General features: G+C 37.7%; 1 protein-coding gene across 3 annotated transcripts; it reads right to left on the bottom strand.

The window, feature by feature from the left end:
• Positions 1-11,784: 11,784 nt before the first annotated feature.
• Positions 11,785-45,521, bottom strand: LOC129253358 (homeobox protein prospero). Of its 3 annotated transcripts, none has more exons than XM_054891705.1 (5): positions 42,270-45,201; positions 40,679-41,681; positions 39,622-39,807; positions 13,101-13,245; positions 11,785-12,954 (listed from the first exon to the last, which is right to left on the bottom strand). In XM_054891705.1, the coding sequence occupies exons 1-5, from the start codon at positions 45,148-45,150 to the stop codon at positions 12,775-12,777; spliced, it is 4,395 nt and encodes a 1,464-aa protein (XP_054747680.1). In that variant the 5' UTR covers positions 45,151-45,201; the 3' UTR covers positions 11,785-12,774. The 3 variants fall into 3 exon arrangements, with proteins under 3 accessions (XP_054747680.1, XP_054747681.1, XP_054747679.1); XM_054891706.1 differs by having other exon boundaries at positions 39,622-39,798; XM_054891704.1 differs by having other exon boundaries at positions 40,679-45,521.
• Between the last annotated feature and the right edge of the window lie 12,501 nt (positions 45,522-58,022).

The raw sequence follows: 58,022 nt of genomic DNA, 5'->3' as shown, positions 1-58,022 counted from the left end.
GCTATGAGTTCCGGCGCAGATCGTAAGGACAGCAAAAGATTTACGTGGAAAAAATTTATCATTGCCAATTTTATTTGGTTTATGTAGTTTGTACCTGTTGTAGTGCATGTAGACTAGCGACGTTTGCGGCGCGCACACGGCGTATGAGCAACCTCGTTTGTCGCTGTCTCTTGTGCACTTTCTCGTAAAAATTATATATAAGTCACTGGGCTATTGCATTGTATAATTTACATTTCATCATTCTTATCAGTTTATTGCTATTTCATTTATATGTTTGTGTAAACCAAAAAATTGCTGCAACTTTGCTGTTTACGATTGCTTCGGAGTGGTTCATAAGCCTAGAGAGAGAGAGAGCACGAGCGTTGGTAGTTGTCTTGCCCCCCGCGTACACCACTGCATTGAACTAAAATACTTATATTTGTATGTACATTACAAGTGTTTGTACATTAACTTAAGCGGGAAATCAGATATTTGTTCAAAATGTTTGTGGTGTTGCCGTTGTATTAAAATTTGTTGGCAACTTGGTTAACTGGAAATTATATGCTTTTTGTCGCCACAATTGCCACAAGACACGAACGTTGAGTAAAACCGAAAAATTGCCAATTTTTGCGCGCAACTATACGATGTACTATTTATCAATTTTGAATCGATTGTGAAACATGAGAAAATAAAACTGACTCCTTTAAAATCTATACAATTAACAGCGTTTTTATCACTTATTTTTTGCTGGTATTGAAGTTGGTTTTCTTGCTGCCGCTTGTGACTTGGAAATTGATTGCAAGCTAGGCATGGATTTTATTTGCTTGCGAATTTTTTGAATCAATCTTTTAAAGTCTACCTTTCATACGGATTTCTCGCAAATCTGTTTTATTGTAATCTAAAATTCTCTACTAAATTTCACTTTCGCTTCCATTTGCAATCCAAGTTCTGCTTCAGCAGTGCGGCATTTTCAAGCACGTTTTTCATGCCTTTTTGAAGGCGAAATCAAAATAGGAAAAAGTTGTTGTTGTTGTGATAAAAAAACTCAAAACTAATTATAAATGAAATATATATTTTTTAACTTGATTTCGTATACATATATTATATATATATATATATATTTGATTATTGTTCTTCATTTAAGTTATCAATGGCTTGCTCCCCCATCACATCTTAACCTCGTTTAACCCCATCGTAGGCATTCGTAAATTATTTCTATTTCGTTTTTCTTTGCTGAGCACGAAAGCTCTTTGTTCGTTTAGTATAAAAATATAAATTGTTTTATAAAACTTTATGTTGATATTTTTTTAAAATTGTACTATAAATTATTCCGGTTTTGAAATGCCGCCAGCAGCGTTCAAGGAAAAGCCCCCAACTGTCCACTGTACGACATTCTTCACTATTGCAACTAAAATGGCACAGTATTCCCATGGACCCAGATCCAAGACCCAAGTCCATAGTTCGTTTGTTTAAGTCTATTAATATTTTATTTTCTTTTTTAAATATTTTTTACTTAATTTTTTTCTGTATTTTGTTTTTTTTGTTTTTTCTTTTGTTTCTTTCTTTGCTTTGCAGTTATGTTGTATATGAAATGTTTGCTGCTGTGGTAAAGTGGAAACGATATTTCATTTATATATTTACTGGTCTAGTTAAATATCACTTTACCACGCTATGATAAAACTACAAATTAGGATGGAGTAACGGTGAAATAAAAAATATCAATTGAGTGAACTTGGCCTCTATGTGGCAGCAACTGGACATCACTGGCGCGAGTGCTGCCAACAATTGTGGAAGTTCCAATTGCGGTTGCTGTGTATTGTCATCAACTTTGTTGTTATTGGTTTAGCTAAACAATTTTATATGGTGATTTGTTTCTAAGTTGCATAAATGTTGTTGTTACTTGCTTTGTAAATATATTAATTATTTTGCTGAGAAAAAGAAAAATATCACATTCGAGTTGTGAATGTTCCCCTGGGCTATTGTTGTCTTAAAATAAATTCAGAAAATTGGCATTATTGGTTTATTTGGATGTTTTGCTGTTTTTGTTGTTATGTTGCTGTTCCAATTACGAGTATTATAATTATTCGATTTCTGTTTAACTTCAACTTCAACTTCAACGATTTAAGTGTAGTGGTTCCTCTTCATTTTTCTGTTGTTGTCGTTTATTATTATGGCGTGGTTTTTGTGTTTTGTTTCTTTTTTTTGTGTTTTTTTTTTTTGGTGCTTTGTGCAACTTTTTGATTTTCTTATTTTGAGTTTTATGAATATATATCAATTGAATTTCGAATTTGTTTTGCAGCCGAAATACCATTTTTCCACAATTTATGTAGGTTATGCTAGCGCGGATGAGCGGGGCGTTGAAAGAAAACTAGATTTTTATACGTAAATAATTCGGAAAATAAATGCAAAAATTATTTGAAACTAAGAAATTCATAGTTAAAAATAATTCATTAATAATAATAAATTTTTAAAAATAATAAAAATTCAAAATATATATAAAAGTTTTTAAATAATGTATTATAGAAAATAAATGCAAACATTTTTAGAATCCAAGGAATTGATAGTTAATAATAATTCACTAATTATAATAAATTTTCAAAAATAATAAAAATTCAAAATATATATAAAAGTTTTTAAATAATGTAGAAAATAAATGCAAACATTTTTAGAATACAAGGAATTGATAGTTAATAATAATTCACTAATAATAATAAATTTTCAAAAATAATAAAAATTCAAAAAATATATAAAACTTTTTAAATAATTCGTAAAATAAATGCAAACATTTTTCGAATCCAAGGAATTGATAGTTAATAATAATTCACTAGTAATAATAAATTTTCAAAAATTATAAAAATTTAAAAAATACATAAAAGGTTTTAAATAATTTGTAAAATAAATGCAAAAATTATTTATATCTTAGGAAGTGATAGATAAATTAACTCAATAATAATACAATAATAATAATTAAAATTCAAAAAATATAGAAACATTTTTAAGTTTAGAATTTCCAATTTCTAAGTTTTCAAAGAAACATAAGCCAAGCAAGCCAAGTTTAAATCAACACGTGAAATATGCAAAAGAGTTCATCAAATTACCGTAATCACGAAATACTCGTAGCAACGCAAAAGTTAGTTAAGTTAATATGCCAGTTAAGCCCCAACAGCATCCGTCACTAAGCGCTTTTGAATTTTGATATTTTTATAATTTTATCTTTTTTATTATTAAGTTGTTTTTGTTAAATGAAAATTTTTCTGTTTGTACATAATTTCAAAAAAGGATGCGTAATGCTCGATCAGTGCAACGCACAGCCGATAAGAACTAAAAAGTTAAAAAAAAAATTGACTTTTTTCACAAAACTGATTCCGGTTTGAGCGCGCAGCGCAGTTGCTGAATGCACTGCGTCTCACTATTGCTGTTTGAACTGAGAATGGACTGGTTCGTAGTCCCATAACTTTTCTTTTCATAGATATTTGCTTTCTAGTCTTCCCTTTTGATTTATTAGTGGATTTTGTTTTACTTTTGCCAAATAAGTGATAAAAATTCCACACATTTTATCATTTCAATTTCAATTTCATTGTCCGATTGTCCGGAATTGTGTGTGGGTGCGCCAAAGAAGTTCAATTTTGAAACGAATCGCGTTTGCTACTAAAAAAACGCAATTTTTCACTTTTTATTTTATACTTTTTACTAACGAGACTTTGGTTTATCTATTTATGTGTCAGTTTTTGATTTATAGTTTTTGGTTTGATTTTTTTTTTATTTATTTCTTTTTTTGTTTTCGCTTATCTTTCATGTGATCAGACTTTATGTAACTCAAGATGTTTAACAATAATTGAAATAATTGCAGAATACTTAAGAATTTCATTAAAATTTGCGCATATTTACATTTGTGTGTACAAAATATGTTTCGCATTTTTGTATCGAAATAGTTTCCATTGCCAAAATTTGAGAACTGCAAATAATTGGATTATTTGGTTTGACCCTATTGACAATTCTCAGTTTATATGATATATACGCACTCTGACTACTTTTCCGAAAATGTATGAAATAACTTTGAAACTGTTTGTGTTGCACAATTATCACAGATCGGCGAAGTTTCCCAGTGTTGCTTTTGGTTTTTGGTTTTATCTTATTTATGTGTTTATAATTTGCTTATCAATCATCGTTTTTTTCACTAGTTGCTAACTTTACGGTATTAAATGGTTATTTGTAAGTATGTTGAATGGATATTGAGTGGGATTTCAGGGGTATTGGTGGATGTGGGATGATTTCAGTTTATATAAAAATGTAGCTAATACAATAATGTATCGTTTGTTTTCATACTCTTTAGTCTCCCAATTCTCCTGGTAAAAAAATTTCCATTCTAGGCCATTTATAATGTTATTATATTCCGATTTTTGTATGTTGTTATTTGTTTAATTGTTTATTTGTTGATTTCTTCATTTTTTATACTTTCTTATTTTATGTCTTCTATTTTTCTTTGTATGTACAAGGTGGCCAATTAGGTAATGAATATATGTAGTTAGTAATCAGTTGTGAGTGTATGTACGAGTAAGTATGTATATTGAATGCTATGTTTGCAGCTATTTTCTTGATATTAAATTGTTCATGTTACTTGTCATATTCGTTAACAGTGGGGCTGCGCAGCCCCTCTGTAGCAGCACTGCACTCACTGCTGTCTGCTTATGCGGTAATACGCGGTAGTCGGTAGTCATTGCATGGTTTTGCTATTTGTCTATTTGTAATCAATATAAAAGTACTTTTCTGGTTTAAAGCAACCTGTGTTTGAATTATGTATGGTATGTTGTTATGTATGTAGATCCTATGCGCGGCACTTACGAAAACCTGCTCTCTGCCCACGTGCTTGTGTCTGCTGCCGCTGATTTGATTTGATTTCTACTTACGCATATGCCGCTGTTCGCTAGGTTTGCCAATATTTGTGGTTAATGAACTTTCAAAACAATTGCCAACAGAATATTTTTTTGTGGTCCAAAGATTTCAAATTTGAATTAAGTTTTTTGCTGGCCTAAAAAGTTTAAGTGTTTTCATAAAAAATAAAATGTGGCTATGCCCTGCGATTGGTAATGTTGGGTTATACAAAATTTAGTGCCTTGGAGTAGAAATTTGGTATACGCTGCTATTTACGTCTTTCACAAATTTCTTTCTAGTGTAAACTGCACTGCTATAAGAGTGCAGAGTAAAAATTTAGTATACTCTTCAATTCGTGTCCTTCACACATTTCCGCTTAGCATAAACTGCACTGCTATGAATGTGGAGCTTCTTAGAAGATAAATTGGTTTCAAAAACGTCTACTCAATGCAACCAAGTATCAAATTCTTCTTCTTCTCAATTCCTGTCGTCCACAGTGAGACATTCTGCCTCAAGTACCAAATGAGTACCAAAACATTTCTCAAGAAAAGTACCAAGTATTTCTTCTGACTGCAATTTAAAGAACCTATGATCGAGAAGCAGTATAACTACGAAATAGTATAAAAAAACATCAAACATCAACTGAGCCCCTTTCGCTACAGTTACGCGTAAAAGTACTCCACACATTTCGAGTTGCTCCTAAATGATACACTAAAGCTATGGGCTATTGCATTTAAAATTTCACAAACGATTGTTGTTTTTTTTTTACTTTCTTTTCTGTACTTAACGATTTCGAGTTTGTGATTTATTTGTTTTTAAGAGCTCCAAAATTTTACATGAAAAACTAAAGCAATTTGTGTGCCTAAAAATGTGCAAAATTCTTAAGTGTTTGTACCGTAAAAAGGTTGGTAGCAACTGTAATGTGCATACGCATCTGATGTGGAAATGTCTAGCCAGGTGCTATGCATGGTGAAAAAATTTTTAGAGCTGTACTCTTTAACAGATCATTAAGCGGCGCTTTGTGAATTTTATGGGCTGACGCCACTTGGAATGTGTTTAAAACAAAAACGGAGAATGCGATGGAGTTATATCATGATAAGCATCACATTTTTCACTCATGTCGCTTCGTTGCCGTGTGAACAACGAGTGCTTAAATGCGTGTGTGAGTGTGCGTGAAATGATCGTGCAGTATTCGGCTGCTGATACTCCAAAGTCATGTGGCAGCCGAAGTTCCCCTCACAATTTTCTTTTTCGCTATAGTTAAAGAGCACACCTGGTAAATCTAACATCCTTGGGAGCTATTCGCTAGAGATAGAGACTCATATATGTACATGCATATGTATGATTGTTGGCATGTATGTATGTTGGTATATGTAGGTGTGTAGGTATGTGCATACATCGGCAATACGAGTACCTTAATTCGTTTTGTAGCGGCGAGTTGTTGATTTTTCTGTGTAGTCTGCATGATGCCAATGTTAATCGAACTCCGCTGCCAATATATGATATCAGGCGAAGTGTTCCGAATACTAGAAAATTCACCACAGCTTCTTGCTCTGTGGTGGGGGTGGTGGTGTAAGCAATGCATTGAGAAAAGTGTGTACTCACGTAAAGAATTGCAAAACAAAATAGTGAAACCAAAATAAATAGAAAATAGCCAAATTTTTTGTTGTTGTATTTATTGTATTTGTTTTCTTGTATTGTTTTATATATTTTGTTTGTTTTTGTTGTATATTTAGTTTTGTTTTTCGTAATTAACTTATAAAGTAAGCATAATTTAGTTAAGTAACTTAATGTTTTAGGTTTTATGTAAGTATTCATGTATGTATGTATGTACGCATATAGAGTGTTACTGTATATAGTGGTATAGTTAGTATGCAAGTAATTAATATATTTTAATAAAAATGGGTATGTACGCATGAAATGTTGCGGGCGTATAATTCGGTTGAACTGCGAAGAGCCTCCTAAGCCGCAATTCGCTCAACTTCTGTATATATGTACATAAATGTGTGTATATATCTGTGTATGTGTGTGTACCCATTTTTGTACTGGTTTAGGTTAGGTTTAATGCGTTTGACAACTTTCAAGCTGAACTTCTATTTCGCAACGAAAATGAATTCTGTAATTTATGTATTTTTGTTTTTAAAATTTTCGTTCATATTTTGAAAATTTCAATTTGCGACTTTTTTTTCAAAACATTAAACTTCGTAAAACGTATTTTAAAGTAAACTAATTCAACAACTTAAAGTAGTACCGTGAATTAAAGTAAATGAAAATTCACCAAGAAATTTGTGTACATATTTTTACGGTAATGATTTCTTGCTATAATTGCAGTAATTTTGAATTTAGGAATTTTCGATAATTTTTCATGTTTTCAAATTATATCTTACATAAATTTTGCCTAAAGTTTTATCCAAACATTCTATGAACTATATATTGTTTTATTTTTTTTTTGTCTCCCTAACGTTTATTGTTAAAATGCCTTAAAATTTCCTAAACGCTTTCGTTATTAATAGTTTTTTTTTAACATAGTGTTTTCCAAATTTTAATTAACTATTTTCTTACAAAGGAATTTTGTATAAGCGCCCAGGAGCTGCAATCCGGAATAACTCCGCAAGACGCTTACATTGGTTTGTTCCGAAACAATAATGGATGCTCCTCGAATTTATCACAAAATCAGTTACATTTGTAGTAAATTTTTTTTTTAATAAATTTTTTAAGCCAAATATTTTTTTTAATTTTTTTCGTTTTTAATTTATCAATTTAGTAAAGGCATTAACAACTAACGAATGAGATTCGATTTTTGTCACTGCAACGGAATACAAAAAAAAAAAACAGAAAAAAAACTCACATCTATAAATTTCGGAATGAAACTTAACATAGAAATGAAATCACAAAAAATCATAAACATTCTTGTTGTTTCTCATGGTTCAAGCAGTTGGTTGTATGCGTAACTAATCTTCAAATTTCCGCATACTTTTTAAATTAGCGTTTGACTCGTTCATATTTGGGGGTTTCCAAATGCTTTTGCAAAGTTTTGCAAAAATCTAAAATTCTAATAACTAAAGACAAATTAAGTAATCTGACGCACCGGTGCAAAAGTGTGTGTGCTTTGCAAAATGTACTACCAAATACGTATGTGTGTATGTATGTGTAATTCAAAAAATTCCGCGCCTTCACTTGCAGGCTAAGTCGCTGCGTGTGTCTGTAGTCAGTTTTTGCCATCGAGCTTTCTGTGTTGTGTTTGTGAGAATTCGGCGATTTTACAATATTTGCGTGCATTGATTTGGTGAAAAGAAAGAAATGAAAGCAAAGAATTAAAGATCCTGCGGCTGTGTTGGCTGGGTCATGACGTCCGAATGGCTACAAACGTGCCGGCTCTGAAGGTATTCGATGCAGTACCAGCAGGTGGTAGCAGAGGAAGAGGAAGGCCTCCTCTGTGTTGGAAAGATCAGCTGGGAAAGTACTTGGCTTTACTTAGTGTCTCCAACTGGCGTCGGTTAGCACGAGAAAGAAATTACCTTTCCCACGACAGTCGGTTCTGCGTAACCGGAACAACCCGGATTTTATCCGGCCAAGGACTGTCGCTCCAGCATCATTCCTCGTATATGCACAAGGAATGTTTATGCTGCTACAAGAACAACAAAAACAAGAAAGAAATGACTGGCGCGCTTTGTTGAACTCGGCCTAAATCGCGTAAGCGGTTATCACGCCAATCAAAAGGAAGAATTTAAGAAAAGAAGTAAAAATTAGTTCCATAAAGCCATGCGCTCAGTATTTTCAAAGCGAAGTTGGTTAATTTTCAATTTCAAATTATAATTTTTGAAAAAGTATCAGTACTGCACTTTAGTTTTTTCCACAGTGTTTGCAGTTAGTCAAAAGTAGCTAAAATAAAAACTGCTTATTTGGCAATTCGCTTGAATGTATTGGTTGGAAATTTTCATTAAGTGTAAGTCCCGATTTACACACAGAGACATTTGGAAGGGAGCCACTGGAAATTCTCTTTTGATTTTTCATTCGCGGTCACACGGAAAAAATTGTTTTCGGCAACATCCGTTGTTTTTGCTGTTTACTTCTTTAAGTTTGACAATACGAATAAGAAGCACAAAGCGTGTCGCCAGTACGGAAAACAAAAGCATGTCTTGAACAAAATGTTTCCCTTTTAAAGGTTTCCCTGTGTGAATAGGGACTAATAGAAAAAAATTTCATTACTGCAAGCAAATAACTAACACATTTAAATCACTTCACACACAAATTGTCAAATAAGCATTGTTCTCAATGGCTGGCTCTCTGTGCACACTGTGGTTTTTTTCTTTTCTTTTCTCTTTTTCTCTCTTTCTTTTTTCTCTTTTACTCTTTTTGCAGCCTTCTACTTCTAGAACTCACTTTATTAAGTTTTTGGAAATTGCGCTTTAAAAAATGCACCCAAAAAAGGCCTTTTAGAAAGTTTGCTTGCATGTCATGAGTTTGCATTTTTTTTTAAATGGTCCTGTCACACCTAAATTTATGCATTGCTTGAAATGGAAAATAAAGTTTCTGAAAATTGTGTTCGGCATGTATTCATTTGCCTCTGAACCCACCTTTTTTCCCAAGCGTTAGTGCCATTTATAAGACGCTGAGAATTTGTGTTGTTTGGTTGTTTTGTGTTTGTTGTAAGTGTTTGAAATAAATAAAAAACCATGTAAATTGAATTTATATTATATATTTGGCTTAATTGAATAAATAATACTTTATACAATGTGTTGATTGTTAAATTAAAGGCAAGTGTTCGAAAACTTAATTTTATAAGAAAATATTTTTTTAAATAATTATTTACATCTTAAACAATTAAAAATATTACGAATAAATGAAGACGTGTATTAAATTTAAAACTAACTACATACATATAAGAAAAAAAGACTAGTGTAACGTGTAATTTGGGTTGTCATACTACCTAGAAGTACTTAGAGCGTGGTGATGGTGACGGTTAGCTTAGGTTTCGGTGCGTGTGGGAGTTTGCAAACAAAGTCATTTTAAAGCATCAACTGCACTTTTATGTAATACAAGAGAAAAAAATGAGCACAAAAATGGCAACACACGAAATCTTGCATGCATTTTTTTAGCTTTTCCAAAAAAATAATATGCAAATTATAGATCAAAAAGAACGCTTAAAAAGCACTTCAAGAAAATTTCCTTTTGTGTTTTTTTTTAATTTTTTGAATATCGTAAAAGCGCCGAAGTTTAGGTTTTTCAAGCGTCTCAAGGAAGCGTGTTTTTGTTTTTTGTTAACAAGCTTGTATGTGTGTGTTATTCTAACCTGATATGTGTAGCCTAACTTAGAATTTGAAGAAATGAGAATATTCCATATTCATGAGAATAACCACAATTTTTCAAAGAAGGTGTTAGAAACGAATGACCAAGAGTAGCCCTTTTTCTGGGAGCTCGAAATGAAATCTATTTTAGGCACATTGCTAAAAACCTAAATATTTTTTGACATAGCTTTTTAGCATGAATGTACAAGGTGGCGCAAAATTAATCATCCTGTCGGAAGATTTATCATTTTTGCAAATAGCGTCGTACGTTAATCATATTTGACACTTGTGAACTAGACAGCTATTTGGTGTATAAAAACAATCAAGCGGACAAGCTATGGATCGCGTAAAGGTCAAAGTAAAGATTTACGTCACTTTTTTATATTTATTAAAAAGTTGTTGTATTAAAAACAATTCATTGAATGATTAATTTTGCGCCAGCTCGTACATACTTCAGTTCCAAGCTGAAATGCGCATATTGAAAATTTACCACTTCCAAAATCTTGTTTTTTGATTAAGTAAAAAAGTTATTCAAAAACAAAAAAGTGGATGATTCATTTTGCGCCAGCTCGTACATACTTCCGTTCCAAGCTGAAATGCGCATATAGAAAATTTACCACTTCCAAAATCTTGTTTTTTGATTTAGTAAAAAAGTTATTAAAAAACAAAAAAGTGGATGATTAATTTTGCGCCACCTCGTGCATACTTCCGTTCCAAGCTGAAATGCGCATATTGAAAATTTACCACTTTCAAACCCTTGTTTTTTGATTTGGTAAAAAAGTTATTCAAAAACAAAAAAATTAATGATTAATTTTGCGCCAGCTCGTACATATTTCAGTTTCACGCTGAAATGCGCCTAATCAAAATTCATTGCTCTTTTAAAGTATTTCATATGTAAGCACATTTCAATTTTGGCTCTCTTGACACTCATTTTCTACGCAGTCGTAACGGGCTACTTTACTTTGTTCCAAGCAAGAAAAAAAAAACAAAAAAACAAAAGAGATCTGCACAAATAGGAGTCATTCTCAAAAAGCGACCCTGCAATTTCCAACCATGCATGTCAGTTTCATGTTTATGTGTTTACGGGCGTGTGTGTGTGTATGGGTTTGTATTTGTAAACTGAGTTCTATTAAATAGTTTTGTCAAATTATTGTTAATGCAGTTGTAGAGTTCTTAAATGTTTTTTAAATATTTTTAAATTCATAGTCTTATTGTATGTTTGTATTAAACTTCATATATACTATATACATATGCATGTAGAGCATGTTCAACGTACAGTTATCTCTACGCATGGTTGTGCTTTTAGAACTGTTCTCTGACCTCTCTTTCCTAGCAGTTGCAGTTTACACTCTCGGGTATGAGTGCGAATTTATTTCTGGGTTTGCTTTTGATTTTCATTTACACTTCTATTTATTTGTGAATCCAAGGGCCCACAATTTCCGATTTTCATCACATAAGGCAGTTGTTGCTATGTATAAAACGTGTATGTGCATATGGTTAGTTGTATGTATGTGTGAGTGATTTAGTTTTGAGAGACACGTTGCTTCTGCTATTGCTAGAGTCGTAGTGCCATCCACCGAAAGAATGCGAGTGTGTCATGCACGATTAGTGTTATGAATATTTCGTAATAAAATAAAGCTGGATATTATTTTTTTTTTGGTGCTCGTCTTTTTGAAATAATTTGTAAAATACCCACAATCGTTTAACAAGTAGGACCTTATCGTTTGCTCTTTGAAACGTTTTGCTTTTCGTATTTCGTATTTCGTATGTGTTTTTTTTTTTGGTTTTTTTGTGAACGCAATGCGCGTTGTGCAAGTGAATTTATGAGTCAAAGATATATAAATATTTGCGAAGTTAAGGATTTGCCTGTAGCATCAAAATTACCTTTTGGGCAACAAATCATCTTTTTTGTATTGTCGAAATGTTTTTGTCATATACGTCGTATTTTTGGTTTTCGTCAGAAATTTTATATCTAAATTTTTCATGTATGTATGCAACTCTTTTGAATCACACACATCTTTCGAATATTATTTTGGTTAGCTGGAAAACCTGGCATGAGTCCCAAGCCTTACCAAAAATATGTTTTCAAATGTGAATCTAAATATGTATGTGTACTTGAGTCACGATCCGAAGTGTTTTTTGCTGTCGTTTTTCGTTATTGTGTTTTGTCTCGATTCTAAATTTCGTCTTGTTAAAATTTCTCTCAATGATTGTTTTGTACATTTTTGCTGCAAGCCTTCTAACTTCAGCTATTTTTCAAAATTCTGCGATGTCTAAAAGGTTCTACCTATTTTACATCCGAATTAAAAAAAGTTGTAAATCATAAGGGCCAGGAATTAATACAAGTGGCTTCAACTTAATTTATGCTCGCCAAATTTTGTTGGTATGTTTCGTTTAGGGCTGCGCTGGCTAAATTCGCTACTTCGGTTGTTGGTGTAGCTGTTGTTGTTGTAGCTATAACTGCGGTTTTTGTTAATGCTGCCGCCATCGGTGCTGATGCTGCATGCCTAGTTAATGCTGTTGCTGTTGTTGTTGTTGTTCCTGCTGTTATAACTTTCGAAGATTTACTTGATTTAGATTTGCGTTTCAAATTTGTACGAAGCATGTGAATAACGCGATTGCGTTCACTTTCCTCTTATTCTAATTGTTCCAAAAAGTTGGGTGACTTAAAATATTCGGGCACTGGATCGTCCATACGGGAGATGACCTTATATATTGCTTTCTTCCACGATTGTTCGGTATCCTTGCCGCCTTGGATGGCGCGATAGAATTCGCGCAACGTTTGTTCGACAACAAAGCGGAAGTTTTGTGGTACCTAGCAAAAAAAAAAGAACGAAAAATAAAAATTAAAATCGAAACATGAAGAAATTTAATAAAAGTTCCAAGTATTACTAAATAATTAAAATTATGCCAATATGAAAGTGTGTGTGTGTATGTATATGTATATATTTAAATATATACCTCAATGTGGTTATTGCGATTGTAATGCAGATTCAGAACACGATAAAGCTCACTGTCACCGCCAACATGTAGCTCATCGGCGCACTTAACGCCCTCGGTAACCGCCTGACGCGCGTACTTCTCCATTTGGATGTAGTAGAATTCTCTGTAAGTAATGGAAAATATTAGTATTGTCAGTAAATCCTAGTTAAAGTAAATGCTATGGGATAAAATTTCAATCTACGGTGCACATAACACATACATATGCATCTATACGGTCAAGTCGATTAATGGCAGGCAGTGCGCATACGAATATACCGATGAAGAATTTTGGTCAAATTTAGCGCTTTCCACGGACTTGGTATATATTTTGCTTTCTCTTTGCTTGTTTTGTACACTTAAAAAAAATTAAGAATCGAACGAAAATTTTGCTAAGCTGTGGGTGCCAAAGCTGTGGTGGAAAATTCCATTTCTAACCGCAAAACTAATAAACCCTTAACAAAGTTTGTAGAGTGCCAGTTTGGTGCTTCGAGAGAGTGCTCTACTACTCAATTGCCTATTGAGCACAACGTAACACCTGTTGGCAAGAGTTATTCTCCGTTTTATCTAAAAGCTGACATTCTTTCTGTTGTTAATGCTGGTCCCAACATAGACAAAGTCCTTCACAACTTCGAATTGTTGGTTGTCAACACTGACATACCGTCCAAGAACATTCTTTGTGTGTTGACAGCAGGTACTTTGTTGTGTTTATACCGGCAAAAACCATTTAATTTTTATTATCACTCTAGCGTTGTTATACCGGTGCTTTTTTCAAGAGTTTGAGAAATATACATATAATTGGCGCTTACACCCTTTGCTTGGGCATTTAATCGAGCTCTCGCTCCTATTTGTGATGTGCGTCTTGATGGTTTTCCACGAATTAAGGGACCCACAGTTTTAAGCCGATTCCGAACGGTAGTTGGTTTTTATGAGAAGTTTTTTCGTTGCAGAAATATACTCGGATCTTTCCCATGGACTGCCGGGGGCGATCGCTATTAGAAAAAACTTGTTCCATCATTTTGTGTTTCATGTACGGAGATTCGCACCTATGCACTTCTGAATGGTAGTCACGCACCAATCTATTCGGCTATGGCGGCCGCCTTAAAATGACAATACAGAAATATTGTTGAAATGAATTTTTAATTTTATTATGATCTGGTAGAAAATTTCTTGGCATTTCTTTTTTTAATATGATATCCGTCTTATATCGGTCATGGCAATGAGTTACAGGGTTTATTCGATTAGTAATTTTTGACTTGATCCCAATCAGCAAACGAAGTCCATTTCCTTTGAATGCTTGCACGAGCTGCATTTTATAGGTACGTAAGCCAAGATCTTTGCGTCAAATTTTCCACGTAGTCGAAGGACAAAGTCCAATAGGTTGAGAATGTCAATGAAACGACATTTCGGCGCTATGAACTTCGCGAACAGTTTTAAATGTCAACACTTTTTGTAATTCTCAGCTGTTCAATCAAAGTTATGGATATCGTTAGTTCTCATGCAGCTAAAAAAGCACCCGATAAAAGGTGGCGCAGAATTAATCATACTACATTGTTTTTGCATAACTTTATCATTAAAACAAAAAATTAGATTGAGCGATGGACATCTTTATTTTGACCTTTACGCGCCCCGTGGCTTGTTTGTTTGTTCACCGCAGCTGTCTAGTTCACATGTGTCAAATATGAGTGACGTTCGACGCCATTTGCAGAAATTATAAATCTTCCGATCATCATCAGGCAGCGTTACAACTCGGGGTGAGCTTTAGCTTTACTCACAATTGTCTACCAATTGTTTGCTGTTTCTCTCCAGTTGTTTGCGTGCATCTTTTTCAGGTTAATGACTTGTCTTAGCCAATGCACTTTTAGGCGTCCTGGTGCTGTCGAAACTAGCGGTTTATAAAGTTAGTGAATCTTCCAATAGGGTGATTAATTTTTCGCCACCCTGTATTTACTAGTAAAGTGTAAAATATTGTGCCACGCCATTTCATAGGTTAGGAAAATCGCTAAAATGCGCTAATACTGAACAACTTTTGCAATGACTATTTGGAAAGCTCCACATCATTTGCAGTGGAACTACAAAAGACTGCTCGGAGCGAAAAGTAAAGACATGAAACAAGATTCCATTGCTTCAGCAAACCAGCGATGCATACTGGAGAACGCTTCGAAAAGTACCCTACTCTAAAAAAATATAAAGTTTAAATCGTGTGGTTATGCTATTACGCTTTATATAATTATTTATGTATACTTAGGCGAATCTATTAAAGATGTTATCGGTAAATCAGCTGATTTTTTTTCTTTCTTTCGCCGTTTCTTCAGCACAAAAGGAAAAAAGGCGAATCCAATCTTTGTTCTCTACTTTGCCGTGACAATCAAACGCACAAAACATTGTTGTTGGTCTAGTGCCCCCACCTATAATGAATGCGCCTTGATGTACCATAAAAAAATAAATTTGAAATTTTGCTAATTTTCACTGAAACGAAAATATTTTTTTCTCCTTACTTGATTTAGCAAAGTTTAGTATATAATTTCCTTTCGTATGAGAAATGGCTTGGATTCGGTGGAAGTAAACTTGAAAAACTTCCGGATCGTAAAGGGCTAAGTGAGCTGTATTGCGTACATAGCAGCACGACGCTCTCCAATACGCCCACTGTAATCAACTAAATTTTTGATAATTTTAATTTTTTTCAAGAATACCTAAATTGCGATAAATAAGCAATCCTGTTATATGATGCATTTATCAAGTCCACAGCATGGAATTGTGATTATAATGTAGTGCAGGCATTCTGCGACTTTTGTGTATGGAGCGATATGTCAGTTAGCTGTAAAATTCTACAACTTACGAGTGGGGAACTTTTGCCTTAAATAATTATCTGTGTAGGTGTGCGCTTCGAACGACACCGATACGTACAAATGAGCGATAACTACTGCTGACTACTTTGAGGGGCAAGCGGGGAATTATAAGTTCATCAACTGCAGTATTTAGCAGTAGTTATTCGCTGGCAACGTACTTCCATTGTGGCATTCATTTTTCTCTTTCTCCTTCTCCTTCTCTTTCCCCTTCTCTTTCTCTTTCTCCTTCTCTTTCTCACATTCGACTCGTCGGATGTTCCTATTTTAGAGCATCTGCGACCGCTTAAAATAAAAATTCTTTCGCAACGACAACTGCGACAGCTTGGCCGCATCTCATCCCCGTATTATTCTTGGTGAAATTGAATGCAATAGCCTCAGATGCAATCATAGCAACAGCAACAATTTAGCCATCGTCGCCTCCGGGGAACTTCAGCGAACAGTCGTCGCAAAGCTGGTTTTAATTTGACATCGAAGCTGTCAGCAGCATTGTGCGATATACAACAACAGCATTACCCACAAGCGCAACGATTGCTACTTGCCGATGCGCGATTTTGATATTTATTGTTTGGAAAAGTTGGCGCTATCAGATGCCAAACCAAACCCCATTCCATGCGGCGCATGCTGCAGTGTTTTCATATTCATTACAGCTGCAATAATTTGTTGTTGCCATCATAATGAAAGAAGAGCGAGAGCTTTGGGAAATCTTGAAATTAGCGCGATTATCAAACGAGTCAACACTGTAACAACAGAACAAAAGGTTGCAAAAGACCAGGCAACAAGAAAGGCGGAACGACGTTGCCTGCGAACAAGTCGGAATTGTTGTGAAATGTTGACAATTATAGGAGACACATTGCACACAATGGAGATGTCAATAAGCCGCACAGCGCGCAACAAAAATGCTGGGTCCGACGTCACGTGACATCGGACTACGCTTTCGCGCGTGACATTGTGGTGTGTGACGTTTGTGGTGGAGAAAACGTAAATAAATATCACTTAAAAGCATTTGTGGTGATAATAACAAGTGGCAGAGAGAGAATTGCGCGACCGCATAGCTAGGGGATGAAAACCCGAAATTGGAAAAAGTACAATCAACGCATGCCGAACGCTTTCGTTGGACCTTGGCTGTGCTCGCGAAGCTCAAAATTTGGCGAATAATGCCAGTATTTAAATTTTTTCTGCGTTATTTTTTTTTTTTCAAATTTAAGACGATTTCATTCACTTTTGAAACAATAACAACGAAAAATTTCGTCTGCGTGTATTCGTCACTGCAATAGCGGCAGCGATGCATGCCTTGCTATCCACTTGAATACCTGCTTAGATTCCGCCGTCCCATTAAAATCGCCCTGCGCCTGCAATTCACACATTTCAATTACTTGATTGCAGATGCTGCTACTGCTCAAACTATCTTTTAATTCTCTAATTGCTGGGCCGAAATGCATTGGCATGTAGCCTCCCAGGTGCCTGCTCGAACATTCTTCACATTTATCTGCGACAAACAAAGAAATTCATTTTCAACATCAGTGCGGAATTCTTCGAGGAGACCCATTAAAATCCTCCCTCAAGTCAAGTTGCTATCAATCGCAAAGCTTTTGCTAATTAAAGCCTGCCTCTCAACTAAACCATTAACCAATGCCAATCCATTTCATCACAGCGCTTTGCATACTTAAAGGATATAAAACAAAACAAGAACAAAAAAAAAAACAAAAATGCAAATGCAAATATTTCTATTGCAAACTTCAGCGCAGCTTTGGTCCTCATCGACTAGGACATTTCTGCATGTGCAATTTATGAAAGAGCGAGGTGGAATGGCCTGGAATCTATCGTCTAAGTGAGTGAGCATGCACCCTGAAGATTGACTCATGTTCATTTGAGATTTATTAAAAATTCTTTGCAACAAACCAACCAAGCGGCAACACAGTATAAAGTAAGTATTCCACACTTCGCCTCTTGCAATCGCGTGGCTGCAACAATATGAATGCTTACGAGCATTACAAGTCAAAGCAATGCCAATTTCTTTGTTGGTATTTTGTGAGAAGTCTTTGTGTGTGACGGCTACAAGTAAGCTGCAAATTATTAATAACGTCATATTAATCTCATCCAATAATGCACTAAGTCCATATGCACACAATCAGAGAAGCGAAAACAAATTTTAGACTGCAGTGACTTAGCATAAAGTTGTACTTCTTTGAAATGTTGCTGTGAAATGAATGCGGAGTGGTGAAATACCATATGTACTAGGTTGTTCAATAAGTTTTGCGGTTCGATGGGAGAGAGCGTTGCTACTAGCCTACATTTTTTTTGCTTTGTTGGTGCACTTGTCCTAGGAACGTATGTGAAGTTTCATTTCAATCGGGCAATTCGTTCTTTGTTTACAAGCCACTTAGTAATGACGATTCACAGTATTTTCTACAATGCAAAAAATCAAGTATCGTGCAGTGATCAAGGCGAATCTATTCAAAGTGGTTTTGGTAAAACAGTTGAGTTGTTTTTTTTTTTCGCCGTGTACATGCGGCTGTCAGCTCTGAAGGAAACAAAGCGAATTCATTATTTGTTATCTAGTTTCTTCATACTTTTCTTTGACAATCAAACGCGCAGAACAGTGTTGTTGGTCTAGTGCCCCCACCTTTAATGAACGCGCCTTGGAAGTGATTGAATTTTAATTTCTGAAAGGTTTAAAGGGACAGATACCTGTAAAATTTCGAAAAAATAATATTTTTTTCAAAACTTTTGAATTGGCGTACACGATAACTCGAAAAGTTATTGACCGATCTCCTTGCAAGATTGCACACATCTTTTTTATGTTATTACTTTCTATGTGTATTTACAATTTGAAAATTTTTCGAAAAAATAATTTTTGCGAAGCAAAAATAGTAGGAAAATTCGCCCTGAAATTCATTTTTTTTAAGCATTTTATTCCGCGATTTTTTTTCCATTTTTGTTTAATTCATATAAAAATTATGACATTAATAAGCAACAAAATTTTTGGTTTTTTGTATTCAGGTTACTGACGCCGATGCTACAATGCCCGCCGATTGAGAAACCCCGCTGTGACCTTCCTGGAAGAATTGAGTGTAAATTCGCCATTTTAAATGATTAAAATAAAAAAAAAACATTTTTTTATATAATTTTAACGTATAAATAAACTGTATGCCAATTTTGAAAAAAAAAATATATTGACTTCATCAATTTAAATATTTTTAATGAAAATCAGGGAAAATATGGCCGTTTATAGGTATCTGTCCCCTTAAAAGCAAAGGAAATTTAGGAACGAATGTTGAAAGTGTAAAGGATGATCAGATTGGAGGTACCTTTTCCAATAGGATTTTTTTGACAGACCACACGTGACTACTGTAAAACTAAATACAACACTTTTTACAGTATTCATTGACATTTCATCATGGAAAGACCTACGCCTCAACAACGTTTACAAATCACACAAATGTATTACGAAAATCGACGCTCTGTGAAAAGTATTCAACGCACCCTCAGGCGAACTTATAATGTTGGGCGATGAGGCCCATTTTTGGCTTAATGGCTGCATCAAACCGAAGCCATTCATGAAGAGCCCTTACATCTATTGAAAGCAACCGTTTGGTGGTGCCTATGGGCTGAAGGAATCCTCGGCTCATATTTCTTCAAAGTGGAGGCTGGCCCTAATGGAACAGGGAAAGGCGAAAGCTATCGCGCCATGATAAACGATGCTGGTTTTGATACCCCGAAAATTCAAGGCCGTGATCTCCACAACTTCCAACAAGACGGCGGATGCCGCTACTTGCCACAGACCACGTGAAACAATAGATTTACTGCGTAGCCGTCTCGGTGAGCAATTTATCTCTCGTCTTGGACCAGTGGATTGACCACCAAGATCGTGTGATATCACACGTTTGGACTTTTATTTGTTGGGGTATTTAAAATCTAAATGCTTTATGGATAAACCAGCTTCGATTGAGGCATTGGAAGCCAACATTATTAAAGTTATTCACGAGCTACCGACCGAAGTCCTCCAGCGAGTCATTCAAAATTGATGTTCACGGATCGCGAAATTACGGCGTAGTTGCGGTCAATATTTGAAAGGGATTATATTTAGAAAATAAATTCCATGAATGGTTCTATGCAAAAATATTAAAGATTGCCCAATCAATTTGAATTTTCATTGTTTTCTTTGAATTTAAAAACCGATACCTCTAAATTGATCACACTTTTCACCGTCAATTAGTACAGTAAAACTGCGGGTTGCTGAATTTTAACGTAATAGTCAAGCCTTGAAGACGATCCACGCCAAGGACATTCAAAAACAGCAACAACACCAGAAATCGTAGAAAAAATATAAGATCTCGTATTGAAAAATTGTCAAGTGACTGAAAGAGATTTTGTAGAGATTCTAGGCACCTCAGTATGAGCAATATTTTGACGGAAGTATTGGGTTTCAAAAAGCTGTACGCCCAATGGGTGCCCCTTTCGTTAGCAATGGAACAAAATCACATTCGAATGCCACTTTCTCAGCAGAATTTAGAGCATTTTCGAAAGAATACAATGGATTTTGTGTGGATCTGTGGATTTTGTGTTCATCACTATGGATGAGACTTAGGTCTATCACCAAGATCTTAAATTAAAACAAGAGGCTAAGGAGTGGTGCGAACCTGGTTCTTCGGCACCGAAACGAGTTCGTGTCCACAAATCGACCAAGGAGTGGGAATACGAAAGGAATTTTGTTTGAGTATTACTTGCAAACTGGTGACAAAATGAATACTCAATAATATTGTAACCTTTTAGGTCAGCTGAAGGAGAAGATTAGTGATAAAAGATCCAGTTTGCAAAATAAAAAAAATTCCTTTTCATCAGGACTGAGAGCATTTTGACAATGGCTAAAACCTATACATTAAAATTCGCATTGTTGGAGCATCCAGCGTATTCACAAAATTTGACCCCTAACGACATCCATCTGTCTCCAGACCTAAAAAAATGAATGCGCGGAAAGCGTTTTTCATCAAATGATGAGATGATAACTGCTTTGGAAGCGTATTTTGCAGCGCTTCCAGATTATCATTTCGGGGATGAAATTCATAAATTGGAATCTCGTTCGAAGAGATGTAATGATTTTAAGAGAGACTATACCGCGGCCGTCGTAGCTGAATGGGTTGGTGCGTGATTACCATTCGGAATTAACAGAGAGAACGTTGGTTCGAATCTCGGTGAAACACCAAAATTAAAAAAAAAACATTTTTCTAATTGCGGTCGCCTCGGCAAACAATGGCAAACCTCCGAGGGTATTTCTGCCATGAAAAAGCTCCTCATAAAAAATATCTGCCGGTCGGAGTCGGCTTGAAATTGTAGGTCCCTCCATTTGTGGAACAACATCAAGACGTACGCCACAAATAGGAGGAGGAGCTCGGCCAAACACCCAAAAGGGTGTACGCGCCAATTATATATACCGAATAAGAAACCGTATTTCACCCCATAAAATTGTGTTGTTTCTAATCAAATCACAAAACTTATGCAACAACCTAGTATGCATGTATTTATGTGAAGCCTTTTTAGAAGCGCTGACTAAAGTGGGCCATTTTCTATTTAAAAACGAATGCAGGAAATAAAGCGGAAATTTCAACTTGACTATAATTGAAAATGAATACTCGTCAAGTAGTTAAAGTATGTAAGTAGCTTATTTTCAAAGCACGACACTAAAAGTCTCCTAAGTATCAACAGCAGCTTTTTCTTTGCCTTGCCAAACTTGCGACTAACACAATTTTTTCCAATACTGTTTGCGTTCATGCACAGAAATATTTTGTGCTCATTTTAGTTTGCTTCAGGTTAAATTGCCACCAATAATGCACGAAGCGAAGGCAACAAATACATATTGGAGAGAAAGTAGCGAAGGGGGTAGAAAGAAGAATGCACACGTAACTGGGCTGCTAGAAGAAAGTAAACAACAGTCGGCTAATAAGCGATCAAAAGAGCGAAGAAACGGAATAATGAAGAAAAGTGGATATTTTAACACTAAACTGAACACTCAATGCTGCTAAGTGGAGCAGAAAATAAAAGGAGCTGCGGCGCTCCATGTGCGCCTTTCGCCGTTCTGCTCATACAATCTGAATTACTGTGAGCGCGGACGAGCTTGCGCTTGATAGTGATAGCATGGGAAGACAAGTATTATATGTACATATAAATGCAGGCGATAACTATGCATATGCACGTATGTATGTATGTGTACGTGTGTACATCACGTGTATGTGTGCAAGTGTGCTGAGTGCATATAAGCAGTGGCACTTGGGTTGTTCAAAAGGACTGCCTGCCTTCTTCGCTTTTTATATAATTTTGAATGCAAAAAGTGCACTTTTAGGCGCACACAACCATTCATATATTCATATTTATTCAATTCCACACAACACACAGGCTAATGCATTATATGCACACACACATGCACATCTATGCATAGTGAGTGAAGAAGTGTGGCATTGTTGTGGCAAGGTGGACGAACAAAGTAAAGTAGGCACTCCATTAAAAAGACAAACATATGAGCACACAAAAACACACCCTCACTTAAATAAGGAGACGTGTGGAAAAAATGTCGAAGGACCTTATGTTGTGTGAAGAGGCGCACATAAGGAGTTGTAATTGCAATATTCTGGTTTTTTGTTTTTTTTTCGTTTTTTTTCTCTCTTTTTTTTAATTAAAAAGAAATTTCACAGTGTCGCAAACACTGAAGCGGTCATACAAAATAAAGCACAACACAAAAACAATAAGAAAGCACTCGCCGAGCATTGCCGCATATTCAGTTGCTTGTGCCATTACTTTATATTGTATGGGATTATGTGTCTATGACGTTGATATAATGACGACTAAAATAGTGAGTGGCAGCATAATTTAATTTCGCAAAAAAAGTTGATTATGCAACATGTAAACAAAAGCTAATTAGTTTATTTAAGATGTTGGAAATAAAAACTTACAGCGCAAATAAAAAATGCCAGCACTCTTCAAAAAACAAAAAAGAGGGGGGAAAAAAGCGCAAAATGCGCGCTGCATTAAGTAGCGGAATAAGACGAAAACTTAGCTAGAGGCCGATCAGCTATTGAAATGGCCCTCCAAGTCGCAAGCGAAAAGTGCCTATTTGCTGCACTCAAAGCGGGAAACTAACGTGCCGGCATAGGCACACACATGCGCGCGTAATAATACGTACATAGACGCATGCTTGAGAGCGCTCAAGGATACTCGCTGGAATGAAAAGGAACTCAACAGCTTTTTAAAAGAAATGCTAGCCAACCACAAACAGGCGAGTTAATACTGAACCATACCGTACCTACACACTTGATGAACACTTACCTACTTACAAATATACTTACATATACACATACATATGCACATGCATGTGCATATGTGTATATGTGTGTATAAGCATATTTCATTTTCACACAATTCACACTTTTTTGTAGGAGACATCAGGGACCTCTCGTTATGCCCATGTCATGAGCTCGTCAATTTTTTACCTTTTTTTGAATTTTGAGGTTAAGTGTACTTCTAGGTTAGGTTGCGTGAAAATATGATGACTTGGCTGTGTTGCATTGGGTTGACTTTTCTGCAGTCGAATGCAAAGAAAGCAAGCAAAAAAGTCCTGCGCAAACATACAAAACCAAAACTGAATGCGAAAAGTGTTGCCAATTACTTCATTATAACCGCACCTGCTGTTTGCAAGGGGTAGGGCGGCAGCAAGAAACGGATTACCGTTAGGAAAAAGTACTTTTATAGCCCTACAGCTAAAGTTTGAAATGTTGTCATCACGCTCCTGATGGGAATAAGTCAATGAAAATCACCAATACAGCCAAACACAGGCGCAAATGCAGCTCTGGGGGGGGGTGATGATGATGAGGGATATGGTGCTTGAAGGTGGCACATAGGCTTATCAATAAGGCGGGCGGGTACTCGCAATTACATTCGAGTCGGCGAGGAAATCACATTCACTGCTTGCCACCTAAGTGCGTGCATATGTATGTGTGTGAATGCACAGACATATATACATACATACATACATATATCTTCTCTGTTTCTACGTATGCCATGAAAAGTGTCACTTTTGAAGAAATAATATTAAAAAATCAGCATTCACTGGCACCGAGCTGAAATTCGCGTGCCCTTTGCAGTTGAGAGGAAGAAGAGTGTCGTTGAATTGCGAACAAAGCGGAAAGAACTTGCAAGCGAGACGCTTCGACTTTTGAGGAACTCGCATGATGAAAGAATTAATTATACAATTATAATTTCCAAGTGATATTCCAGTGGTTACTCTTGCATTCATGAGTGTGAGACAAAAGTTTGAAGTAAGAAAGACATAACTAAACACAGATCTATTTCTAAGTTGTCGACTGTTGCTAAACTATTTGGATACATAGTCAAACCCCAGGTGCAGTTTTCAGTCATGCGCTCAATTTCTAACTACCAGCATGGCTTCATGTCTGGGGTAGGTCCACAGTCACTAACCCTGCTTTCTGTTTGCATGCCTACCTTTAGTGATTATCTGCACGTTGATACGCTCCATACCGACTTTTCGGAGGCATTTGACAAAGTTAGTCACCCACATTTGATGGCCAAACTAGCTAGTCTGGGGTTTCATGCCCTTTTGAACTTAACTCGAACAAAATCGTATATCTTCCGTCGTAACTGTGTGGTTGTTGTTGATAATATTTTCGCGTACCTTTTTGTAGCTCCGTTGAGTAGTGCAGTACTTTGGGCTCTTACTCTTTGTAATTTTTATTGATGCTATTTGTGAATACTTTACATATGCAAATTACCTTTTAAATGCGGACGACTTAAAAATCTATTCCACCACTCGTAAGCCGTCCGATTCGATTAAGCTCTAAATTGATATTAATAAAGTTACTGTGTGGTGTCAAAAAAATTGCCTACAACTTAAGGAAAATTTCAAAAAAAAAATTTGGTGTACACGATAACTCGAAAAGTTATTGACCGATCTCCCTGAAATTTTGCACACATCTTTTTATGGTATTACTTTCGATGTGAATTTACAAGTTTCCGAAAATTTTTCGAAAAAGATGCTTTCCATTTCAATTCAACCGGGCTATTCGGGCCTTCGATTTCGATGAAACTTAAATATGTTGCTCTCTGGTCAAAATAATGAGACACGTATTTTTTTGTTCGCCCGAAAAAATTTTTTTTCAAGAGTTATCGGCAATTTTGTTTTTCGGCTAAGCTCGATTTTTTTTAATTATATAAGAAAACATTTTTTTTAAACGCCCATAACTTAGTCAAATATGAACCGATTTTAATAATTCTGGGTTCAAAATGATCGTAATTACTTACACGAGCGACTTCATGTAGAAACAATTGCAAAAAAGTAGTTGAAAATTTTTTATTTAGCAAAAAAGAAAAAAAATTGAAATTTTTTCGAAATTCAATATTTCAAAAAGTGTATTTTTTTTATAATTTTTTCCAAATCAAGAGGACACCTCAAACTTCAATTAGGCTGAATGCCCAGTAGCTAAAATGAGTTGTTATTCAGTAATGAATTTTTGAGTAAAAAACCTGTTTCGCACTTCGAAAAACAAAATTGTCGATAACTCTTGAAAAAATTTTTTTTCGGGCGAACAAAAAAATACGTGTCTCATTATTTTGACCACAGAGCAACATATTTAAGTTTCATCGAAATCGAAGAACATGGCCCGAATAGCCCGGTTGAATTGAAATGGAAAGCATCAAAAATAATGTTTTCGAAGCAGAAATAGTAGGAAAATTCTCCCCAAAATTCATTTTTTTAAGCATTTTATTCCGCGAATTTTTTTTCCATTTTTTTAATTCATATAGAAATTATGACGTTTAAAAAAATTTTTGGTCAGGACACTGACGCCAATGCTACAATGCCCGCCGATTGGGAATCCCCGCTGCGATCTTCCTGGAAGAATTGAGTGTACATCCGCCATTTTAAATGATTAAAATATAAAAAAAAAAAAATATATTATTTTAATGTATATTATAAATAAACTGTGTGCCAATTTTGAAAAAAATATATTGACTTCTTCGTTTTAAATATTTTTAATGAAAATAAGGGAAAATAATTATAGGTATCTGTCCCTTTAATACAAGTAAATGTTTCTATGTTTCTTCACAAAATTTCGTTCCATTTTACTCTCTTAATTTTACTCTCTTGGATTAACTAACTAACTTTAACTAACTCTCTTAGCAACCCTCGTCTCTCTACTTTGCATGAGATCTGCGACCTGGGTGTTATTTTTGGCTCAAACTTTTTATTCCTAAACCGCATTAATGTACCATTGCCAAATGCTTGCTTTTGCTATGCGAGCTTTCATTCGCCGTTTTAGCAGTGCTTTCAGTGATCCGTGAACCATGCATGTTTTGCATACGTCCTTAGTTCGATCCAACCTTGAATATGCCGTCTTTACTCCGAGACCTTATTTTGATTGCCATATTAGAAGACTTAAGCTCATCCAACTTGAGTGCAATCAACTTAAACTCAGTAAATGAGCGCTATTCTCTCTCTCTCTCTCTCATTTGCTTTTGGCATTATTAACGAGATTATTGACTGCCTCTTTCTTTTATATTGCATTAATTTTCATATTCCTCAACGCTGTGCGCGGTTTAATGAACTTTTCTTCGTGAAACAAGTCAAAGGTAGTTATGCAATAAATGCCTCAATTTATAGAAGTTTAAGAAAACTGAATCCCTTCTCAAATTCCTTAGTCTTTGATTTCTTTTCGTGTAAGTATAATTCCATAAACGAATTTTACAATTAATTTGAGTCAGACCTCTCTAAAGTTACTTCTACTGCTAAGGTAGGTAGGTAGGTGAAATGGTTGAAGTGGCAGTCAGGCACTCCTCAAGTACCACTACCGTTTTGATACCAATATAAGACCGCCAATAGGCAGATATCTACAGCCAGCCAGAGCTGCTGATATAATGGAGAAGATTGATGGCATTTAGGTTGCCGCACTGCCCCAGGCTGTCGAAGAAAGGAGCACCTAGTGACCTTAATCGTCTAACTGCCAGCCCTGGACATTTACAGAGATAGTGTTCAACAGTCACCTTCTCTAAAAGGCACTCACAGCTTCTGCAATGGAGGTAACATGCTAACCCTAGCTTTTCCGCGTGTGTGCCGATGAAAATTGAACGGCGTGGAGTTTCCGGGACTTTTCGCGTTCTGCGTCCATTGTACTGGGATCAAAGGGTTTCCAAAATAGCACATGAAGACATGGAGGTCCATCTCTTCTGCGCTTTTCTGAGAAAAAAAATTGAGTAGTTCCACTTTAACAACTGTCCGCGGGATGGCGATGCCCGGGTAGGAGGTCTCTGAGACCAATTCAGTCCCCTTCCTGGCAGGCACATCAGCAATTTCACTTCTCTTTATGTTCCTATGTCCTGACACCCAGATCGGAGAAATGTTAGCTGTACGCACAAGAGATTTGATCTCCAATCTACTTCTAAGTTGAGGAAGAATGATTTTAGCTTAGCAACGCTTTCATGAAATAAAAATAGCTGCCAGTAAATATTACAAAAAGCGCGTGGCTTCAATTTCATTCAAACTCAAAATGTTATTATGAAATCTCACCCTTTTTCCCAGCTCCATTTTTTTACATTATTTTTATGCCATTTTGTGAGCGCAATATTTTGAACGGCCTCAAGAGTTACAAGCATTACTTCCAACTTAAGCATTCCATGCGCAGGAACTTGCTAATTAAACCAAACGAAACTTTGCGCTAAAACGCATTAAAGGTGTCAATTGCCTTTGTGTGCATTCACACTTTTTCATTCTATTAAACCATTTCATATATTCAAATTAACTCATTATAATTCCGCCCGTTAAAGGACACAGTTCGGGTGGTAACGACGCTTAACGGCAGACACATTGATTTCCTTCCTCTCTACAACAATTGCCAACAGTTAACCTGTCACTCCTTAATTGTCAATTTTCAGCTGCGGGGTTTGTGGTTTCATGTGGTGTGTTGCAAGTCTCGCACTTTTATACGTAAAAACGTGGTAAGCCCGCAGTTGATGCGGGAATGCATATTGCAATTGCGCGCTGCGATATAAAATGCTTTGAAAAACAACTGCGCGTTTTTACTTGGAAAAGGCTTTTTCTTTGTTGCATTCTTATGGATCTTATAGCAAAAAAAAAAAAAACAACAACAAACTCGCAATCTCATACTTTTTATGCTAATCCATAATATTACAAGGTTTATTTAATTGCAAACAAAAAAAAAAGCAGCCTGCAACCAAATGGATAAACAAAAAGTTGTGTGGCGTCGTCATAGCTCACAATTCACTATTAAGTTGCATTTGATTTCATTGTTTCACACACACATATGGCTGTTACACACACCCACACACAAGGCAGCAAATAGAGATATTTATAGAAAACACACACACACGCAAAAAACCAAACCCGTTTACGAGCGCAGCAACCGAAAAGTTTTCCACAGTAGGGGCCATCCAGCAACGGTTGCTCATTTGTTAAAAAAATAATAAAACCAACTTAATATTGAAAATAAAAAAACCAACTATTCTAAATAAACAAACGGATTTAAAAAAAAATTTCAAAACAAATTTCAAGAAATTACCAACCAAAGCCTAAAACTAAACCGAATTTGATAAACAAAAAACTCCAAGCAAAATCTAAAAACAAAATTGAGTTTGAAAAACAAAAACAAAAAATTACCAAAATGTAAAAATAACTGAATTAAAAAAAAAATGATTAAAAAACAAGAAAAAAATTACCAAAATGTAAAAATAACTGAATTAAAAAAAATTATTAAAAAATTAAAAATAAAATAACCAAGCAAAATTGAAAACAAATCGGATTGAAAATAAATAAAATCAACCAAATTCTAAATAAACAAACGGACTTAGAAAAAATTTCAAAAAATTACCAACCAAAGTCTAAACTAAACCGAATTTGATAAACAAAAAACTCCAACCAAAATCTAAAAACAAAATTGAGTTTGAAAAACAAAAACAAAAAATTACCAAAATGTCAAAATAACTGAATTAAAAAAAAAATGATTAAAAAACAAAAAAAAAATTACCAAAATCTAAAAAGAACTGAATTAAAAAAACAAAAAAAAAAAAAATTATTAAAAAATTAAAAATAAAATAGCCAACCAAAATTGAATAAAATCGGATTTGAATAACAAAAACCAACGAAATTGTAAATAAACAAACGGATTAAAAAAAAACTCCAAAACATTACCAACCAAAGTCTAAACTAAACCGAATTTGATAAACAAAAAACACCAACCAAAATATAAAAACAAAACCGAGTTTGAAAAACAAAACAAAATACCAAAATCTAAAAATAACTGATTGAGTGTACATGTCGAGATTTGCATTGCTATTAGCGACTGTGTAACTTAACCCACACAGGAAACCCTTCTACAGCATTATAATTTTTATAGGTTCTACTCATCAAATCGATTAGATTAGATTAGATTAAATTTGTGGGGGGTTGGACAAGTGCAAGCACACAGTCAGTAGACCATTGTACCACACCTGTATAGATTTCAGTAGAAAGAATAGAGATAGGAAAGATAGAAGGTGGATGGTAAAAACGGAAAAATTAGTTTGAGGTCACTCTTCCACAAATCTCTTGGATTCATTGATGAATTTTAAGAGATTCGGAAAAGGAAGAGTATGAACTTTGCCCATACTCAGTGTATCGCAACCGAGTATCCTAAGTCTGATTCTGGAAAATGCAGGACAGCTACAAAGAAAATGCTCTGCAGTGTGGCCATTCTCAAGACAGGATAGGCATATCGGGCTATCTACGACCCCCATGGTAGTCATATGCTGACCACAGACGTTGTCCCTATGATTACACCCACCAGTACTCTCAGGTCCTTCCTGCTGAGTTTTAGGAGGAAGGTCGCTGTTGTCCTGCTTGTTTCTTTCACAAAGCACTTGGCTACTCTGCACGAGTTCAACTCAGACCAACGACCTCTGTGAGTAGACCTCATGAAGTCGTCAATCCATAGTTGAATCGATGCGGAATTGACACCTAGAAAAGGTTCAGGGTCTAGTGGCATACTTGCAGAGCTTTCATCTGCCAATTTATCAGCTAAGTCGTTCCCTGCAATCATCAAATCGATTAGTTGTGGATAAGGCAAAACATTGACTGAAATATTAAGAGCTCACGGAAGACCCACTGCTTGGATTTGGAATTTTAGTGACCTAACAACTAACAACAAATAGGCACTTTAAGAAAATGATTAACGTAATGGAAAATATAACTTAAATCTAAAAAAGAATCTGAACAACTTCAACCCACATAACAGTTCACGAGCTGTCACAAAGTTGTCGGTAATCAAAGATGGTATTTTGCATATTAAAATGTGAATCGGCATTGCATTTGAGACACACTCAGTTAAGCTGAGTGCAATCAATTAGCAGTTGACAGTTCAAAATGTTTTAATTTTGTTTGCAAAAGTTTTGTTCCTGAGAAAGTGAATAAATGGATACATTTAGTTTTAAAAAATATATCGCAATTTTGTTGCAAGTCCACGCACTGCAGCTCAGAGAGGTCACCTGCTTCATCTCTTCGCAGATGTGTTAATTTTTCCTTTGGGCCACGGAGTTGCACTTTTCTCTCTGGGCACAAATGAATTAAAGTCACTTCACTACCCTTATCCCAGTGCAAACTCTCGCGTATTGGTTTTGGTCGAGGTACAATTTTTCATAGCAGAATCATATCTTCCATAAGTAGAATGAGTTTTATTGTTTCCCAAAAAGTTGGAAGATGTAAGTCCTAGTGCCCGTTCCTTGTGAACCCGAGTATTACCGACCGATATGCTCACTAGATACAATGGAAAAAATTCTTGAGAGAATTTTCTTATCGACAAGCTGTCTTCCTTTGCAGAAGGTAAAGGTATTTTATCCACACATCACTTCGGCTCTGGGAAATCTCGCTCAACAGTGGATGCTATCAAATGCGTTTTGGAAGTAGCAGCAGAAGCCATTGAGGGCAAGAGTGTGTGGCGGGGAAAAATAATATTACGCTTTAGTAACTCTGCTTTTAACACAGCTCGCTGGCAAGGCATACTACTTATAGAAGTCATAAATGTAAGTGCGCCTAGTTATATTATCAGAATAATTGAAAACTATTTTTCGGACTGTAAACTGTGGTTTAGAACCGACAAAGGTATTGAGGAGTACAATGTAAGAGCAGGGGGATCCCCATGCATCAGTTTTGGGCCCACTACTATGGAGCCTAATGTATGACGGTGCTCTAAGATTGGATTCGCCTCCAACATAGAACCAAAGTCATTGGATTCTTGGGTGATGGTAATGATGGAAAACCACATCGAAGATATTGAAAGGATCGCCAGCGAATCAGTAAATAGGATCAGGGTTTGGTTGACGTCCATTAACTTGGAATTATTTGAGCACAAAACTGATGCGGTTTTAATAGGCAGCGAGAAGGCAGTCGAATTTATAAAGGTAAATGTTGGGACTGTAACTATCCATTCAAAACCTAAATCTATTAAATACTTGGGTGATGTTTGATAGTCGTTTAAACTTCAAAACGCACCTGAATATGTGTGAAAAAGGCATCGAAAGTGCAGGCCTGTCTGGGATGAATAATGCCAAACAACGGCGGTCATAGCCATAGCAAAGGGATACTATATAGTAGGGTTTGTTAGCTCGGTCATTTTACCTGCGGCACCCAATTGGGCTGATGCATAAAACATAAGTAACTAGACAAGAAAACTATTATCCAACTATCGGCTAAGCGCTTTGCGGACTATCTACGGCTTTCATACAATTTTTGATGACGCTTGATTCGTAATTCCGGGACTAATACCGGTTGACATTTTGGTAAAAGAAAAGAAGTTAGTAAACATAAAGCTATCCGAACAAGGCGGTAGAGCAAGCCGAAGAAGGACGCCATTCGAACGCCCACTGTCAAGCCGGTGGAACAGATAACCTAAGTGTAGATAAACACATGAGCTAATACCCACCCTTACGATGTGGCTAGAAAGGAACCATGGCGGAACAAATTACTACCTTACTCAATTCCTTTCAAGGCATGGGGTATTTAGAAAATACCTCCACAGATTTGGTCATGACAGTTCACCAAATTGCCCAATCTGCATGGAGGTGGAAGAAGATGTTGACTGCGTCTTGTTCCAACGCCCACGCTATGCACCAGAAACCTTTAAAATCTTTAACGGAGAAAATATTGTAGACTTTCTGCTAAAGTCAGCTGACAATTGGAAAAGAATCTGTGCGCATGTAACAGTTTTCATAACGACCTAAGACGCGCGGAGTTTCGTAGGTTTCAAAAACAATTAGAAGCCTTTGAGCTAACCAGCCCTGTAAATGGTAGCCCCCGTATGGTAGTTACGCACACAACCATTCGGCTGCGACGGCCATGAATAATTAAAATATTCAAGAATTTCATCTTCTTAGTCACCAGTACTCAAAGTTCTACATAAATAAGTGTCAAACACTGTAAGTCTCTTATCATACTCGTCCTTTTGTAAGAGGCTTTAAAGTGGAGGATATCAAGTAAAGTTAGAGAGAGAGACCTCTGAAATATGCTGAAAACCTAATTTATGGACACGAGCTGCAGTCGACTGCTATTGAAATAATTCCTTGCAAACGTCTTAGCATCCATTATCTTTCAACGTCTGTTTTCGCTATCATTTAAAAATATTCCCACAGTTGCCGCGCATAAATATGACATATAAATATTTGCACCCTTACAAGGAGCAACACTAGCACACTTCGCCTTATGATTTACGCTTCTGTTTAACTTTTATCCAAGAGCGGCGCAAAAGCCAACCGAAAAGTATTCCCACCCATTTTGAAGTCTAAGTCAAAGTGGGAACATAGAGTCAAACGAAGGCACAAGAACATTATGAATTGTGCTCGTACCTATGCGAAATGTAACTGGATAAAGCAATACGAAGCAATGCCAAGCTACAGTAAATGAAAACCAACAAAAAAACGAAGAAACAAAACAATAGCCACAGAAATAACAATAACGTCTTCGGTGACTTACTCGAGAACAACCCTTAAAGTGTAAGAAAGAATTTTTTTTCATTTTCAACTGCATTTGCTGAAGGCAACCCCCGACAAAATACCCCGAAAAATGCAAATAAGCAGGAGAAATTGAAAAGGCATGAATTTGATGAATGCAATTCGGTAAAGAATATCACACACACACACATGCACACGCACGCCAAAAGCCAAAATGAAATTTCAGTTGAGACTTATGCGCGCGCAAATTCTTTTAAAAAGAGCGTTTTGATTTTTCTTAAAGGCAGAGCGCCTTGCCTTAGACGACTTTGTTTGCATTTCTTAAGACGTTGACTGAAACACACACACAGGGAAACGCATTCGACGACGTTTTCAGCTGTCTTGGCAGTCCTTGCCCAACACTACCTACGGCTCAGGGGTTGTTCCTTCCTATTGACACGGCCAGGTGAACTATTGTTTGTAATCGTTCGCCACGCCGAACAGATGTTCGTTCTTCGCCGTGGCATTCTCAAGCAGCCGGTTGGAAGAAGAACGAGCTCTTTTTTGGCGCGCACTGACGGTTTGTGTTTTTCCTGGTGCGCCACACTGGCATTGCGGTGATATTCGGTACATCTATCAGCCAGTTAGCTGACGGCTACCACTTTGTTTACATTTTCCGTTTGGTTGGCGTTGATGTTATTGCGTTTATATCTACATATTAATGTATGTATGTATGTATGTGCCATGTACCCATTTGTGCATGAATGTGTGCGTAATTGGTTGCTTAATCTTATTTTGTTTCTTCTCCTGCATTCGTTTTGTTTTTGTTTTGCAGCCTAAATAGTGGCATGCGGCGTGCAATAGACCTTCTTCCGTTGAATTGGTGTCAGTTGGACTTTCCCGAAAGTATGCGGGCCCATCGGTACGTATTTACTCGTATGTGCGTATGGTAAGTGGAACTGTATAATGAACTCAGCAATGTAGCGCATAGGTGTAGGTGCTAAGGTGTTGTATTATATCTACGCGCAAATACCCGGCGGTGAAAAGCCAAACTACTCAGTAAATATTCCAGTTCATGGACCGGCGCTTGATGGGGGAAATAATTCTAGTTCCAGAGTGACTACAATTGTACCACTTACAAAATGACCAATATGAGATATGTGCAGAACAAAAATACATACTTCTATTACTATAAATAAAGTAGCCAGGGCAAAACCATTGCATATGGCGATGACATCGCGATAATGGCGCAAAATTGAAATACCTAACCGAACTTTTTTTCAACATCGAGAAAGGCGCTGATACCGTAGGACTCAAAATAAATGCAGAAAAAACCAAATATCTCAAGATTTCACGCAAGATGGAGAGAAGAGAGCCAGTAGACATGGTAATTGGCACTTACAGTTTCGAGGGCGTGCAATCCACAATAGCTACCACGGCACAATACAAGGCAGGATTGCTGCAGGAAACCGAACATATTTCGCTCCAAACCAAACTATTCAAATCTAAACTTTTTACGAGAGATTGAAAACGACGTCTATACTAATTATTAATACGGCCAGTCGTGCATGTTGGTCAATGGAATTCTAAAGGTCTCTCGTGTCTACGAGTATTCGAGCGAAAAGTGCTGCGAAGGGTGTTTGGTCCGCTACGACTGCAAGATGGTATCTACCGGCTACGCTACAATGAAGAAATGCTGCAGCTTTGTAATGGCGAGGGCATCGTGAAATACGCCCAGTCCCAAAGACTGTGATGGTGGGGTCATATTACGCGCATGAGAAATTAAAGCCCCAAAAAATCAAACATGTCATACCACCCCGTAGCGCCTAAAGCACGAGGACGTCTAAAGCTAACAGCGACAGCAAAGTTGCGCTCATGACCTTAGACACCCCTTCAACCACTTCAAGGGTAGTTGAGTAACGTAAATTCAGGTTGAACTATGTCGGCAGACATAATATCTTGATGTTAACATGCGTCCCGGGACACGTGGGTATCGCGGGTAAGGAGACCTCTGACTCTTTAGCTAGGATGGGCTCTGAGACCAACTTCCTTGGCCCGGATCTCGTTCTGCCACTCTCTTCTGCAGCCAACAAAGCCACGGTTAATAAACGGGTTACTCTAACCCACAAGCGAGCTTGGCAGGCTGAGAGAGGCTGCAGATGGGCAAATGTGATGTAACCTGTCATATCCGATCGACTGTTGCAGTTCCTCCTGTCACTAAGCAGAAGGAACTGTAGGCAGCTGGTTGGACTGATGATGGGCCACTTTCTATGGCCAAAGCACATGGAAAAGGTGAGCCTCTCAGACAATGCACTCTGCCTAACTTGTGAAGAGGAAGATGAGATGGCGTACTACTTTCTGAGCGTCTGCCCGGACTTCGCTCGAATCAGGCTTGTGGTCTTAGCCACTGATATGTTAAGAAGCTGTGGCTGACCACGCTGACCACCGTGATGCCACGATCTACTCAGATTTCTTCGGAGGTCGATTAGACTTAAAGAAAATTAAAAAGGTCACCCGAGTGCAGTTCAATGGACTTATTTGCAATCCGAATGCAGTTCAATTGACTTAGTTGTAGCTGTGGTCTAAATGCTGTACTTGCTAGTCTGTCCCGACAAAAAAATGAAAGACTAACATGGTTTGGAGAAGTTCTAATGAACCTGAAGGCATTGCGTGTTAGAAATTGGAGAATTGTTACCGAGGATCAAGATGCATGGACACGAATCGTGAACGAAGCTAAAGCTCACGCCGAGCTGATGATGATGATGACTATAACTCGACAACTTTGTCTATCTAGGATCCAACATTAACGCCAACAACAACGTCAGCCTAGAGACCCAGCGAAGAATAATTTTTGCCAATAAGTGCTTCTTTGGGCTGGGTAGGCAATTGCAAAGCATAGTTCTTTCTCGAAGCTCGAAAAAAAGCTCTATTAATCACTCATCTTCCGGTCGTACTGTATGGCGCTGAGACCAGGACATCGATGAACACCGATGGGCGGTTATTAGGAGCTTTCGAGAGAAAAATTCATCGCAAGATTTATGGTCCAATTTGCGTGAATAATGCGTATCAAATAAGATGGAACCACGAGCTGACTAGGTTATGTTGAAATCAAGGTGTCCTATCTCAAACGCTTTATTTGTTTTCGTGCAATAGATTCTTCGCTATCAGAAAAAGGTATCAAAGGTAGAAGACCTCTTAATCTAGAAAGGCGCTGACTTAATTGTTTTTAAAATCGATTTTTTCCAAATTTTGGCAGATTGTCTTCTATTCAAAAAAAAAATTAAAATAAAAATAGTAAGCAAATTGGTAAAGGGGGTACGGACTGAACTTTTTATATTCGCGCACATTTTGGTAAAATTTAATTTGGGCTGGCCGTGGATTTTTGGAATAAAACAAAAACATGGAAAATGAGCATTAAAGTTTATACCATCAGCCAGACGGACGGAAATTCAGTGTTACCATAAGAAAGTGGGCGTAGTTTTTTTTTTCGATCTCAATAATATCCAAGTCCGAATTTTTCTGCGTAAGAAGTTTTATAGCCCATTGCATTTTAGCATAACAAAGGGCAAATTTCAAGCGGCTATAAAATACCGTCGATTGTTGAAAATTTTTTCGCTGAGGGAACATGCTGAGAGGAGGCTCCATTTTATTTATAAGGAAGAAAAAGTCTAAAAATTAAAAAAAAATCAGCGGATAGGTTGTTTGCTGGGTAGATCTATGGCGCCGAAAAAATGTGTGGGAAAGTACATTTTTGCCAGGGATTTTAACACCGTAGGTATTTTAATGTCATAGGCTTCGAAGAATTCGTTGCATTCCTAGCCTTTCGAACTTGAAAAGATTCATTAACATTGCATTTATGAACCTGAACAAATTTTAATGAATTTTCCAAACAAAAAGAAAAAGTAACTCGACTTTACGATTTTTAACCATTTAACTGCATTTTCAGCCAAATGTAAAGCTACAACTCCATACCGAGCATTCCAGTAGAGTGGAGTTGTAGACTAAGAGCTCCAAAAACATGGGTCCATAAATTAAACAGCATTTCATGTGCTTTAGAAAAAATCGCAGATGCAAAGAGGGTACAAGTTCTGAGAAAAATATTTTTTTTTACTTTTTTTAAAGAAAAATTAAGACTCATTTTCGTGTACTTTTGAATCAAATACCAGAGTAAAGAAGGGTAAAAATTATGAGAAAAATATTTTTTTCCACCATACTTTTCTTAAAGAATTTTTTTTTTTCTAAAATAAATTAAACCAATTCTGTGTAAAAAAACCCCTGAAGATTTTTTATTAGAATAGCCCGTTAAAAAGTTATTGAGATACCACTGTGCAGTACGGCAACCTCAGTGTTTATTCATCATGGAACCATTTAGACGCTCTTATGAAGCGTAGGATAGGTTTTATCCCAACACCGGATAGTTCCGCAAGATAGTCAAATGAGTATTTTCCTAACAACCTTTCCCTACTCCTAGCTAAGGCTGGAGAATTACAGAGGAAGAGTTCTACTGTTTCATTCTTTTCCTCGTCGCCAGAACTTCAGCAGTATTTATGAGAAAATTCTCCCAGCCTAGAAGTTATTAGTGCCTACCTAATAGTCAATGTCCAGTGACACAAGCCACAACCTTCGAGATGTTCTCTCTTCAGAGATTGAGCAATTCTCCTGACTTTTTCTTATGTATTTGCGGCCGAATTAGCCTGGTTGTAGCGCAAGAATTTTTTTCCTCGCCATGTTGTTAGCTTTTGAAGTATCGACACCATAAACACCATTCACAATTCCAGCGGCCTGTCTTACATTTTCGCATTTATAAAAGAAAAACTGTAAAATATACCGAATTTTCTCTTTGTTGGCTTTAATTGTTAATGCCTTAGCACCCTGCTGTAACTCACAACTGAGTGGAACAAACGAAAAACAACAAACGAATTTTTTAATGTGAAATGTCACCTTCACAACGAGCTTAAAATTTAAATTGTTTGATCGGTACTTTACGAGATATCGAAGCCATCTATCAAAAAAAAATATTAAAAAACTAATTTTTTTCCACCCAAACTACTTATTTTTGTATAATTCTAATAATTTGTGGTTGGCTTTTTTTTAGAGAAGGGCTCATATATCTATATGTTTTTTCCATGCATCTGTGGTCGTGCTTGCTGCAGCAAAAAATCTTAGCACTATTGTTTTGTATGAATTTAAAAAGGAGAAGCGAATATAAATAAGAAATTTTTAAATTATGCCAACGGTTTAGTAATTAAAACGCTTTTTTTAATACATAAAAAATAAAGCTATTTTTTAAAATAATTCAATTTTCATCTTAAGTGGTTAGAGGTAGTCAGAATTTTCAAAAAATTGAATTTTTTTTTGCATTTTATTAAATTATTAATATCTTGAAAATATTGTGTGGAAAATATTGTGTGAAAATTTGAAGTGAATCCGACAAATACTTTTCGAGTTATTCAAGTATTAACAAAGGGCGCTCCGGAGCGTTCGACAGCAAGTAGCTGGATGCTGTACGTATGAAAGTGGCAGATAAGCGCCTCGAGACAACGGAGAATGATACGTAGGCAACATCAAATCGATATTTTGGAAGCTGCTATGACGGCTGAAGAACTATTATATGGTCCAAGAATAGAAGACACAGTGTAAGTAATTAAATAATTCGTATAACTCTACATAAATCTACGCCGTCGATGACACGTCCCGCAGTGGAAGGTCTTCTGAATTCGACGAAAAACGTCTAAAATCACTTTTGAAGGTGAACGGTCGCCAAACCAGTCGTGAATTGGTGGACAAAATGAAGTGCGGTCATAAAACGATTCTCAATCACCTTCATTCAATTGGATTTATCGAAAAATTGGGAGCCTAGGAGCCTGGATGCCTCACGAGCTCAACGAAAAAAAACAAAGAAAGTCCCCTTCAAATGGCTTCCCAGCATCTCGCCCTAAATCAAAGAAAGGAGTGGGGGGCTCCAGGAGATATGGCAAAGCCGAGAGCCGCAAAACTTTAAATGGGTTTTTCTCAAAACTACGTTTTTTGAACTGGTGTTTACTGTAATTTAAAAACCGCTTGGTAAGTTTCAATAAAATATAAATGGCAAATTTCTGAAAAACATAAAAAACTCGTGCGTGATTGAAGGATTTTGTTTTTTCAAAAATTTCGAATTTTTTTTAAACAATTAACTGTCGGTTTTTTTCTCGAAAATCTGAAAAATATATCCTGAGGACGCCATATTGTTAATTTTGAAAAACAAAAGCTTCGATCAGGCACAATATTATCTATTAATAAAACTAATTTCTCTTGCCCGATTGGTTTTAGATGAAGCTTCAAGGACTTGTGATGATCACCGCAAGGGACTTCTAGAGAATAAGGCTCCACATAAACAGCGATAATTTTTACAATTATTAATTTTTTTCTTTTGAAATTTTGCTAAAGTCAAGTCGAAACTTGATTTATTAATGCTATGCTTTTATTTTTGTAAAATAACGCAATTGTCTAGCAAAACAGAATAATTTAAAATCATCATTTTTTCGGGCCTCTGACTACCCCTTACCCCTTAAGTCGACTCTGCCTAGTACGGTACACGACCACCGTTATACTCCATATGTATGTGTTTAAACAGTAAATATTTATTTTAGTTTTTATTCTTATGGCCTATATTTTATTTTTAACTTTTTAAGCGCTTGACTTACCTGAAATTCGAGAACCATTTCACCAATTGTGCTGTATTGTTCTTGTTGAACTTGATGTCCGGGAAGTACATCTTCAGTACCGCAGAACTCGGGTACCGCACCCAGAAGAACATTAGTTTGGCTTTGCGCAGGTGCATTGGTGTTAGTGTTGATGAGTGCAGTGGAGTCAAGGAGTCGCTATTTTTGCTAAATTAACATGTGAAAACATTCACAATTAATTTGTGTGGAATGAGCAGGGGGAAGAGAAAAAGATGATATTTAATACACAGAATATTTTGAGTGGCCAAAATGAAATACTTGAGGTCGAAGCTACAAGAACTCATTGCGCTTAGGATATTTTAGTCTGTTTGTATTTTTGTGAATTTAAGTTGTACGAGAATGTTGTGAAATTCAATTTGAATAGCTACAATTTGACATAACTGTAATTTGTCTACTGGCCAGCACTTGAGTCATAAGTGTGCATTGATTTTCGCTTTGCTTTTATTTGCACTCATTCTTCCGATGCTTTACTTTTGCACCTTCGTTGCGGGGCCCGGTGAAAATTGTGTTTGTGCTGAAGGTGGGTTCATTTGCTTGGTGGGGGGGGTGTGGGTTCGTAAGACGGCGTGGCGTGTGAGATACAGCGTACCTACGTTAAGTTTCGCCAAGACTTAAGAATAATTGGGGTTGTTGCAATCAGGTTGCTTTAGACTTTGGTTTTGATTACACCTTTCGCTTTAAGTGAATTCATTTTATTGTGCTGCAACGTTGCATTGTTGTATTGTTGCATGTAGGTATAGTCACTTGATTGGTTTCGTTTTGTTGAGTTGATTTACCATTTCTTGGGTATTAAGCGGTAATTAGTGACGAAGCTTAAGAAAAATTAACGACTGGCGCAGCGACTAAACAGACTAAGTAGAAAAGCAGAAAATCGAATCTCGCATCGAGTTGGTATACTCGCATATATTTACCAGGGTATTAAATAGCCGGGAATCTACTTATTTACATACTTTTTTTTGTCTAGAATCTCTTAAATTATTGGAATTGCAATTTTAAGCAAAGTGAATTGTGTACTTACATCATTTGCTGCTTCAGGAATGATATCGTTGGCTGCATTCCATCGAACTGCATATCCGCAGAGTTGCAATCCGAATTGCGGTCCTGTGCGTCCATGGCTGCACGCAGGTGCGCGCTGTAGTCGGGCGAGCCGCCGTGATGGGCGGCGGCTAATAGGGCAGGATGCAGCATTGATGGCGGATGTGGAAGTGGCGGTGATTCGCGCGAGTCCATTAGGCCGCCGAGGCCGGGTGGGCTTGACGACATCTTCATATGATGCATTTGGGCAGCGGTTGGCGTGCTGTGTGCACCACCGTGTGGACCATGAGGGGGTGGCGGTGGTGGTGCATGCGGCGGGTGTGGATTGAAGAATGGACTGTAGGGTGAGAAGACTTGCGACTCATGCAACGAAGGATTGGGTATGGCCACAGAGGTGGGCAACGACACGGGCAACATGGGTGGTGGTGGTGGCGGCGGATGATAGGTCGGCGCTTGAGCACGAGGCGAGGGACTTTGTACGGGCGTCGTATTCACGTTGCCGATATTGCCGGGCGTGTTCACATTGACTGGTGTTGTACTGGTGCTGTTGTTGCCTACGTTAGATTGGTTCGGATTAGGCTGCGACTGTTGCTGGTTAGGCTGTACGCCCATGGCGCCGAACTTGCCAGCGCCATCTAGCATGGTGTTTGCAGTCACAGGATTTGGAGGTACAGCACCATCCTGCGCCAGTATGCGGCTGACGGTGCGCGGTGTGATGCGTGTGTCGGTCACCTTATGGCGCTTCTTCTTCGGTGTCACCACCAAGCTAAGGGCTTCGTTCTGTTCTAGCTGTTGCTGTTGTTGTTGTTGCTGCTGCTGCTGTTGTTGCTGTTGCTGTTGTTGCTGCTGTTGGGCTTCACGTGACTCCGGCATGCAGAAGGGGTTCATCTGGTTGGGCGCGCCGGCGGCCATGGAGTTGTAGAGTGCAGCAGCAGCCACCGGATTCATCCCTTGCGGTGTTTTTGGTGCCTGAAATATTGCTGCCGCTGTGGGCGAAGGACGAATATGAGGAGGTGGTATATTAATTGTGCTTAAACTATTGTTAGTATTGTTTGTATTTGGATTCGAGTTCATGTTTAGACTCGGATTCATTGAGTTCTGGCCAGAACTATCTTTCGCGATCTGCTGATTGTGATTTTGCTGATTAGCAGCGGCCGCAGACATTGCAGCTGCAGCTGCTGCATGATGCATTTGCAGACCCATTGCCGCAGCTGCTGCCGCTGCTGGCGACGGAAACGACAACTGATTGCCATTAAGACGCGGAGCGGCGATGAGACTTTGGCAATTTTGCGCATTCAATGCCGACATTTGGGCCATTTGTTGTGCGTGCTGTGTATTTGTCTGACCACTTGAGTTCGCCAAAGCATTTGCTTGGCTATTGGTAAGCGTGAGTTGAGGCACATTGACACCGCCAACAGATACAGCGGGGCCTGGGCCGACATGCATTTGGGAACCGTTACCTACAGTGGACTGCAAGTGACCCAGGTGCTTATTAGAGACATTAGCGTTATGGCCGTTATTCAATTGGTTAGTTGAGGAAGCATTATTAACTAGAAGAAGAGAACCATTATTACCTGATTGAACCGCTGCGGCGTTGACGGCAGTGTTTCCGCTTACAATGGATTGACCCGCTGTTGAATTCGCATTGTTTGTGTTACTGTTAACGACGACATTTGATTGCGAACGATCGGCGACTTTCGTACGCGGTGACTTGCGGTCCAGTATCTGGGACGCCATGAGCAAATCTTTGTTTAGTTGTTCGGCGGCTGCTGCCACCGAATCCGACTGTTTGCTGAAAAGGCGGCGCTGGTGCACGAATCGAGTCACGATTGTGTCAACCAATGCGGAGAGGGAAGTGGTAATTTCCGACTTCAGCACATCAGCAAGTCCTTCCAGATCGGAACCAGACATTCGCATAATCGAATTCGAACTGGATCGCAGCATATTGAATTTTTCTGACAATTCTGATTTAAGCGAAGAGTGATTAGCGTGGCGCTGATGAAGTCGGTTGTGATGCAGCTGTGGGCGCGTTGGCTGGCTGAGGGAGACAGTAGACGTAGTTTGCTCCATATGCTGTTGTTGCTGCTGATGCATTTGCTGCAATTGTTGCTGCCGTTGAAGTTGTTGTGCGGCGTGTTGCTGGGCTTGCTGCTGTTGTTGTTGCTGTTTCTCCTCTTTGCGGCGCTGTTGCTGCTCCTGTTCAAAGCGTCGCTGCTGTTCCTGCTCCTGTTGTTGTTTTTGTTGCTGTTGCTGCAGTTGATGTTGCTGTTGTTGCTGCTGCTGCTGCCGTTCCTGCTGTTCAGCAGCCTCCTTGGCCATACGAGCTTCTTGCTCAAAAAAGAACTGTTGACCCAAGTACATGGCGGCAGCATTACTTATGGCGGGGTGAGATAAGTGGGCAGCACTTGTATCGCCTTGCAGCTGTGGCATGTGTTGCAACAGCGGTAATGGGCCATTAAATGATTGTTGCATATGCGGATGGGACACAAGTGATCCCGACGACATCATTTTGCTCATCATTTGCGATAACACATTCGGAGCACTGTCCAGGGCCATTGAATTTTGTGAGGTTAGCTGTTTTTGGGATTTCATTGGGAGAGTTGGCGAAGTAGAGCTTGGCCGTTCGACATCCTGTTGCATTTTGTCATTCAAACCTGATTCTCCGGTTAGGGATGGTGATGGAGAGAGGTCAACACCGTTGGCGTCATGTTCCATGCTATCACTGGCAGTATCGTCAATGTCCTGGCATTCCGACTCTTGCTCCATTCTTGAGCACAATTGCACATATTTTTGCTGCATTTCAGCCAGCTGCTCTTGCATTGAGCGCAACTGCGACTTGAGTGCGTTCTTCTCCACTCGCTTCTGTTGGATCTGTGGTGACTCCGTGTCATTGGACGCTTCCTCGTCCAACATCATACTTTGTAAGTTCAATCCGAAATTCAAGCCAGCAGCCGCAGCTACGTATCGTTCCATTGCGTGCTGTTGTGGTTGATATAATTTCCTCTTCTTACAGCCATTCACTTGTAAGTGCGACTGATGTGACGATGGACTGGAACGCATTGTGGTGACAATATTCTCAACACGAGCTCTCTTCATATCCATACCTGGCTTCTTGGACATGGTGGCAGCAACATCCTTTTCAAGTTCCTCTTCCAACTCATCCTTGCTGTTCTCTAAGAGCATCATTTCGGACTGGCTAGGAGATGCCAAGGACTCTAAATCGGAGCGAGAATTCATTCCAATCAATTCTACGTCCTCCAGGATTTCGTCTGCTTCCTTCTTGGTTACACCTACCGGTAATCCTGAGTGCTGTTGCTCGTCTGGATCGTCCATATTCTGTTGATCCATGTTATCATCTTCAGAGTGTTGATCTTCGTCCTGCTGCGAATCGGCTATTTCAGAATCAGACGATTTGCCATGCTCCGTTGTTGCGGAGTCGGAATTGTTTGGCATCTGATTAGGTTCGCATTTGATCTTTATATCAGACATAGTGTCCTCCAGTAGATTTATTACATTGCTCGATTCCTTGTCAGCGACATTGTTATTGTTGGCAGCAGACAAATTGTTATTGTTATGCTTGAGCGTATTGTGGTTATCTGAAAGTTGTTGTTGTTGTTGCTGCTGCTGATTCATCACCGAGCGCAGCTCCTGATCGAGTTGCATCAGCTCCTTCTTACCTTGCAATATGTTTCTCAACATATGGTGAGCCAATTCATTCTGCTGTTGCTGCTGCTGCTGCTGCCGCTGAATGTTGGGTGAGGTCCTCTCAGAAGCGGTCACAGCAGCTATCGCGGACGTTGAGCTTGTTGAGGGTGCACGCGGCGGGGAATTCAAATCACCGGCACGCGAATTAACTTCTTCCAAAGACCGATCACTACAATTGCTTACGCGTCGATTCTTAGGCGATTGAGAGGCAGACGGGGTATTAGATGATTGCTGGTTATCAGCGGTGGAATTGCCGTTATTTAGAGCAGATGTGGCAGACACACTGGCGTTACTTAAACTATTCAAACTATTTATTGTATTATTATTGAGCAACTTGTTTGTGGCATTGAGGCCTAAACTATTCACCAGCCCTGCTGCGCTAAGCAATTCAGCGCTAGAGGCAGATTCCATTGCCGCGGCTAACATGGCATTGTCTAGATTAGCGGGCAACCCGCTGGTAGCATCCTGTGCTTGCTTCATCTGACGACCGAATAATTCATTCAACATTTTTGCTGAGCCGAAACCGTTTGCCGTGAAGAGACTACCGAGAGCCGCTGTAAAGTTGCCGGACAGCAGTGACGCTGTTGGCGATGAGGAAGCGGATCCAGAGGCGTTTGAACTGTTATGTGGAATGTTGTTAACGTTAACACCGTTAATATTGTTATTGGCCGACGAAGTGTTCTGATTCAATAAGGCTCCGTATAGAGCTCCTCCAGCAGCACCCGCAACAGCCGCAGCAGCACTACTCATGAAGGCAGTCGCTGTTGACGGCACAAGCGGAGATGACGTCGTTGGCGAATGCGATAATGGCAACGGCGTAGGACTTGTATTTTCTTGGAATCCAGTGACGCTGGATAACTGCGGCGAACTAAATGATGGTACCGACGCCAATAGTTTCGTTTCTAAGTTTGCCACACTACTATCATCCACGTTATTTATACTGGCACAATTATTATTACTACTCAAATTATTTGAATTACTGTTCTTATTCACAAGAAGTTCACTCGATGTTAAGGACGCGTTCTTTTTGCTCGATTTCGACGACGATAATGTTGATTTTGAACGCGTTGACAAGCTAGCGGTGCATGTTATTATCTTGTTGACGGCACCACACGGACTACTTTCGCTGACTCGCTCACTAACATGCACGACTTGTTGTTTGCCACCACTGCTACCAATGGCACCGCCGTGACTGCAACTACGACTACGACTACGATTACGGTTACGAATGCGATTCTGCCTCTGATTATTAGTTGTGACTTCTCTGCTGCTTGCGACGCCTTCGAGTACGACAACAACGTCGCTATCGTCGTCGTCGTCGTCGTCGTCGTCGTTGTCGCCACCGTTGCCGACGCGCTCAATTTCGTGTGCTTCTTCGAGAGTCGGACCAATGCTGTTATTGCTGCTGATGTTGTTGCTCTTATTACTACCACCGTTTGCGATACTGTTGTTGTTGTTATTTTGGTTGAGGTTCCTCTTTCCACTCTTAACCGACTGAATCGGTGCTGTTGGTGGTGGCAGTGTTGGCACTTCTTGCTTCACCACAGTATCGGTTTCCAATTCCAACAACGGCGGCGTAGATGAGGATGTTGTCAGCGCTGGCAATGCTACTGTCGCCGTCTTTAGTAGTAATTTATCATCGCTGTACAATCCGAAGCACTCTGTATCCTCCTCTGATGACATCATAAGATGCCAACAGCCTCGGCGAAGTAATTATTTTCTCTCAACGCTTGCCGCCGTCGCGAGTTGACTGCTCTCGCCTTAACTTTTATTTACTCTCTTTACCTTGTCCTACCACTTAACCAACTTAATCTCCGACTCTGCTGTATTTCTCTGTTAGCGCTCCTATTCTCACTCAGCTGCTTTTGTCGCTACTGCAGCCTTTGGACTGCGTACAATGGTCACACAATCAGCATTCACAGACACAAACAAACGTAAAACGACGACGACGCTGGCAGTGTTGTGTGTATGCGTGTATGTTCGTACGTGGATCGTCTATTGGCTCACCAAGTTTTTGCCTTTTCTTTCACACAGAAATTTCTCTTGTTTGTTTTTGTTGTAGAATTTACTTTATTACTTATGTGAGCTGTTAATAGACAATCACCAACACCAATAAACAGTTCACACACACTCACATATATATGCCCAGTCCTACAACGGCCTCTATGACAGCTTGGGAATTGCTCGCTCTAAGTTTTTGTTTTAGCAGTTTTAGCATGTATTGGGCGGCTTAGGTTTTAGTTCTTTGCAGTTGCCCTTCTACTTGGAATCGTCGATATTCGTTGTTCGATGCTGTTATAGCAATTGTATTGTTATTGCTGTTGTTGCTTAAATGTGTTTTAGTTGGATTGGCTCAGGCTCAGTCAAATACTCACACATAGATATCAGCAGAGTCGAGATTTGGATATTCTTGCAACAGTTACGCTTACGCTTTACGTGTACGCTGGTGTTGTTTTTGTTGATATTCGTTCCTTGTATTGGTATTGTTCTTTTTTGAGTTCTCCCAATTCACCGCCGTTTTGAGCGAGTATTTATTTAAATGCTGTTGTTTCTTTTATTTAGCGCTCTATAGTTTGCATACAGATTCTGTTAGTCGATCTGCGACACATCTTAATTATGTAGAATGTATGGGCGGTTTATTTATTTTTCTAGGGTGCCTCTACTGGTGTCTCGTTTTGGCACACACAATTTCTTGGTAATTCGTCAATTCAAATATGCTTATCAATGATTTCGATATTGTTTCTTGCAAAAATGTCGTGCTGATTTCTTGTGCTCGCCTGCCTGATTATTTTCTCTGTTTATGTTTGTGTTATATTTTGGCTCGTTTCGTGGTCGGTCAATTTCCACTTGATAAGTCTCCCTGGATTTGTTTGTTATATTTGCTGCTATACCTTAACTTTGTTTTTCCTTTTCTTCAAAGGCCGCTAGGGTCTCAAGGTTCAATCTCGCCAAAATCCAGAATTTTGTTCTCAACTTTGACGCTGTTCTCAATAACGATGGACTCGTTGTTGTTTTTTTTTTTTTTGCTTCTTTACGTCTTCTCCGTCTTCTACGTTTTTTTCTGTTTCTAATAATGAATTTCGTTTTGATTTTTCTTTCCACCACCACACACATGCGAATGTCTTTAGCATTTAATTTTTATAACATTTTTGCATGAGGCATTGTTTAATTATTTCAGTTTAGTAATCTAATCTTTATGATTTCAGTTTATTTTCGACTTCCTTGAATTTGAATTAAAAAATCGCATCAAATATTCTCGTAGTATTAAATAATTTTCATTGCTGAATAATTTTTTATTGGCCGTTTAAATTTAGAATCCTCTATCCTCACGAGCATTCAAAAGTCTCTCTGCAAATAAAACAAATTTCGGAAGAATATTCGTTTAAAAAGGAGTGCTTGATAAAGGACCAAACAGAGTAAATCGCTTGTAGGAGACAATGTCATAGCGCGTATGTATGTATGTTTGATATATATTTTTCCTAACATCTTGAGTGTGCAAATAAATCTTGAAGTGGTTAACCTACCTAAAAATTCACAAGCACTTACATATGTAATTAAAATTACTTTATGCAAATATAGGCAAAATTATTTTCATGAACTCAATCGTAGCATCTGCGTCTATATGTACATTTGTATGCATATGAAGGTGATGCTACAAAGTGGCGCAAAATTAATCACCCTATCGGAAGATATATACTTTTCACAAAGGCGTCGTACGTCAATCATATTTGGTACTAATTCAGCGCGTAAATGTGAAAATAAAAATTTCCATCACTGAAAATAATTTCTTTTAATTTAATAAAAAAAATCATTCAAAAACAAAATTTTATGATTAATGCAGAAATGCGCGCGGTTACTTGCCATTCTTTGAGGGGAGCATTCTATTATTATTACTATCATTATTCTATCCTTTCACGTCTCATAGCGGGCATTGATCTCGAGACCAACGGAATAGTAGTCTCACATAAATTTACTACGCTCCGAAAGGCGGTTAACGCTGGTTTATAGCCTAGACAGACGTTGGCGTTAATCGGGATGAACGAATTAATTCGGAAGTATCTCAGGAATTAAGTGCAACTAATGCGGATTGACAACTAGACTTAATTCTCATAATTTAAGCGGATTAGGGAAGTTTTCGATGGCATCTTTGCCGAAAAATGACAGTTCAAAAAATAATGAAACTTTTAACGAGAAGAACAAGAAAGACTGAAAAGAATCATTGCAGCATTAAAATTCTGGCACAATATGAGAAGCTCAACAGGAGTAAGAATTTAATGGAATTTTCGTTTATTTTCAAGTTTAAGAATCCCTTTTTCCAACTTCAGATGGCAAGCAGAAAGAGATGTTCAACCTGGCTGGAGAGGAACGAGGAGGCGCTCATAACCAAATTGGTAGAACGCGCAAATGATTTGCGGAGGGCAAAAAGAAATGCCCATTTGCAATGACATTACAGGCGAAATGGCAGTCAAGTTCAGCGAATGGAGATCCATATAAAAATAAAAAAATTGACGAAGACTAATAGACTAATAGATTCAAAATTTTATTCATTGTTTTGATATTTCGGAGCAGATTGAGAAAAACCAATAATTCTTTTTTTGTATCGCGGCAACTAATGCCTGTATTTGTTGCTTGCGGTCCATCTTTTACTGAAAAAACTATTCAGTAAACAAATCTGCTGTTCCCTAATCCGCGTAAACACCGTCTGTTACATTACAATTTTGATCAGAATTAACTACTTCGGTAATGCGGATCAAGGCCGAGGTGTGTCTAGGCTATTACTTTGTTTGCACTAAGAAACGGCTTGTTTGGAAACAATTTCCTGTACTTGGCTAATAAGTAAATGGGATTTTAAGTGGCGTCTAGATGTAAGCAGTAAATAATTCCTAGACGGAACCGTTTTTATGTCATCTTTGATAGCTGTGAACAAAAACCTGACCTGGCAGCAAGTTTTTTTTTTATTGAAACGTTAATTTGTATAAATTTCATGGTATTACGCCTAGCTTAAGTTAAGAAGTATTATTATTCTATCCTTAACATTGAAATTTAAAAAAAATTATAAATATTTTACAAGCAATTATACAGTGTTGGCGACTAAATATCGTGGCTTAGTTCTTCGAAGTCTTCTTGTGCAGGCTGTTTTGCCAAGCTCTGTGGCCTCCGGGTTTGTGTGCTCTTTCAGCCTGGTTTCATGCTTATTTGAACGGAGTGGACATATTTTGCTTTGGCTCTATGCTCTGCAACGGAGCTCGGGGAACTATGATGATGATAAAGATCTTTTACATTTGCCGAGAGGACAGATTTACAATTTTATACGATAGAAAAACGCGTTAAAATTATTGAAATTTATTAGGAAAATGGGCCAGCTTTAAGAAGAACATGTCGAAAAATTCGTAATTTTTTTGGTGGAAATAATCGCCCGAATGAGTAGACAATTCAAAGGTCGGTGAAAAAGCTGGTTCTCTCAAGAAACTGGTTCTGTCGAGGATAAAAGAAAATATTGTTGCTATAGTGGAAAATGTTGCTGAACCACCTTCAACCTTCAACATCGATATCTCGACGTTCACCGCACTTAGGCATTCATAAACCGACTGTTTGACGGAGTTTACCTATAGAAGTGCTCATGGTGGACATTTAAATGATTAAATGATGTAATTTTTCACACAAAAATAGTGCGATTATTCGCTTTGTCAAACGCATAATAAGGATTACCCAATATGAACCAATCACAACCCATCAAAATGCAGGGATAGACCCAATTTCAAACGTTAGTTTCATTAAACCGAATTCTGTGCTTTTAAAACCATAAAAAACTTGAACATATTTTCATAAAAGTTAGAGTCCAGAATAATTCGCATGAAAAAAAGCATATCAAAATTGTTAGAATTAACTCACATACAAAATAAGTAAGAAATGTAATGCCATAGGTTCGATTAGATTACCGGTCTGTATGATCAACTCACTTAGATCTTACAGATCCGTTGTGATACCACTGTGCGATACGGGAACCTCATTTATTTTTCTTCGTGGAACCATTTTTGTAGCTCTTATGAAGCGCAAGATTGGATCCATCCCCATGACAGACAATTCCGTAGAAAATTGAAAAATTAATTTTCCTAGAAACCTTTTCCTCATCCTCATCCTCATCTCTACAACTTCAACAATATTCAGTCATGCTTCTGTAGATGTCGGATAATGCTTAGAAAAAAAAGTGAAATAAAAAAATAAACACATAAAAGCATACAACTTGGGAATTAAAAATACAGGAAATACAAAATTTTTAAATAAGATAAATTAAATTAAACTAAAGGGTGGTTAAATTTCAAGGGCCAATGTTCAATGTAAACCACCCCTAAACGCCTAGTGTATTTTTGCATTTTATTTGATATTTTGCAATTTCAGACTAACTCAATTTTAACCATGGAAAGATACACAATCGGGCAACGCGTTAAAGTTATTCAGGCTCATTATGAAAACGGGTGTTCAAATCAAAATGCATATCGCGCACTTCATCTTCAGTGATGAGGCACATTTTCACCTCAGTGGATTCGTCAATAAGCAGAATTGCCGCTTTTGGGCGAATGATAATCCAAGAGTGATTGCCGAAAAACCAATGCACCCACAAAGAGTGACTGTTTGATGCGGTTTATGGGCCGGCGGCATCATTGGGCCGTATTTTTTCCAAAATGAGGCCGGTCAGGCAGTTACTGTGAATAGTGTTCGCTATCGTGAGATGATAACGAACTTTTTATGGCCCGAATCGGAAGATATGGATGTGGACAATATGTGGTTTCAACAGGACGCCAACAGGCACTTGTCACACAGCTAACGAAACAATGGCTCTTTTGCGCGAAAAATTTGATGGCTGAATAATCTCATGTCGCGGCGATGTCAATTGGCCCCCAAGATCATGTGACTTGACACCGTTGTACTTCTTTCTTTGAGGTTATTTGAAAGAAAAGGTGTACGTGGATAAGCCAGCAACAATTCAAGAGGTAAAGTATGAGATAATTCGACCCATTAACGACATAGAACCTCAATTATGCCTCAGCGTCATCGAAAATTTTGACCATCGGATGGAGGTGTGCTGCCGAGCCCGCGGAGGCCATTTGGCCGATATTTTGTTTTATACGTAATTGAGCCATACCAATATTATCATAATAAAGAGAAATGACAATAATTTCCTAAAAAAATTGTATTTTATTCAAAATCAATACCGGCCCTTGAAACTTAACCAGCCTTTATAATCGAAATAAAATTCCCAGATATCAGTGCTGAAATGCTACATGCAACACTAATTCGTTTGTTTATATTTTTTGACAAAATAATCCCTTAAAAGAGAGCCGCACTGAGTTTTCAGTTGCAACTCATTTAAGACGCATTCATTAAAGGTAATGGCATTAGACCAACAACAAAACCGTTTCATACATTAGAATGTCAAAGAAATTAGAAAAGAAAAGGACGAACTGCTTTGAACTGCCGTCATTCATTTGAAGTTAGAAGCATACGACGATAGCGTGAATGGAACAGCTTTTCGTTATTTCATTTCGTGCTGGCATCCGAATGTATACGGCGAAAACAAAAAACAAATCAGCCGGTCCACTGCCATCACCTTTAATGGATTCGCTTTGTTTTGAACGCACGATGTGTAGAATACCAAGGTGGCGCTCCACTTGTACCCCTATTCCGCTCTCAGTGGATTTGACAAAATCGCTGCGCGTGTGACGTCACAATTGTGTAATTTATTCGTGTAAACAACATCTGTGTAATTTCTTCTTCATCTTGCATTCTTGTTCGCGTATTCAAATTACTCTCACGCAAGAGCACCAATGTGACGTCACGGTTCGCTGATGGGCGCAAACTTTCATACTATCATTCTTGCCTTAACAATATTGGGTTCTCAAAGAATTCGACATAAACAACTGTTGAGCGGGCGTCGCACACTGGGGATTTTTGTACAGAGATGCGGAAAAAAGTATACATCCCAAAAATATTTACATTTTTACGTGAACATGTTTAAAAACTATTTTTTAAAAAAATTTAAAAAAACAATATTTTTTAAAATTCATAAATTTAATTTTTTTTTTTTTTTATTAATATAAGCCAGCAAATATTTACGCACAGGGTACATGTAAGTTCATAATTCTGAATTACCCTCAAAATGTCAAAACAAAATTAAAAGTGTTTCGTTATCATTATGCACACACTAGAAAGCGTTTAGTTATTATCATTGCCAAAAAATAATCAGTGGCGCCTGGTGGCACCTGCAATTGATTAAAACTGAAAGAGACACTATTAAGGAACACGTTGATACTAGTTTCTGACCGTAGGTAAATGTAGCTCAACTTGCAGATCCAAGAATATGAAGGAATATGATTTTTTTTTTTCGTAAAATTAATTATAAATAGATAATCAAATGCTTCACAGCCTTTGTTCTTCCGGCTAAAATATATAAAAATATCGTACCCTAAATGAAAAATAAAAAATTGGAAGTTGGCTCAAGCAAAAGGAAAAAAACCACCTTGGGCTTTGAAGTTTTTTCTTAGTCAGTTCAATACTAATATATAAAAAATTATACTTTTGACATATCTATAAAAAAAAAACTGTAAGTCGGAGTTTCGTAATTCTTTTTGATTTTATTGTTGGTTCTATTCTGGAATTTAGAAATACCATTAAACATTGCGTAGGTGGTATGTTGAAAATTTGACTTTCTTCCGCTAAATCCCCAGTGTGCGTCGTTTTAGAAGCTTGTTTGCCTATATTATATCTACTACTTTCTACTTTTTCAAATTTGTAACTGTCAAATGCTAAGTGAGGGGTTTGAGCGAATATGCTGACTTTTTGTGTGAATACAGGAGATACTTCGTTTTGCCTTCTTTCAGCTCTAGATCCACTCGCCTCGCTTTTCTTGTAAAAGATTCTGACAGCTGAGTTCAGTTCTGCAGCTCACACCACCTGCTCCAACATCAGGTTAAAGAAATTGCGCGATAGAGATTCGCCTAGTCTCAAACATGGTTTGACATTAAATGGCACGAAGAGGTCCTTGCGAACTCTGATGGAGCTTGGGGTATTGCTCAACGTCATTTTGCATAGCCGTATTAGTTTTGAAGCGATACCAAATTCAGTCAACGCGGCATATCTGCTATTACCTTGTATGAATTCCCTTGGCTGTGTTATCGCGTCTGTTGATTTGGCGGTTTGAATGTCAAAATTTCAATCGGAATAGAAATAAGTAAGTAAAGCAGAAACGAAAAACTATTACAATTTGACACTCCCACCGCCAAATCGCTAGGAAAACAAAAAGCAAATCAACTTTCCCTGGCAACTTTACCTTGTGTGAATCCGTCTTGGATTTCAAGTTAGGTGAGAAACACGTCTCAGTATTGTGCTATCGGAATATTACTTAATCTTGCCATAAATTCTGTGACAAATTTTACAATGCACGCGGCGAGAACAAATTCGCAGAAAAAAGTTCCGTTATTTTTGCTTTTCTTCATATGCCTTGTCTACTCATAAATAATATCAGTTTCGCAGCAAATTTCGCTTGTTAGCCATGGAGTGGGGAGCTAGGGAAAATCGCATTGCAAAAGTATGGTAAAAGTGCAAGCGAGATCTAGAAATTGTTGAAAAAACTTAATATTTCGGGAATCTTTGCCGCACGATGAATCGTTTTTTTCCAAACATCTGAAGTGACAGACAGAAAAAGAAGGAAGACCACTCGCGTGGTTCGAACCAGTGCAACCATAAAAGCCGTTCGAGAAAGAATTCGCAAAAATCCCCTTGAAAAGCAGAAAATTATGTCCAGGGAAGTGTATGTTTCGACCAGATCCATGTCAAGACGAACTAGATATGATCTTCCGTCGCTCAACTAATCATCTTTTGACAACGCGCTTGAAGAAAATTAGACTCGACAAATGCAAGCAACTCCTTCGGTGGCGCGCGGTCAACGGTCATGAAGATATTATTTTCACGGATGAGAAAATTTTCATTGTTGAAGAAGTTTTTAATAAGCAAAACGACAAAGTCTATGGAAAAACTTCTAAAGACACAAAAAATGTTATTCAGCGTGGCACCATCCAGCCTCCGTAATGGTTTGGTGGGGAGTGTTTTGTAAAGGCGCTGGCATCTCTTCGTTTCTGCGAAAAAGGGGTTAAGGCCGAGACAAATGTGTACCAGGAAGATGTATTAGAAGGCATGGTGAAGTAGTTAGTAGTACAAAAACCGCCCAGCAGTGACTAACAAACAATATTTCTGGGTTCATAGCCGCAGATCTGAATCCGTTGGATTACAGTTTGTAGTCAGAATTGGAGAATAAGGCCTATCGAAGACCTCACAGAAATTTAGAGAATCCCAAACAATCTGTGATTCGGGCAGCGACGTCAACATCCATGGAAACCGTGCGTGCCGCTGCATTAGTTGAATAGTCTAATCGTTTGAAGGCTTGTGTAAAAGCAAATGGTGACTACCTCGAATGAAAATTAAATTTTTTTTTTAATATTTACATGATTAAATAAAACAAGCTTCATTGAAAAAACTGCTATAATAACGGACTTAACTTGTAACAGAACTTATGGCAGTTCTAGGTACATATTGCAAGCTTGAATTAAATGGAGCCTCAGAACCAACGAAAAGTCTACTCCCATCGATTTAAATATTCATCGATTTTCGAAGGTATTAAATATATCTATATATGTTCAATTACTCTTTTTATACTATTAATATTGGAAATATTTCTTAAAGCAATTTTATTTTGTTAGCTTGAAATTTACCACAAACAAAGTGTTATTTATCTCCGCCATCCATTATAAATCGTCCTGCAAAGAGAAGAAATGAGAAGTTCGATTTAATAAATTTGTTTTATTAAAAAACAATCAAATATTTTTTTATTTATTAATTTTTTTTTAATTTTATTTACAGGAGAACCAACTATAAATAGTTGATACACTGAGATAATAAGCACTGGCTGCAAATATATATGCAAGCAGGCAAGTAAAATATTTCTTGGTTAAAGTTTTCTCACAAACACGCAATATACACTAATGGTCATTAAAATAGGTACGCTGCCTTTAACTATCGATTTCCCTGTGCCGCTAGGAAAAATTTAAAGCTGTTGCTGAAATTTCGCTTTTTGTATAAATGGCATTACCGCTTCGTTGTGAATTTGAAAGAACCGTTATATTAAGTTGCGTTATTTATTGCACAGACTCGGTTAATTTCATACGGTGTAATTTTGCAGGACCACCAAAATACAGTGACTCACAGCTTAATTGATGCAGGTAATATTTTTTTAGAAAAAAGAAAATTACTGGATGTTTATTAAATTTAATAAAAAAAAATGTATGCCGCCAAGATCATGTGATTTGACACCGTTGGACTTCTTTCTTCGGGGTTATTTGAAATAAAAGCTGTACGTCGATAACCTAGCAACAATTAAAGAGCTAAAGGATGAGATAATTCGGCTAATTAACGGCATAGAACCTCAATTATGCCTCAGCGTCATCGAAAATTTTGACCATCGGATGGAGGTGTGCCGCCGAGACCGCGGCGGTTATTTGGCCGATATTTTATTTTATACGTAATTGAGCCATACCAATATTATCATAATAAAGAGAAATGACAATAATTTCCTAAAAAAATAGTATTTTATTCAAAATCACCACCGGCCCTTGAAACTTAACCACCCTTTATAATAAAACTTAAATTCATTAATAATTCTTTTATTTTCGCACAAAGGTTTTTCGCACAAATAAAGAATCGTAAAAGAGCAAAGCGCGAGTTCTTATGAAGGAAAGAATTAATTGCCAAAACTAAACCACAAAATTTGTAATACTCGCAGGAAAACGCATTTTCTCCATTGAATAAGTAACATTCATATTTATCTTTTCTCTCTTTCCTTTTTCTTACTTTTTTCGCTTTGCATTCGCGTCATTGTTAAAGCGACTTGACAGATTTTATAGTAAATTACTTTTCCCCTACCTCGTCCCCTTCTTTCCAGTGCTGGAAAATGTACATGAAACATATAATTTGAGCAGCCGTTCCTCCCGAATTTTGCTCAATCACACACACACACTCACACGCACTCGCACGCTTGCCGTCATTCACCGGGGCGATCATGGTACGTGCCGCAACGGTTGCACACCTGGACTTTATGTGCATACGAGTACGCGCTACAATCGGAATATGTCGTGCGGTGGCATATTCGCCTGCATGCATGCCTATACTCGAATCTAGGGGCATGTACTCGTTAAGTGTCATCTACCAACGCTGTACTTCTAGATTCGATTTCTGCTTGAGCACCCCGAAGTTTTGTCGAAGTACAAAAAGTAGTAGGAAAAAAAAAACAAAAACAAACCGAGCGGTGCAAGCTGCTTCTGGCGTGCGGAAGTGGAGGGTAAAAAAGGCGTTAGGAAATATCATAAAGTTAGTGGCATGTGGAATATTTGTCTACACTTTTTTATATGTAGATACACGGCTTACCCTGTTTACGGGTGTGTGTAGGTTGCAGTCAGCAGCGGGTGAAGATCACTTCAGGTGGTGAAGGTATTCTTTGATACTGGAAGGTAATGTACAAACATACATACATATGTATGTGTAAATTTCATGATATATTACAGTAATAGAACATGATGCACGCTTCTGTAGATGTATAAAATAAGCAGATCATTGAATGTCCGAAATTCAAAGTGGCGCAAAATTAATCATCCAATTTTTTTTTTCAAAAACTTTTCTACTGCAGTCGTCAACCTCCAAGGTAGCCATGAAATACCGCCTAACGAAATGGCGGATCATTTCACCTTTACACCTAAAGGTAGCATCGGTTTCTTGCCATTGCGTTATTGAGGGTAACTGCAGAGCCGCTAAACTAGCGAGACTCGGCAGCAAATAGACCGTTGTGTACATAGATTATGACATAAGCATACCCTTAGAAACATGTAAGCTAATTATTTTTGAGAAAATCGTAAGAGCAGCGAATGAAAGATGGCGTAAGGAAACCACCTGCAGAATCGCCCAAGAATTGTCGTCGACTCTCAATGCTAAATGCACGGAATCTCTGCTAAGCCAAAATAAGCATAGTCTCAGCACAGTGATCTCAGTGAAAACGGGTCACTCCCTAATAGGTTCGCACGCCCATCTTCTGTGATGGCTTCAGCAGAAGCTGTCTAGATGAGGCAGAGGAAGAGACGATATCGAACCTTCTGTGCCATTGTACTCCTCTATCCCGACGTAGGTTAGCTATTCTTTTTTTATACTCTACAATTTTTGAAAAGCACTCATTGATTTTAGGAGAGATAAGTACAAGTTCCCCACGGGGTAACCCAATGAGTGTGTTCCACAGGACAATCGCCTTAACCTAACCTAACCTAACTTTTTTACTAAATTAAAAACAAAATGAGTTGGAGTGATGGAAATCTTTACTGCTCTTATGACGCCAGCAGCAGATCCCACACAAACCTCTTCTAAGCTCCAAATCGGCATATATGTACATATAAAATATCCAAATGGCTACGGAGCTGGGGTTTGAAAGTGAAAGCAAATAAATCTTAACATGTCCCCTTTACCATCTGCCCACAAATCCAAATAAACCTAACCTCAATTCAGCAATGTTATACTGCCAAATACTTAGG

The sequence above is a fragment of the Anastrepha obliqua genome, chromosome 1 (genome assembly GCF_027943255.1).
Source record: "Anastrepha obliqua isolate idAnaObli1 chromosome 1, idAnaObli1_1.0, whole genome shotgun sequence".
Taxonomy (NCBI): Eukaryota; Metazoa; Arthropoda; class Insecta; order Diptera; family Tephritidae; genus Anastrepha; species Anastrepha obliqua.
The sequence above is the reverse complement of the archived record's forward strand: the minus strand, read 5'-3'. Positions and strand labels throughout refer to the sequence as shown.

What these genes read in the sequence shown, in the direction of transcription:
- LOC129253358 (XM_054891704.1), bottom strand. Translation starts at nt 45,150, where the DNA reads ATGAGTAGTGCTGCTGCGGCTGTTGCGGGTGCTGCTGGAGGAGCTCTA. An exon ending in AAATGGTTCTCGAATTTCAG is followed by an intron (nt 13,246 to 39,621) that starts GTAAGTCAAGCG and finishes CATTACTTACAG; the next exon opens with AGAATTCTACTACATCCAAA. An exon ending in ATCGCAATAACCACATTGAG is followed by an intron (nt 12,955 to 13,100) that starts GTATATATTTAA and finishes TTTTTTTGCTAG; the next exon opens with GTACCACAAAACTTCCGCTT.